Genomic DNA, 72,089 nt, shown 5'->3' on the forward strand with positions numbered 1-72,089 from the left:
TACAGGCATATAGTCAGGAATTATTGCCTTATAGTCCTTGCTGCTGCAACCAGTCCCCCCCAAGAAAAACAAACAAAAAAAAGTCTATTCTATTTCCTACCATGGTTGCCCCCACCTTCTTTTTCAGCAGTTCCTGCACCTCCTCCTCTTCAACCTCCATCTCCGAAACGTCAAAATATGTCAGAAGCTGTAAGCACTGCAGCACTTCCTCGGCCAAGTGGCAACAGGCTCTGCTGAAGCTAATCTTCTTAGGTGACAAACCGCACACCGCCGCAGAATTGTTGAAAGGTCTAAAAGACAAGACTGATCTGTGGCTCTTGCCCTTGCCCCTACAGCGAGGCATGGTCGTGTGTGACAATGGTCGGAACTTGGTAGCGGCTCTGAAGCTTGGCAACCTTGCACACGTACCATGCATGACTCACATGCTCAACTTAGTGACTCATCGGTTTCTCAACACATACCCTGATCTGTCTGAGCTGCTTGTGAAAATACGCCGCGTGTGTGCCCATTTCTGCAACTAAGTTACAACTCGATCAAGATGACGAGCGGCGATGACGCCGTAATCAGCATAATCATCTCGCTTCTCTGACTACTGAAATGCTCACTGCTCACAATTAAAGAGAAGGCTTTAACTAAACTGAACTGCAACCGAAAAAAAAAATTATATTCTCTATTGATACCATTGTTAGCTGTATTTAGTATAGAGACAGGTGCTAGGTATCATCTGCTGCAAATGAGTGTTGATTCTGTTCACATACATCTCTTAGACTGTCTATAACTTGATTGCTTTTTTACAAAAACCCATTGCCAGATTCGTGTTTTTTACTGTGATCTGCACTCAGAAATTCATCACAGCAGGCAAGGTTGCTTGCATCCCTCTGCAGTTTGGTGCTGCCACATACCAAAAAAAACTTTTCAGGGCCAGTTAAAATCTATTTTATATTCTACAATATTACCTCTCTTATCTGCAATACGTAAATGGTGAGCTGTCGCACAAGGGATAGCATATTGCAGGCATCTAGTCAGGGATTATTGCCTTATAGTCCGTTGCGCTGCAACCAACAAAAAGTCTATTCTATTCCATATTAATACCGCTATTAGCTGCATTTAGTATAGGGATAGTTGCTAGGTGGTATCATCTGCGAGAAATGAGTGTTCATTCTGTTCACATACATCTCTTCCACAGTCCATAACTCGATTGATATTGTTCCATACACTCATTGACCGATTCATAATTTTTGCGGTGATCTCTACTCAGAAATTCATCAAAGTTGACAGAAATTCATCGACATTGACAGAAATTTTTCAAATTTGACAGAAATTTTTCAAATTTGACAGAAATGAATTAAAGTTGACAAATTCATCAAAGTTAACTGATTTAATGTGTCATTCGCAGTTTCTCTTCAGCATTGGTATGTAAGGAGTAGTGGTGGGAGACCTTACCCTACTGGAGCTGAAATTACCACTTCAGAACTCTCCAGTGCTTTGTTTCCTTCCATTTTTGGGTGCTTCTTGAAGTATGTTTGGGTCATTGTCCTGCTATAAGACCCATGACTTAGGATGCAAACCCAGCTTTCTTACGCTGGGCAATACATTGCGATGCAAAATCCTTTGGGAATCTTCACATTTCATTATGCCTAGCACACAGTCAAGGCACCCAGTGCCTTTATTTGTAGGCCTCATTTCATTTACAGTAAACAGTTGAATGATGTGCTTTAACAAAAAGCTCTATCTCGGTCTCATCTGTCCACAAGACGCCTGCTCGTCCTCTAAAAATAGTGGAGGCCGTCCAGCTGGCACTCTATAAATTGTGAGGGCTGCCTTCTGGACCTCCAAGTTTCAAACTTTACAGCATTAATATGAAGAAAAAAATTTGACCACCTCAGATGAATACTAGTGATGAGCGAGCACTAAAATGCTAGGGTACTCGTTGCTCAGGTCGATCAAATTGGAATACTCGGGTGCTCGACCCGAGCAACGAGCCCAATGTAAGTCTATGGGAAACTCGAGTATTTTTCAGGCGGCTCCCCCCGGCGGTCTGCAGAGGGCCTAAAATTGCCCAAATCGACGGGAACAGTGCTCAAATGACATGGGAACAGCATGGGGAAGACCGCTGAAAGCATTTCTGACTCCCAGGTCACTGCTGTCAACAACGTTGTCAGAGTATTACGCCACTTTTACGGACTCACAATAAAACATACAAAAACAAAACCAGAATGGATTTTCCTGGGAAATATGTTAAGGAACATCCTTTCCAGGGTAATGACTTGTATATAAGGCAAAATAAATAGCCAAAACCAAAAATACTCCTCCACAACTTGGGCTATGTTCACACGCAGCGTTTTTGATGCATTCTTGCACTTTTGCATTGCTTTCAACCAAGACAAATGCATTCACTGGGAAATGTCATTTTAACATTTTACAACCTTATCTAGCCATGTGGTGTGTGACACATCATCAGACACATGCATACAGTGCAGAAAAGACATGGGAACAACATGGGGAAGACCTCTGGAAGCATTTCTGACTCCCAGGTCACTGCATAAAAGTGTGCCCTTCATAAGTGATCCTTGGCGCATGTGTGGCACCCCAGGGGTCTGGTTCCCACAGTGGTAGAAATACCATGTCTGAGAGCGAGCATGGGTTTTCCTGGTCAGGAGCACTGTTGCATGCAACGCCTCCTGCCCCAGTCTAGGGAGGGGAGGAACCTGCCCTTTATAAACTGGATTTGGGGCGGGGTTAGCAGAGTAGAGTAGAGGAGAGTCGAGTTCTAGTCCAGAGGAAGGGACAGAGAAGCAGCAAGGAGCTCTGGAGGCAGCACAGGAGCAGAGAGCCAGGGATTGGAGCTGATAGAGCTCATCCTGGCAGAAGACGCAGAGAACTGGACACCGGAGTCCGAGGCTGTGAGGATATCCACATCCAGCAGCAGAAACCACCTGGCAGGGGATTTCAGGTCCTCTGGCCATAGAAAGCCCGGAGGCTCAGTCACACGCAAGGGACCGGCACGGCCATCGAGGAGCGGAAGGAACCAAAGGCCCCAAGTCACCAGCCATACGGGTGAGCACCACACGGTACACTCAGGGACGTGGGCTACTACACGATTACAACAAGGTAGCCAGGAAGAGTGCAGTCAAACGGGAAGGCCTACCCCTCCACCTGGCCAGGGGGACTCTTGTTTGCTCACAGACTGACCAGGCCTCTAATGTTAGCCAGTACTCCCGGCAGGGCCTTCTCCATTACCAACAGTAAAGACCCTGAACTGCACTGCACGGACTCTGAGTCATTTCTGCTGCGCCCATGCACCACAACCCTCACCATCTACACACGCTGCCCTGAGGCTATACTCCTCCCGTGGGGAGTTATACTACCCTCTGCTGCGCACCCAACATCAGCCTCAGCGGCCTGCCCCGCAGCGGCGGTTCTCAGTGACCGCAATCCAAGGGTGGCGTAGTCGGACATTTAAACATGAAAAACCAAATAAACAGATCCGCCACTGGTTTGACCACCCTGAGCCACGGGACCGGGTCGACGCCACGGAGACTACAAACCCCCAGCATTACACAGAGACCCGGCTCCAGGTATTCCCCCACACACGACCCAGGGGGCGCGTCACATGCGATGATGCCTCCCTCCATGCACCTGTCAATGCAGACTTGCACCAATCACCGTCCATGTCCTTGTCCCAGTGCAGCGTTCAGTTGTCCCTACCCCATTCCTTGGAATGCAAGCGCAATTATGCAGCCAGCCACCCACCCACAGGCTGCAATACTATACTGCCAAATTTTTGACAGCTGCTTTCACTTGAAATGTGGCCTTTTAGGCTCATGGAGGTGGAAGCTGTCCACAATCTTATGGCGGAGGCAACCGGGTATCCATACTCGGTCCCCAGCCGCCACTATTTTTCCCGGTATCGTCTCCGCCTTCCACAAGCACGGGTCCCACAACATTACCTGTGCCCTCCCCAGTGCACTTACTGGGAAGGACCGCCTAACCACAAACACGTGGACAGGTGAATGTGGCCAGGGACGGTACGGAGCCAGTCGACAGATTTTTTTGCTCAGTTCTATTTCACCACAGCCATATTCTTTAGCTTGGTGAAAGTACTTGGGAAACCATATCTACCCAGCTGTCATTTCTCCCAGGAAGTCCTCTAAAGCTGCTTTTACTTGAAATGTGGCCTTTTAGGCTTGTGGAGGCGGAAGCTTTTCATAACCTCATGCCGGCGGCGGCCGGGTGTCCATACTTGGTCCCCAGCCACCACTATTTCTCCCGGTATCGTCTCCGCCTTCCACAAGCACGGGTCCCACAGCATTACCCGTGCCCTCCCCAGTGCATTTACTGGGAAGGACCGCCTAAACACAAACACGTGGACAGGGAGGGTACGGAGCCAGTCCAGAGCTTTTTTTGTTGAGAGTTGTATTTAGATCGGTGAAAGGACTGGAATAGAGGGAAACCGTATCTACTCTGGGTGTCATTTCTCCCAGGAAGTCCCATAATGCTGCTTGGTGCAGAAGCAATGGCAACCCATCCAACATCAACTCGCACTTGTCGGTGGTGCTTTGACACACAAACATCTTTCTTTTAATTTCATGACTACAGAGTTGGGCAATGGCCTGATCTGCAATGCGGTTTGAGAAATAACATGCATAAGAACGTCCAATGCACATTAAAAAAGCAGCCATAGAGTGTCTGGGAACCTTCCCCCACACTTTTCTTAGCCAGGGCTGCTTCTCGGCAGGAATGGATGGAGCCGGCAGGAATGGACAGAGCCACCTGAAAACCAGAGACTCCTCCTGTGGGCCCTGGCTTCTCTTTCAGGAGAGTTCATAGTGCCGAGGTGAGGCTATGATGATGATAGAGACCACCATCTGCTTAGTTTTCTGTTACTTGGAATGCAAGCGCAAGTATGCAGCCAGCCACCCACCCACAGGCCGCAATACTAAACTGCCAGATTTCTGGGCAGCTGCTTGCACTTGAAATGTGTCCTTTTAGGCTCGTGGAGGCGGAAGCTTTTCACAACCTCATGCCTCATGCCTCGTGTCCATACTCGGTCCCCAGCCGTCACTATTTCTCCCGGTGTTGTCTCCGCCTTCTACAAGCGCGGGTCCCTGAACATTACTGCTGGTACTTTTCTGTGGGAATTGGCTTGCCTCCTACCAGCCTGGAATATTTCTAGTAAACTATAGTACGACGCCATGGTATTAGCACTGCCCCCAGTACCAGTAGCAAAGCAGTCCCCAATTTCCTTCTCAGGAATTTTATTTGGCAGACTGAGTGGCTGCCTAAATACATTTGTTTCTCACAAAAGAGCTGAAGATAGAGTGGCAGTAGGTGCAAGTTTCTCCAGCCTGTTAGATATTAGGTGGTGAACGGCAGCATATTGGATCAGTGCTTAGCATTGAAGCCTTACAGAGCTGGGATCCAAGGTTCAAATCCCAGCAAGGACAACATCTGAAAGGACTTTGTATGTTCTCCCCGTGTTTGCGTGTGTTTCCTCCTCAGTAGTGTTGAGCGAGCATGCTCGACACTGCTCGGTACTCTTCCGAACATTTCACTACTCAGGATGCTCGGCGAGCACCGATCATTTTCGGGTTACTCGGGCGGGAGCTCGCCTCTCTCCGCCCTGCATGTTTGGCGCTCTTTACAGAGCCAATGAACATGCAGGGATTGCCAGCCAGTCACTGTAATGCTGCAGCCATGTTGGTTGTGGGCATTACAGTGATTGGCTGGCCGCACAGCGTCACCTCGAGTATTTAAAACCGGGCGCCGCCATCTTGGACACAGTCGGTCCAGATCAGACAGTGTAGGGAGAGTGCTGCTGAGCTAGGGAGAGATTTATACTGCGAAATAGGTAGTGTAGGGACTCTAAAGCCTGCAAAATCAAACAAACAGTCCTTCTGAGGACTAATATCCATCCCAGATATCAGGCAGACAGGCTGTATAGGAGACGGAGTGGTTATACCAACAAACACTGTGTAATGCACACGCCCGGACTGACTGGCGTGTGCGTGCTTAGTGGCTCCACTCTGCCATGAACTGGAGAGTGCCTGGAGGGGCGTAACTAAGTATCTGCTCGATTCGTCCAAGGTCGCACGACGGCATACGACGCCAGTGCACCAGGGAGGAACCGAGCAGAGGGACCAGGGTCTACTCCAGGTCAGACTCCGGACACGGCTGTTGACCCACACCGGGGAATACAGGAACAGGCAGGCTAGAGTGCAGGCTGGGTAGGGTCCAGTACAGACTGGGAGACGCGTTCAGAGCCGCAGATGCGGTAATCAAACAGAGTAAAGCGAAACCACAGGTGCGGTAGACAAGGCTGAGCAGAGCAAAACCGCAGACGCGGTAGACAGGGCTGAGCAGAGCGAAACCGCTGATGCGGTGGACAAAGCTGAGCAGGTAGACAAGGCTGGGCGAAGCAAAACCGCAGACGCGGTGGACAAGGCTGAGCAAAGCAAAACCGCAGACGCGGTGGACAAGGCTCAGCAAAGCAAAACCGCAGACGCGGTGGACAAGGCTGAGCAAAGCAAAACCGCAGACGCGGTGTACAAGGCTGAGCAAAGCAAAACCGCAGACGCGGTGGACAAGGCTGAGCAAAGCGAAACCGCAGACGCGGTGGACAAGGCTGAGCAAAGCGAAACTGCAGACGTGGTGGACAGGGCTGAGCAGAGCGAAACCGCAGACGCGGTGGACAAGGCTGAGCAGAGCGAAACCGCAGACGCGGTAGACAAGTCTGAGCAGAGCGAAACCGCAGACGCGGTAGACAAGGCTGAGCAAGGCAAAACCGCAGACGCGGTGGACAAGGCTGAGCAAAGCAAAACCGCAGACATGGTGGACAGGGCTGAGCAGAGCGAAACCGCAGACGCGGTAGACAGGGCTGAGATAAATCGCCGAAGAGGTAAACAAAGACAAAGCAAAGGGGACAGGGCTCTGTTCACACGGAACAGAAAGAAAGGCAGAACCAGATACACATTAGATACTTGCAAAGAAGTAGCGAGAGGACTCCAACTCACAAACGGAAGTACAGCGACAACGAGAAGGAGTTAGGTGCAGGCACAGACACTACAGAAAAAGGGAGCAAACGGACATAAAGACAAAACAGGTAAGAAACTAGGAGACAGTTCAGACAAGAACAGTTACTGCAACAAAATGCAGGAACGAGCCTAGGTAAAGCCAACTGCTGGTTCAGACACTGCAGAAAAAGGGAGCAAACGGACATAAAGACAAAACAGGTAAGAAACTAGGAGACAGTTCAGACAAGAAGAGTTACTGCAACAAAATGCAGGAACGAGCCTAGGTAAAGCCAAGTGCTGGTTCAGACACTGCAGAAAAAGGGAGCAAATGGACATAAAGACAAAACAGGTAAGAAACTAGGAGACAGTTCAGACAGGAACTGTACTGCAACAAATACAGGAGCGAGTCTGGGTATGCAGCACCCAGAGGGCGAGACGAACAGGCTAGGAGCGTGTTCAGACAGGCCTGGAAATACAGCCTCCAGGAAGGCAGAGAGACAGCTGGCTAGAGTGCACAGACAGGACACAGTTCAGACACGGGAACTGATACCGTAAGGCAGCAAACATAGAAAGGACCTGGCATGTTAGCGACCAGAAGCCAACTGACAGAACAAGATACTCAGGCAAGGATTCCAAGGAGAAGCTGGGTTAAATACCAGGTGACAGACAGCAATAGGCTGAGGACGCATCAGGGGAGTGTCAGCAGCAGCTTCAAGAAACAGGAAGTTCAGCGGGCGTCGCCCTAAACAGCAAGAGCAATGCAAAGCAGACAACATGGAAAGAAGCCAGAGTGGCAGTCTGGACTGGAGATCAAGTGCGCGCTCTGTCACAGTGGGAGATGGACCACTATGCAATGCAAGGACGCCGCCAGGTATGTTACAGTACCCCACCTCCTTACGCCCCCTCTTCTTCAGGCCTGCCAGAATCTTCCGCACGGAATTTGAGGGCCAATCCTTCTCCTCAAGGAGATTACTTCTACTGTCCACAGGAAAAAACAAAACTGGTCTCATCTGGGTAGCTAGGATGCTTCCTCCTATCCAGCCATCCTCAGCACTAGACGAAACGGGTGGAGTACCAGGAACAGCACACAAGGAAGTCTCTCTCCACCCATTATCAGGTAGACCCCCAGAGGGTTCAGGAGACAACTGGAAGTCCTCCGCCGGGTTGGAGGGGTGCAGAGACTCTGAGGTTACCTCTGCTTCGGGGTACATCTTGTCAAGCTCACAGGATGAAATGGGCGAGGTATCAGGTACAAGGCGTAGAAAAGTCACTGTCCCTTTGTTATCTGGTGGGACCCCGGAGGATTCAGGAAACAACTGGAGGTCCTCCGCCGGGTCGGAGGAATGCAGAGACTCAGGGATAACCTCTGCTTCGGAGTACACAAGGTCGGACACACTGGACGAAGCGGGCGAGGCATCAGGTACAGAGTATAGGAAAGTCTCTGTCCATTCGCTACCAGGTAGCACCCCGAAGGGTTCAGGAGACAACTGGAGGTCCTCCGCCTGGTCGGAGGGGTGTAGAGACTCGGGGGTAACCTCTGCTTTGGAGTACACTAGGTCAGACTCACTGGACGAAGCGGGCAAGGTATCAGGTACCGGGTGTAGGGAAGTCTCTCTCCATTTGTCATCAAGTGGTATCCCGGAGGATTCAGGAGGCAACAGGGGGTCATCTGCCAGGTTGTAGAGGTGCACGGACTCGGAGGTAATCACTGCTTCGGAGTACCCTTGGACAGGCTCACCGGTTAAAGTGGGTGAAGTATCAGATACGGGGTGCAGGAAGTCCTCCTGTGTGGATTCTGGGTGGGCAGCAGCCTCTTTGGGCAGGAGAACTGGTGCGCTACCCACGCACATTACCTGTCGGGGCTGCTCCGGGATACTGGGAAGTGAAGCTTCAGCAGGGACTTCAAGGTTGGGGTCAGGAGGTCTTTGGGAGGACAGACCCTGGCGTGACGGCTTGCCTCTACGCCTAGCACGTCTGGACTGCCTCTTGAGGTTAGGAGAAGTATTTCGGAGAGCGTAGACATCCTGTGTGGATTCTGGGTGGGCAGTAGTCTCATCGGGCAGGAGGACTAGTGCGCTACCCACACACATTACCCATCGGGGCTGCTCCGGGATATTGGGAAGTGAAGCTTCAGCAGGAGCCTCCGGGTTAGGGTCATCGAAGACCATTAGAAAGGCCACCAGGAAGGCCATTATGTCCAGGACGATAGGATCCTGTGCATCCCATAGGGGGGTGATCCACTTCAAGGCATCACCCGCTAGGTAAGACATCATGAATCCCACCTTAACCCGATCGGTGGGAAAACAAAGAGGGTAGAACTTGAAGTGTAGCATGCATTGCTCCACAAATGCACGACTCAGTCTTGGATCCCCATAGTACCGTGGCGGATCCGTAGGAACGAGTGCAGAAAGCTCCATCTGGACGGTTGTGTAATTCGCCTGGAACTCAGCTTGTAGCAAAAAAATAAATACATTTCTTCCAGATGCAAGTATTCGCTGAAAAAGGTCTCAGAGGGCGAAGGCCGTGGGGCTCAACAGGAACCATGGCCTGAGCATGCTGTAATGCACACGCCCGGACTGACTGGCGTGTGCGTGTTTAGTGGTTCCACAGTGCCATGAACCGGAGAGTGCCTGGAGGGGCGTAACTAAGTATCTGCTCGATCCGAACAAGGTCGCACGACGGCATACGACGCCAGTGCACCAGGGAGTAACCGAGCAGAGGGACCAGGGTCTACTTCAAGTCAGACTCCGGACACGGCTGTTGACCCACACCGGGGAATACAGGAACAGGCAGGCTAGAGCGCAGGCTGGGTAGGGTCCAGTACAGACTGGGAGACGCGTTCAGAGCCGCAGATGCGGTAATCAAACAGAGTAAAGCGAAACCGCAGGTGCGGTAGACAAGGCTGAGCAGAGCAAAACCGCAGGTGCGGTAGACAAGGCTGAGCAGAGCGAAACCGCAGACGCAGTAGACAGAGCTCGGCAGAGCGAAACCGCAGATGCGGTGGACAAAGCTGAGCAGAGTAGAACAGCAGACGCGGTAGACAAGGCTGAGCAGAGCGAAACCGCAGACACGGTAGACAAGGCTGAGCAGAGCGAAACCGTGGACGTGGTAGACAAGGCTGAGCAGAGCGAAACCGCAGACGCGGTAGACAAGGCTGAGCAGAGCGAAACCGCAGACGCGGTAGACAAAGCTGAGCAGAGCGAAACAGCAGATGTGGTAGACAAAGCTGAGCAGAGCGAAACCGCAGACGCGGTAGACAAGGCTGAGCAGAGCGGAACCGCAGACGCAGTAGACAAGGCTGAGCAAAGCGAAACCGCAGACACGGTGGACAGGGCTGAGCAAAGCGAAACCGCAGACGCGGTGGACAGGGCTGAGCAGAGCGAAACCGCAGACGTGGTGGACAAGGCTGAGCAGAGCGAAACCGCAGACGCGGTAGACAGGGCTGAGATAAATCACCAAAGAGGTAAACAAAGACAAAGCAAAGGGGACAGGGCTCTGTTTACACAGAACAGAAAGAAAGGCAGAACCAGATACACACTAGATACTTGCAAAGAAGTAGCGAGAGGACTCCAACTCATAAACGGACGTACAGCGACAACGAGAATTAGTTAGGTGCAGGCACAGAAAAAGGGAGCAAACGGACATGAAGACAAAACAGGTAAGAAGCTAATAGACAGTTCAGACAAGAACAGTTACTGCAACAAAATGCAGGAACGAGCCTAGGTAAAGCCAAGTGCTGGTTCAGACACTGCAGAAAAAGGGAGCAAATGGACATAAAGACAAAACAGGTAGGAAACTAGGAGACAGTTCAGACAAGAAGAGTTACTGCAACAAAATGCAGGAACGAGCCTAGGTAAAGCCAACTGCTGGTTCAGACACTGCAGAAAAAGGGAGCAAACGGACATAAAGACAAAACAGGTAAGAAACTAGGAGACAGTTCAGACAGGAACTGTACTGCAACAAATACAGGAGCGAGTCTGGGTATGCGGCACCCAGAGGGCGAGACGAACAGGCTAGGAGCGTGTTCAGACAGGCCTGGAAATACAGCCTCCAGGAAGGCAGAGAGACAGCTGGCTAGAGTGCACAGACAGGACACAGTTCAGACACGGGAACTGATACCGTAAGGCAGCAAACATAGAAAGGACCTGGCATGTCAGCGACCAGAAGCCAACTGACAGAACAAGATGCTCAGGCAAGGATTCCAAGGAGGAGCTGGGTTAAATACCAGGTGACAGACAGCAATAGGCTGAAGACGCATCAGGGGAGTGTCAGCAGCAGCTTCAAGAAACAGGAAGTTCAGCGGGCGTCACCCTAAACAGCAAGAGCAAAGCAAAGCAGACAACATGGAAAGAAGCCAGAGTGGCAGTCTGGACTGGAGATCAAGTGCGCGCTCTTGCACAGTGGGAGATGGACCACTATGCAAGGACGCCGCCAGGTATGTTACACACTGCATTACAGTCCTGTGTGCTGCTGCTGCTCAAATTGCTATGCTTAGCCCCAGGTCTCAGGGGCCAGGAAAAATCCTTTTTTTTTTTTTCCTCAGTCAGACTGTACAAATACCCATCTTATTAACCTTTTGGTATTCCCTCCCCAACCAAAAAAAAATTGAGTGTGTCTGTGAGTGTTCAGACACAAATATAGCTGTTTAAAAGAGTCTGGTTTCGGCCAGATAACTAGAACTGTGGTTTTGCAGTTCCACGGTTCAAATCTCTGTATTATCCACTTTTTTGCCTTTTTTCCATAAAAAAAATTGTTTGAGTGTCTTGCTGACTGTTCAGACACAAATATATCTATTTAAAAAAGTCTGTTATACACCAGGAAATTAGAACTGTGGTTTTCCTCTTCCACTGTTCAAATCTGGGTGTAATCCACCTTTTTGCCTTTTTTCCATAAAAAAAAACAGTTTGAGTGTCTCGCTGACTGTTCAGACACAAATATATCTGTTTAAAAGATTCTGGTGTAGGCCAGAGAAATAGAACTGTGGTTTTCCTCTTCCACGGTTCAAATCTGGGTGTAATCCACCTTTTTGCCTTTTTTACATAAAAAAAAACAGTTTGAGTGTCTATCTGACTGTTCAGACACAAATATATCTGTTTAAAAGATTCTGGTGTAGGCCAGAGAACTAGAACTGTGGTTTTCCTCTTCCACGGTTCAAATCTGGGTGTAATCCACCTTTTTGCCTTTTTTACATAAAAAAAAACAGTTTGAGTGTCTCGCTGACTGTTCAGACACAAATATATCTGTTTAAAAGATTCTGGTGTAGGCCAGAGAACTAGAACTGTGGTTTTCCTCTTCCACGGTTCTAATATCCTTTTTATTACCATTTTGCCATTGACAGTGCGAGTGTAAGCTATTTTACTTCATTTACAATGGGCAAGGAGTGTGGCAAGGGACGTGGAACTGGACGTTCTGGTGATAGTGCGTGCAGATGACAAGGCCGTGGCCAAGGTGAAAATGTGCCACAACCAACAACCACATCTTCTCGCTCTTAGTTCGTGACCGAATTACTAGGGAAGCACACAACAACAAGACCACTATTGCGAACTGATCAGTGTGAACAGGTTATTAATTGGATAGCATATAATACTTCCAGTCACCTGGGCACCACCACCTCTGGTCTGTCTTCCACACGGTCATGTATTAGTAGCCGTGAGTCTCAATCGCATACTCCTCCTCACCCTGATGCTCCTTCCTCCCACCATGCCGAGTGCCATCAGACAGCAACTGATCCCACAGTTGGACACTCCGAAGAACTGTTCCTGGTCCATTTCGATATTTGGGCCCCTCGCCTGCTCAGCTTGAAGTGGTGGAAGAGGAGATCCAATGTAGCGATGGCCAAATATTTGAACAGCCACGGCCACAGAAAGGCGACGCTGGCAATTTGTCACAAGAGGTGGACGATGACGAGACACAATTGCCACGAAGTGAGGAGGAGGACCGTGGTGCGGAAGTGGAAGAGGAGGAGGTGGTGGAGGATCTAGTAACTGACCCAACGTGGAAGGAGGACACGCAGAGCGAGGCCAGCAGCACACAGGGGGAGGGAGGCAGAGTATCCCAACAGGCAGGAAGAAGCAGTGTGGTGGTCGCAGACAGAAGGCGGGCAACTGTTCCCCGTAACACCAACACGAGGGATGTTGCCAGTACAACCGGTAGGTCTTCCAGAGTCTGGAAATTTTTTAAAGACTCTGCTGATAACCCCAAAAAGGCCATTTGTACCACCTGCCAGGCCAGCATCAGCAGGGGTGACAAAACTACCAGCCTGACCACCACCAGCATGCACAAGTCAGCAAAGCACCTGACTTCGTGGGGCGAACCCCAGGGTCCACGACCAGTGTCAGCGGGTGTCACCACTGCTTCTTCCGCTGTTGTGCATGTAAGAGAACCCCCAGTTGTGCGTGCAAGGCAATCCCCTGTCCATACTGCATGCAAAGATGACCCCTCCTCTCAGTCTTCACTTGTTATGGCAGTTTCTCAAGAAACAGCATCAACGTCCACGTCCACGTCCCACCGCAGCGTTCAATTGTCCATATCCCAGACCTTTGAACGAAAGCGCAAATTCGCAGCCAACGCCCCACAGGTCACAGTCCTAAATGTGCTCATTTCAGGACTGTTTGCGTTGGAAATGCTGCCTTTTAGGCTGGTGGAGACGGAATCCTTCCGCAAGCTTATGGCGGTGGCCGTCCCTCGGTACTCGGTCCCCAGTTGACACTATTTTGCTCGGTGTGCCATCCCCACACTACACAAACACGTATCCCAAAACATCTGCCATGCCCTCAACAACGCAGTTACTGGGAGAGTCCACCTGACAACGGACACGTGGACAAGTGCTTGTGGCCAGGGACAGTACATTTCCCTGACGGCACACTGGGTAAACATAGTGGAAGCTGGGACCCAGTCGGATCTTGGGACGGAACACATGCTCCCCACACCAAGGATTGCGGGCCCTATGTCAGTCAGAGTTGCCCCCACAGTGTACAGCTCCTGCGCATCATCCTCCTCCTCCTCCTCATGTTCAGCCTCCATCTCAGATATCACCACATTAGTTACAAGCTGGAAGCACTGCAGTACTGCCTCAGCCAAGCGGCAACAGGCTGTGCTGAAACTCATAAGCTTAGGTGATACACCTCACACTGCTTGTGAGTTGTGGACAGCTGTGAAAGAGCAGGCAGATCTGTGGCTGAGACCGCTGAACCTACATCCAGGCATGGCCGTTTGTGACAATGGCCGTAACCTGGTGGCGGCTCTGAGGAGAGGCGAGATCACACACGTACCATGCCTGGCTCATGTGCTTAACCTCGTGGTTCAGCGGTTTCTTAAATCGTACCCCGAGTTGCCATATCTGCTTATCAAAGTACGCCGCCTGTCAACTCATTTTCGGAAGTTGGCTACAGCTTCCGCCGCCCTTGCTGTGTTGCAGCAGCGTTTGCAGCTTCCGGCACACCCACTCGTGTGTGATGTCCCCACACGTTGGAACTCTACCCTCCACATGTTGCAAAGGATTTGTGAGCAGAAGAGAGCAGTTGTGGAGTACCAGCTGCAACAAGACCGTTGATATTCAGGTCAGACTCCACACATAAGACCTCAGGAGTGGACCTGGATGTCTGACATATGTACCATCCTGACAAACTTTGAGGAGTCCACCAAGATGGTGAGTGGCGATGACGCCATCATTAGCATCAGCATCCCACTTGTCTGTCTTTTGCAACGCTCTCTGCAGAGAATTAAAGAGGAGGCATTGCAGCCAGAGTATGATGAGATGGATCAAGAAGCCGTAGCGGGCGATTACACACAGCCCAGCCTCATCTCATCCCAATGTACATTGGGGGACAATGAGGGAGAGGAGGAGGAGGAGTAAGAACAGGAGCTGGTATCATGCGCTGTAGATGGTGGTACCTGTACAACTGTCTTACCGTCAGTTCAGCGTGGGTGGCCTGAGAACAAGGGGGAGGAGGAGAAGGAGGAGGAGAAGAGCATGGTCAGTCATCATCTTGGTGAGGACACAGAAGTCTTGCCCGTTACCAGTCTGGCACGCATGGCTGACTTTATGTTACGCTGCCTTAACCGTGACCCTCGCGTTGTCAAAATGTTGGGTGACAGTCATTACTGGTTGGTGACACTTTTAGACCCCCACTACAAGGAGAACTTTCACTCTCTTATTCCTGAGGTGGAGAGGTCTACAAAAATGGGGAAGTACCAGAAGGCCCTTGCTGCAGAACTGTTAAAAAAATTCCCATCTGAACACGCTAGCGGTAGAGGTCACAGTTTGTTGCCCAACCAAGACGTACAGGCGAGAGAGATGCAACTCCAATCCAGCAAAGGCAGGGGAACACTGTCAACGTTCTGGGACAGTTTTCTGAGACCCGCCCAGCTTACAGGCCCTGAGGCGTGGGGTACTCTCACAAGGAGTTGAACTTTTCAAAAGATTGTGAGGGAGTACCTTGCCGACCGCACCAGTGTCCTCCGTGATTCCTCTGTGCCTTTTAATTATTGGGTATCCAAGCTAGACACTTGGAATGAACTCGCTCTATTCGCCTTGGAGGTCCTGGCCTGCCCTGCCGCTAGCGTTTTATCGGAGCATGTCTTTAGTGCCGCTGGGGGAATTATAATTGATAAGCGCACTTGCCTGTCAACTGACAATGCTGACAAGCTGACCTTTATCAAAATGAACAAGGGCTGGATTGGGCCAGACTTCTCATCACCACCAAATGACAGCAGAGTAACATAAAGTCAAATCCACACATGGGAATACGCTTCCTCATTTCGGCTGTTTTTTGCTCTTCTCCTTATCCTCAGCCTCCACCACCACTATACCACCAGGGTGGCCGTGGTCTGTGTTGCCAGCATTGCAAGTTCCTCTGTCCTAATTTTTGGCAGCTTTTGCTTGGAAAGCATAGGCAAAGACTATGGGAGACCCACTCCCCAATAATGGGAAAAAAGTTTTTAATATGCTGTACTGCATGGCTCTTGTAAGGGGCATTGCAAGTTCCTCCGTCCTAATTTTTGGCAGCTTTTGCTTGGAAGGCATAGGCAAAAACTATGGGAGACCCACTCCCCAATAATGGGAATAATGTTTTTAATATGCTGTACTTTATGGCTCTTGTAAGGGGCATTGCAAGTTCCTCCATCCTGGTTTTGGCAGCTTTTGCTTGGAAGGCATAGGCAAAGACTATGGGAGACCCACTCCCCAATAATGGGAATAATGTTTTTAATATGCTGTACTGCATGGCTCTTGTAAGGGGCATTCAAAACATCTTGTTAAGCTACTGTGACTTCCACGTCTCTTACAAGGGTCATTGATATTGTCTTTTTATTCCACTGTAACCTCCACGTCTCTTCCAAGGGGCATTAAAACCGTCTTGTTAAGCTACTGTGACCTCCACGTCTCTTCAAAGGGGCATTAAAACCGTCTTGTTAAACCACTCTGAACTCTACAGCTCTTCCAAGGGGCATTGAAATGTTGTTTTTAATTACCTCTAACCTCCACGACTCTTCCAACGGGCATTGCATTTCCTCCTAATTTTAGTCAGCTTTTGCTTTTCAATGCATAGGCGAACACTAAGGGAGACCAACTCCCCAATAATGGGTGGAAGGTTTTTTGTACGCTGTAATCCACGTCTGTTTCAAGGGGCATTGCTGTTCCTCATAATTTTTGGAAAGCCTTCCATTCACTGCTAAGGCCAACAGTGTACAGGAGACCCAGTTGCTATAAATGGAAAAAACGGCTTAGTTTAGGCCCTCTGACCTTCATGTCACTTCCAAGGGGCATTGGAGTGCCTCTAAATTTTTGGTAGGCATTGCACTCACTGTATGCCCTATAACTGTGTAGCCGAACCGCTCCTTTTGGTACAGAAACATATCCTACAAGACATGTGTGGTTGACTTGCCTGATATTGATGTGAATGGTCCCTGTTCCTCCTGCTCTTTCTCCTTTGCCACCACCTCATCCATCATTCATCACCTGAAGCTTTGTTTTAACGAGAGTCATAGAACTGGGATAGTAGCAGGAAAATATCCAGCAATCCTCGGAGGAGGTAGGATATGCGCCAAAGCGCTGACCACCTCAGGCCTAGCTGCTACTACATACATGCACTTGCATTCCAAGGAACAGAAAGCTAAGGAGATAGATGGCCTCATGATCATGAATAATTTACTCGTTGTGTAGGAGGCCGACCACTGCTGCTGTCTACCTTCTGAACTTTGCGTTGAAGCCTGATTGACCCAGGACCCGCAATCCTCTATGTCTGGAGGACGTGTTGCATCCCAGTGTCCAACTGTGTCCCGGCTTCCACAATATTAACCCAGTGTGAAGGCGTCAGTGAGATGGACCATCCCTGGCCACATTCACTTGTCCACGTGTTTGTAGTTAGGCTGTCCTTCCCACTAAATGCACTGGTGATGGGAACAGGTAATGATTTGGTATGTGCTCTTGTGTATAAGGCGCAACGGGACAAATAGGGGCAGCTGGGGACCGTTTATGAACACCCGGCCGCCCCCTGGCGGCTGGGGACCAAGAGTGGACACCCGGCCGCCAGGCGGCTAGGGACTGAGTATGGATACCAGGCCACCGACGCAGCCATGACATGGTGGCCAGATTCAGCCTCCACATGCCTAAAAGGCACAATTTCAAGTGCAAGCAAGCAAGAAGTATGGTATTGCAGCCTGGGGATGGGTGGGTGGCAGACTGCATACTTGCGCTTGCATTGCAAGGAATGGGGGAGGTACAATTGAACACTGCCCTGGGACAAGGACTTGAACCGGGATAGTTGCAGGTCTGCAACGACAGGTGCAGGGCGGGAGGCATCTTCGCATGTGTCATGAACAGGGGGTTGGCGTGCACACACTACAGCGGAATAGGCTGTCCTTACCACTAAATGCACTGGGGAGGGCACAGGTAATGTTTTGGTATGCGCGCTTGTGTATAACGGGCACCGGGACAAATAGGGGTGGCTGGGGACCGAGTATGGACACCCGGCCACCCCCTGGCGGCTGGGGATCGAGTGTGGACAGGCTGGGGACCGAGTGTGGACACACGGACGCCGGGCAGCTGGGGACTGAGTATGGATACCAGGCCGCTGACGCAGCCATGACATGGTGGCCGGTGTCTGCCTCCACAAGCCTAAAAGGCCTCATTTCAAGTGCAAGCAAGCTAGCAGTATGGTATTGCAGCCTGGGGGTGGGTGGGTGGCAGGCTGCACACTTACGCTTGCATTCCAAGAAAACAAAGCAGATGCTAACTTCTATCATCATCATCATGCTCCTCACCTTGGCACTCTCAACTCCCATGATGGAGAAGCCAGGGCCCACCGGAGGAGTCTCTGGTTGTCTGGTGGGCTCGTCCAATGCTGCCCTAAAGCAGGCCAGGCTAAGAAAAGTGTGGGGAATGTTCCCAGGACAAATAGTGGCTGCTGGGTACTGAGTATGGAGACATCGCCGCCAACGCAGCCATGAGGTAATGGCCAGCTTCGGCCTCCTCCAAACTAAAAGGCCCCATTTCAAGTGCAAGCTAGCAGTATGGTATTGAAGCTTGGGGGTGGGTGGGTGGTTGGCTGCATATTTGCGCTTGTATTGCAAGGAATGGGGGAGGTACAATTGAACACTGCCCTGGGACAAGGACTTGCATGGAGATAGTTGCAAGTCTGCATCTTCTGATGCGCAAGGATCACTTCTGATGGGCACACTTTTAGGCAGTGACCTGGATGTCAGAGATGCTTCCAGGGGTCTTCCCCTTGCTGTTCCCATGTCTTTTCAGCACTGTATGCATGTGTCACACAGCACATGGCCAGATAAAGTTGTAAAATGTTAAAATGACATTTCCCAGTGAATGCAATTGTCATGGTTGAAAGCAATACAAAAGTGCAAAAATGCATAAAAAATGCTACATGTGAACATAGCCCAAGGTGTGGAGGAGTATTTTTGTTTTTGGTTATTTTACCTTATACACAAGTCTTTACCCTGGAAAGGATGTTCCTTAACATATTTCACAGGAAAGCAGTTTCTGTTTCGTTTTTGAATGTTTTATCGTGAGCCCATAAAAGTGGCTTAATACGTCTGACCACGTTATTGACAGCAGTGACCTGGGGGTCAGAAATGCTTCTTGGGGCGATCCCCATGCTGTCCCCATGTCATTTGAGCACTGTCACTATCGTTTTGGGCACTTTTTAGGCTTTCTACAGACTGCCGGGGGTGCCGCCGCAAAAATGCTCGGGTCTCCCATAGACTAACCTTGGGCTCGTTGGTCAGGTCGAGCACCCGAGTATCACGGTGAGCTCGGCCCGAGCTTCAAGCACCCGAGCATTTTAGTGCTCGCTCAACACTACTCCTCAGTAAAACAGAAGCCATAGAGTGTTCGGGAACCTTCCCACACACTTTTCTTAGCCAGGACTGCTTCTCGGCAGGGTTGGACGGTCCCACGAGAGAATCTTCTGGTGTACCCTGGCTTCTACCTCAGGAGAGTTCATGATAGCGCTAACTTTGCAGCTGCTATGGGGCACTTCAGCAGGGGAGAAAGGTGAGCCCTCAGAATCAAATCATCTGGTGGGCGCAATGTTTTTCAATCTGAAACAGCTTCTCAGTGGTAGTTGTATTTCACCACAGCCATATTCTTTAGCTCGGTGAAAGAACTGGCATAGAGGGAAACCGTATCTACTCCGGCTGTCATTTCTCCGTCACCAGGTTCCGCCCATTATCACACACGACCATGCTTGGCTGTATGTTCAGCGGTGAGAGCCACAGATCAGGCTGCTGTGTTACAGCTTTCAACAACTCCCCAGCGCTGGGCGGTTTGTCACCTAAGCATTAAGCATGTTATCTTCAGCACAGCCTGTAGTCGCTTGGCCAAGGCAATGCTGCAGTGCTGTTGTAGCACCCTGAGGATTCGGCTGCTACAGGGGTATTGCACCTCAACACAGAGGTGTGATATTCCACTCCCGGGTAAGGATGGAGTGTGGATCTGAGCTCGGTAGGCTGCATGCACTACACACATCCCATTTCCGGGGAACAGACCAACGGTACTCCCACTTAGAAATGTGCAGGTACGACCGAGTCTGTTCCTGGCTGGAGTGGGAGGGGGGTGGTACATCCCAAGTAGTGTAGGGGCAGATAGGGGGAGCAGCCTGGGTAAAGTTAGGAGCTCATTGGGTGCTGGTCACCTGAGCTCACACATAGAGGGAGTATTTAAGGTGGGCACCATCAAAGATCAGGGTCAGTCTGTCAGAGTGGAGTCAGTCAGTCAGCCTTTGCAGAGGAGTGAAAGAGAGCAGAGGAGCAGAGCGGCCTGAGCCAGAGTGAGAGAGGAGAAGAAAGAGAGACCCAGAGGGGGTAAAAAGAAAGGACTCTGAGAACCCAAATTCAATCCCCGGGTGAAGAGTCGGCAATAGGGTACCGGATCCCAAACTGGTGGGGGCAAAAGCACACCCTAGCCAGAGACCGGAGGCCGTGGGCAGCGTCTGCCACGGCCACCCACCACATCCACCCCGAAGGCAGACCACGTGGAGGGTCAGGGAACCCAAGGCCAAGGGTCTCCCAACAGAAGGCCCGAGGGAGCTGGACCTAGGTGGATCCCTAGTGGGGACGGCCAGAGGAAAGGACAGAAGGAGAGCTCAGGGCCACGCTCCGGACTTGTTTGGGGGTTTGCTGAATCCAGGACCTGGTGGACGCAGCACGGCTCGGGTGGTCACTTGAAGCTGGAGTGACCGGAACATCAGCAGTGAGTAAATACCCTAAACTGCACAACCCGACTCTGTCTTAATTACCATCTATGCTGCACCACCACAACCCCCATCCTCTGCACCTGACCCCCTGAGGCTATACCCCACCCGTTGGGGGTTATACTACCACAAGCTGCACCAACACCATCAGCCTCAGCGGACCCTGCTGCAGCGGCGGCCATAGTGACCGCAATACAACGGGTGGCGTAGTCGACATTAAGAACTTAATAACATCTGTAGGACTGCCACATACAACTGAGCTTGACACCCTGGGCACGGACCGGGTCACAGCCACTCGGAAGACTACAACTCCCATCTGATCCGGCTCCGGGTATTCCCCTAAAGAATATGGCCCAGGGGGCGCGTCAACTTTGGCGTAGTCGGCAGGATTACGTGCCCACAACCACCGGGTACTGCGTGCCTGAAGAAAAGTGCAAGTTTACCTCAAAAGGAAGTCTCCTGCCGGTTCCGGAGGGTCCCCGCCATCGGACCCCATCACAGGTCGATTCCCGCCGGTTGTCCGCCATTAACAGCTTTTTCCCGCCATCTGCAGAGTTTCCCGCCACTGGGAGACGATTCCCACCATTTCCAAAGGTTTTCCGCCTTGGAAGAGCGGACGCCATTATGGGCGTGCCAGAGGGTGGTGAGAGGCCGCCTCCCATCGTGGGCCAGGACCGAAAATGGCGCCAAAAGTGGAAACCGCCCCCACCAACAGAGACTGTGATGCTAGAGGTGTCTGTCAGCGTGAAAGAACCGCCTCTGGAGCTGACAGTCACCAAGTGGCCCCGGGACCGCCCTCGAAGGGGGAGGAGACGAAAGGAGAGAGCAAAGATGGGTGTCGCTTGGAGCAGTCTGGAGAGAGCGCACCCGGAGGCAAGAAGCCTGGAGAAGAGGATCGGAGGAGCTTACCCGGAGATGGCGAGAAAGCAGAGCAGCACCGGCCCGTTGGCCAGGAGCCTGCTAGAAACGGAGGAGGAAGAGCAGAGCAGCACCGGCCCGTTGGCCAGGAGCCTGCTGGAGACAACGGAAGGAGAGCAGAGCAGCACCGACCCGTTGGTCAGGAGCCTGCTGGAAACAACGACCCCACTAGGCCTAGTGGAGGTCCTAGCACAGCTCCCCCGAGACCGGGAGTGTGCACAGACCGCTCTGGAGGGCCTCGCAAGGAGGATGGCCCGGGTGCAGCGAGAGACGTTGGCGGAGTGGAGCCGTGAGATGGCCCAGCAGACCGAGACCTGTCAGCGGAGCACGCCACCCAAGACGAGGAGACAGACCGCCTCTGAGGATGGCGCGGGAGGATTGAAGGCCGGAGACGGCGCCGAGAAGGGAGCCGAACGAGTGGAGGCAGGTAAAGGGGACGTCTATACCCCAAACCGGGAAACCGCGTACCTGCCCCAGCTCCCCGTCGCAGAGCCCGAAGTCTATCCTGCCGTGCCCGTCGCTGCAACGTCACCGCCGCAGACTAGGCCTCAAACGGGAGCCGCGACCCCTGTGACGTCACACGCCTCGACCCCGAGCGTGACCAAGCAGGAAGTACCACCAGCCTGGTCGCAAGGCCTAGTACCCCCGGGCGCCGCAATACCAACAGCGCCCCCTACCTCCGCGGAGCCCCCGGCCTGGTCGCAGGGCCAAGTAGCCCAGGGCGCCGCCGTCCTTACGGTGCCCTTCACCTTCCAGATACCCCAGGCCTGGCCGCAAGGCCCGGGCAACCCGGGCGCTAACACCACCGCGCCCATAAGACCAAGAGTGCCGCATCTGGGAGAGGACCTGTTCACCCAACACACGTGCCCGGATGGGCAGCCTTTCATCTGGCCCCAGAAATATCATGAACTGGAACGACAGAGGAAGGCTGGGGCCATGTGTGCACCCCTGATCCCGGCTCCAAAGCCCGTGAAGAGGATCTCGCCCCCGCTAGAAGAGGCCCAATTTGAGTGGGACCCCACCGGAGAAGATCTCATGGGGTTCACTCAGGAGACTCGGGCAGCTCCAGCGGAGCGTGCTGAGTGCTGCCGCCAACAGCTCGAGGTCTTCGAGAGGGAGCGGAGAGAGAGGCGGGTCCGGGAACAGCAAGCTCAAATAAGGAGCGCGGAGCAGAAGAGCCGGGCCAGGAGAGACCCCCGTGCAGCGCATAGTCCCCGCACCACCGGGACTGTGATTAAGTTTAACATGCAGCATGGGTGGGGCTTCATCCGGGACCACCGCACCCCAGGTGACGTCTTCGTGACCAGGAGAGACGTAGAGTCCCACCTACCGGAGGGACACAGAGGTCGTGACCTTTACATCAGGGACGAGGTCACCTTCACCCGGCACAAGTGTGCCAAAGGACCCTACGCCCTCCATGTGCATCGCCTGACGGAGGAAGAGCTGCGGTGTGAGGAGGAAGAACAAGAGGACCCGGACGGGTCTGAAACTAGAGTTAAAGGAAACCATAAAGAAAGAGCAGGAGGATGTCGTCATTAAGTACAGCGGAGCAGAAGCTGTATATAGTTGCCCGTCGGGGCACAGTGAACTGTTACTGTTGCTAATGTAGTCCCCGTTGGGACCAGAGAATTGAACTGTTTACCCGTTTAACCCTTAAATCCCACTGACCGAGGACTGAGAGCGGTCATTCCTCCCTAATACCTGGCCGAGGACTGAGAGCGGCCACCTTCCCTTTTGTATATAGTTGCGCGTCCTAAAGCGCCCCCTACCGGTTTTATAGGAAAGCCACGAGTTCTAGAGACTGTCGCACTTTACCCGGTCACACGTTGCACAGTGACCGGAGGAGGAGCAAGAAGCGAAGAAAAGTCTATATGAAAAAGTTTTATTGATATATATATATATGCAATGTTTTATATGATGTTTTATTATGATGTTTATGCAAAAATTGTATGTTTTGGTGTTGTTTTATCTCTTACAGCCCGAGGACGTGCTGTGGTTTACCAGGGGGGAATGTAGCACCCTGAGGATTCGGCTGCTACAGGGGTATTGCACCTCAACCCAGAGGTGTGATATTCCACTCCCGGGTAAGGATGGAGTGTGGATCTGAGCTCGGTAGGCTGCATGCACTACACACATCCCATTTCCGGGGAACAGACCAACGGTACTCCCACTTAGAAATGTGCAGGTACGACCGAGTCTGTTCCTGGCTGGAGTGGGAGGGGGGTGGTACATCCCAAGTAGTGTAGGGGCAGATAGGAGGAGCAGCCTGGGTAAAGTTAGGAGCTCATTGGGTGCTGGTCACCTGAGCTCACACATAGAGGGAGTATTTAAGGTGGGCACCATCAAAGATCAGGGTCAGTCTGTCAGAGTGGAGTCAGTCAGTCAGCCTTTGCAGAGGAGTGAAAGAGAGCAGAGGAGCAGAGCGGCCTGAGCCAGAGTGAGAGAGGAGAAGAAAGAGAGACCCAGAGGGGGTAAAAAGAAAGGACTCTGAGAACCCAAATTCAATCCCCGGGTGAAGAGTCGGCAATAGGGTACCGGATCCCAAACTGGTGGGGGCAAAAGCACACCCTAGCCAGAGACCGGAGGCCGTGGGCAGCGTCTGCCACGGCCACCCACCACATCCACCCCGAAGGCAGACCACGTGGAGGGTCAGGGAACCCAAGGCCAAGGGTCTCCCAACAGAAGGCCCGAGGGAGCTGGACCTAGGTGGATCCCTGGTGGGGACGGCCAGAGGAAAGGACAGAAGGAGAGCTCAGGGCCACGCTCCGGACTTGTTTGGGGGTTTGCTGAATCCAGGACCTGGTGGACGCAGCACGGCTCGGGTGGTCACTTGAAGCTGGAGTGACCGGAACATCAGCAGTGAGTAAATACCCTAAACTGCACAACCCGACTCTGTCTTCATTACCATCTATGCTGCACCACCACAACCCCCATCCTCTGCACCTGACCCCCTGAGGCTATACCCACCCGTTGGGGGTTATACTACCACAAGCTGCACCAACACCATCAGCCTCAGCGGACCCTGCTGCAGCGGCGGCCATAGTGACCGCAATACAACGGGTGGCGTAGTCGACATTAAGAACTTAATAACATCTGTAGGACTGCCACATACAACTGAGCTTGACACCCTGGGCACGGACCGGGTCACAGCCACTCGGAAGACTACAACTCCCATCTGATCCGGCTCCGGGTATTCCCCTAAAGAATATGGCCCAGGGGGCGCGTCACTGTCAGCTTGTGACAGATGTGGTCATTTCGGAGATGGAGGAGTAGGTGCAGGAGCTGAACAATGTGATTACACTGAGGTTAAATTGGCGACGCTGTTTTTAATACTAAAGAAAGATCCTATTGTTTTGAGTTTTTTACGTTATTTTTTTAAGACAAATGCATTCACCGGGAAATGTCATTTTAACATTTTACAACCTTATCTGGCAATGTGGTGTGTGACACATCATCAGACACATCCTGTTTCATTTATGATGGAGGGACTCTGAAAGTCATAAAGCCTATTTTTATAGGGCCATCAGAAGGCCCTTGCTATTCTTAAAAGGACAGCAGTCGGCCCTGCTTTGTTGTTCCCATTATTAACAAGTGGGACTCCTATACTGTTATTGCGTATGCAGTGGCTGCAAGGGCTGCCAAAAATTTGGACGCAACCCAATACCCCTTTGAAGAGACATAGAGGAGGGTCTCAGTAAAAAAAAAATGTTCCCATTATAAAGGAGCGGGTCTCCTATAGTGGTAATGCCCATGCTGTGACTGCAAGGGCTGCCAAAATTTGGGAAAATCCCCACTAAGAATTTAAAGACACATAAAGCAGGGCCACAGTAACGACAAATTTCCATTAGAAAGGAGAGAGTCTGCTATACAGTTATAGTATATGCAGTGAGTCCAACGGCTGACCAAATTTTGGAAAAACCCCACTAAGAATTTAAAGACACATAGAGCAGGGCCACAGTAACAAGTACGACATGTTCCCATTAGAAAGGAGAGGGTCTGCTATACAGTTATAGGGTATGCAGTGAGTCCAACGGCTGACCAAATTTAGGAAAAACCCCACTAAGAATTTAAAGACACATAGAGCAAGGCCACAGTAACTACAAATTCCCATTAGAAAGGAGAGGGTCTCCCATAGTGTTGGCCTATGCAGTGAATGCAAGCGCTGCCAAAAATTGGGAGGCATTCCAATGCCCATTGGAAGAGACTTAGAGGGCCTCTTAAAATAATGTTCCCATTAGAAAGGAGCGGGTCTCCTACACTTGCAATGCCCATGCAATAAGTGTATGGGCTAACAAACATTTACCCCTGGGGGGTATACATGAACATACTGTATAATTTTTTTTTTAACGGGCATCATAAACACCCTTTAAAAAAATTATGTGGGTGTTGCATCATGGACCACGGTCACCCTGGTGATATGGTGGTGGAGGATGAGGAGAAGGAGGAGGACAAGAGCAAATAGCTGAAATCAGGAAGCGTATACCCATGTGTGGGTGTGAAGAGGTGCATGGGAATACACCTCCCAAAAAAAGACACTGAATTTGAGTTTATGTTGCCCTGCTATCATTCGGTGGTGTTGAGAAGTCTGGCCCAATCCAACCCTTGTTCATTATTATAAGAGTCAGCCAGTCAGCATTTTCAGTTGACAGGCGGATGCGCTTATCAGTTATAATTCCACCAGCAGCACTTAAAACCCGCTCTGATAAAACGCTAGCGGCAGGGCAGCCCAGAACCTCTAAGGCATACAGAGCCAGTTCATTCCACGTACCCAGCTTGGATACCCAATAATTAAAAGGCACAGAGGAATCAAGGAGGACGTTGGTACGGTCGGCAAGGTACTCTCTCAGCATCTTCCCAAACTTTGCACTCCTTGTGAAAGTACCCCGCACCTCAGGGCCTGTGCGATGGGAGGGTCTGAGAAAACTGTCCCAGAACTTTGACAGTGTTCATCTGCCTCTGCTGGATTGCATTTGTGTCTCTCTCGCCTGTACTCCTTGGTTGTCCAACGAACTGTGACCTCTGCCGCCAGCGTTTTCAGATGGGAATTTTTTTAATAGTTCCACAACAAGGGCCTTCTGGTACTGCCCCATTTTTGTAGACCTGTCCGCCTCAGGAATAAGAGATATAAAGTTCTCCTTGTAGCGTCGGTATAGAAGTGTCACCAACCAATAATGACTGTCACCCAAAATTTTGAGAACGCGAGGGTCAGGGGAAAGGCAGCGTAACATAAACTCAGCCATGCGTGCCAGACTGCTAACAGGCAAGACTTCCGAGTCCTCACCAAGAGGATGACTGACCATGCTCCCTCCTCCTCCTCTCTGTCATCTGGTTATCCACGATGAACAGACGGTATGACAGTTGTGCAGGTAGTACTGTCTACATCGCATGAAACTAGCTCCTGTTCTTCCTCCTCCTCTTCCTCTTCCTCATTGTCACCCAATCCACATTGGGATGAGATGAGGCTGGGTTGTGTGTAATCACCCTGTATGGTTCCTTGCTCCATCTCATCGTGCTCTGCCTGCAATGCATCCTCTTTGATTGTGAGCAGAGAGCATTTCAGAAGACAAAGAAGCGGGATGGTGACGCTAACTATGGCATCATCGCCGTTCACCATCTTGGTGGAGTCCTCAAAGTTTAGGAGGATGGTACATATGTCTGACATCCATGTCCACTCCTGAGGTCTTATGAGTGGAGTCTGAACTGAATACCGATGGCCTTGTTGATGCTGGTACTCAACAACTGCCCTCTTCTGCTCACAAATTCTTCCCAACATCTGCAGTGTAGAGTTCCAACGCCTGGGTACATCACATACCAGTCTGTGAGCCGGAAGCAGCAAACGTTGCTGAAACACGGCAAGAGTGGCGGAAGGTGTAGGTGACTTTCTAAAATGGGCACACAGGTGGCGTACTTTAACAAGCAGATCCGGCAGCTCCGGGTAGGATTTGAGAATCTGCTGAACCACGAGGTTAAGCACTTGGGCCAGGCATGGTACGTGTGTGAGCTCACCTCGCCTCAGAGCCGCCACCAGGTTTCGGCCATTGTCACACACGACCATGCCTGGCTGTAGGTTCAGCAGTGTGAGCCACAGATCTACCTGCTCTTTCACAGCTGTCCACAACTCTTCAGCATTGTGCGGTTTTTCACCTAAGCATATTAGCTTCAGCACAGCCTGTTGCCGCTTGGCTGAGGCAGTGCTGCAGTTCTTCCAGCTTGTGACTGATGTGGTAATTTCAGAGATGGAGGCTGAAGAGGAGGAGGAGGCTGAAGAGGATGAGGTGCAGGAGCTGTAGACTGTGGGGGCAACCCTGATTGACCTAGGGCCCGCAATCCTTGGCGTCGGGAGGACATGTTCTGTCCCAAGGTCCGACTAGGTCCCGCCTTCCACTATGTTAACCCGGTGTGCCATCAGCAAGATGTACCATCCCTGCCCACAAACACTTGTCCACGTGTCCGTGGTTAGGTGGACTTTCCCGGTAACTGTGTTGTTGAGGGCACGACTAATGTTTTGGGACACGTGCTTGTGTAATGCGGGGACGGCACACCAGGAGAAATAGTGGCGGCTGGGAACCGAGTACCAAGAGATGGCCGCCGCCATCAGGTTGTGGAATACTTCCGTGTCCACAAGCCTAAAAAGCAAAATTTAGAGCGCAAGCAGTCGTGAAATGTGCGAATTTAGTGGTGTGGCCTGTGTGGCGTTGGCTGCATATTTGCGCTTTTCGTTCCAAGGACTGGGGTATGGACAACTGAACGCTGTGCTGGGACAAGGACGTGGACGTGCTTCCAGATGCTGCTACTTGAGAGTCTGCAACAACAGGTGCAGGGCAGGAGGCATCTTCGCATGCACCATGGACAGGGGATTGGCTTGCATGCACAACAGCGGAAGAAGCAATGGTACCACCCGCAGACACTGTTCCTGGACCCAGGGCATCAGCCCACAAAATCGGGTGCTTTGCTGCCATGTGCCTGATCATGCTGGTGGTGGTCAGGCTGGTCGTTTTGCAACCCCTGCTGATGCTAGCCTGGCAGATGGTGCAAATGGCCTTTTTGGGGTTATTGGCAGAGTCTTTAAAAAACAACCAGACTCGGGAAGACCTAACAGTTGTACTGGCAACTTTCTTCGTGTTGGTGTTATGGGGAACGGTTGCCTGCCTTCTTTCTGCGGCCACCACACTGCTTTTTCCTGCCTGTTGGGGTGCTCTGCCTCCCTCCCCCTGTGTGCTGCTCTCCTCGCTCTGCATCTCCTCCTGCCAGGTTGGGTCAGTTACTATATCATCCACCACCTCGTCTTCCAGTTCCGCACTCTGGTCCTCCTCCTGACTTTCTGGCAATTATGTCTCATCATCGTCCACCTCTTGTGACACTTTCCCACCGTCGCCTTCATGTGACCGTGGCTGCTCAAATATTTGGGCATCGCTACATGCGATCTGATCTCCTCTAGCCCCGCTTCAAGTGGACCAGGCGAGAGGCCCGAATCTATAAATGGAAAAGTGAACAGCTATTTGGAGTGTCCAAGTGTGGGATCAGTTGTCTCTGGGCACTCGGCATGGTGGGAGGAAGGAGGTTCAGGGTGATGAATATGCGGTCCAGACTCACAGCTACTGAGACTTGACCGTGTGGAAGACAAGGAGGTGGTGGTGGCTAAGTGACTGGAAGCATTATCTGCAATCCAACCAATAACCTTTTCACACTGCTCTGTGTTCAATAGTGGTGTTCTGCGGTCCCCTATTAATTGGGACAGGAAGGTCAAGCGAGAAGATAGGGGTGTTTGTTGTGGCACAATTTCAGCTTGCTCACGGCCTCGGCCTCTGCATGCACCATCATCACCATCACGTCCAGTTCCCCGTCACTTGCCACGTGCCTTGCCCATTTTAAGTGGAGGACAATATCTTCCACGCTCACAACAAATGACTGAATTCGGAGTGAACTTATATGTGATCCGTGTGATGGACAAACCACAGTTTTAAATACCTGGCCTGTAGGTAACTATTTTGAACAGCAATCAGGTGTCAATTGCTTCACTGACACACTGCAACAAATTTTTAATGGAGGTCAGAAATGGCAGTATTTTCTGAAAGAAGACCGGCCTACCTAAAAGAAAAGTTCAGAAGGTAGGCTCCGGTTCACTAGGGGGGTGCAGCGATGTCCGAAGCCCAGCAGAGCGCCGGAATACTGGTTAACGGCCCCGATGTCCCACTTGCGCTCGGCGCTGAGCAGGCTGAAGCGGCCACTCCACCCGCAGGGCCTGTAACCCCTGTCATACCTATGGCCCTGCCGTGTATCCCGGGAGGCCCTGCGGACCCTGAAACAGGTTAGTCCAGCCAGCATCCATGATGAAAATAAAATGCTGACAGAACAGTTCATCCGGGGGTTAAAATCCCAGGAGGAGAGCAGAACAGTACGATGGTGGGCTTTAGATCATCCAAATGCCACCTTTGACACCCTTAAGGACATGGCTATAAAGGGCCTGCAGCCCCTGGAAACCACAGACACTGCTATCCAGTGTTACCAGGGTGGGGCCACCTCAGTGCCTGCAGCACTCACCGCTCCTTCACTAATGGCCGAAACAAGGATGCAAACAGTGCCCCCTAGCGAGCTGGACAGCCTACGCTCTGAGGTGCACCAGCTAAGTAAAACCCTGGCCACTGTCATAAGCACCCTGCAGCTACAGACGGAGCCTGAGCCGGAAGGAAGGATCTTGCTAGCCGACAGCCCTGAGGATGTCCCCTGGATGAGAGGAAGAAAGAGGACAACACCACCCCAGAGGGGGACAACGCCGCCCCATGGAAGGAGCAACGACCAATGGCGCCCTCCAGAAGACTTCATCTGCTACCGCTGCCATAAAGCAGGCCACACCACGCGGAGGTGTCCTTTAAATGAGAAAACCCTGGGGCCGAGAGCCGACACCCAGGAGTAGACCAACCAGGCCCAACAAACTGGTACCGCCGGTTCGTGGGAGGAAGACCTTTCCTGTCCATTGTGCTGGATGGCTTCGCGACCCCTGCCCTGCTGGACACAGGATCTCAGGTAACCATTATGCCTCATGTCCTCTACAAAAGGTTCTGGTCCATAGATGAACTGAGCCCGCCAGCTCCAAACCTTTCCGTGAATGCCTCCAATGGCCTTCCCCTTAACCTAGTCGGGGTTAAGGATGTGGCAGTAAAGGTGGGAAGAGTGGAACTGAAGGACCAGGGACTAATTGTAGTAGAGACTAATCCTGATGATACAGACTTGTATATGGTACTTGGCACAAAAATTGTTAGTAACTGTTTGGGAGAAATGTTGTTCTTGTTCCAACAGATGGCTGACACCGCCAGACCAGGGCAGAGGAGGGTGCTCCAGAAAGAGATCCGAGCCCTTATGTACCAAGAACAGGTGATATGGACACTTTTCTATTGCATTTAGTTACCCGTAAGGGTATATATAAAAAGACTCTGTGGCTGAGGACTGTGAGCAACCCAAAAACTATTCATGTACATAATTGCACTCCCTGGAGTGCCTTGTTACTGGCCACTGAACAAAAACCCGTTTGGCGTGGCGGAAGACGTGGTCCATCACCTGGATCACCTATGCCCTGCAGCCACGCCCAGGGCCTACGTGGAGGGTTTGCGGACGGGTCCCTCATACTGCCATGTACTTTTGGTGAAAAGGACACCAGGTTACGGGACTTGCTGTAACCTTATTGTTGTTGTTATTATTGTTATTGTTATTATTATTGTTGTAACCTTTGTTTTACAAAAATGCTTCAGTCCAGGAGTACTGAGTTTTACTAGGGGGGAATGTGGCGCCCTGCTGTGCATGGTGCCACAGAACCCAGAAGGGTGCACGGACGGATTTCTCCACAAGAGGCCCTCATTACATACAAACACCTCCACCTTCCACCTCATACCAGCAGAGGGAGCCCGGTTAGGGATATATAAAAGGGAAGGTGGAGCCAGGCAGCTCAGTTAGTTTCTAGTTAGTGTTACAGTGTGCTCAGAGAGAGAGCAGCACGTAGGCTGCTGTGTGAGGCAAGCTAGGCCTCCAGCAGCACTGAAGCCTAGTGAGGGCCCCGAGCGTGGCTGAAGGTGAGAGGAAGGAAGGAGTGATAAAGGTGGCAGAGGAGCATAACAAGCTCACCCCGATATATATACCGGACACCGGGTCAGAGCCTACAGGGACCCTTTACACCTAGTAGGGTTAACCAGAATCCCGGGAGGACTACAAGTCCCTGGCAAACCTGAAGCTAGACACATACAGGACCAGGAACCACGAAGGTCCCGGCGTCCAGGGAAAGTTTTTACCAACCGGAGGTCCTACTTCAGAGCAACAGGTGGAGTAGAAAAAGCAAGACACATAAGCTAGGCACAGTTGCAGGCTGGCCAGGAGCTTACACAGAGGCAGACACAGATCAGGAGGCCTTATACCCACTCCCTGGGGAGAAGACCAAAAGTGCGCCCTTCACCTAGAGTACCCTGGACCGTATCTACCAGCTGTACCAGTAAAGGTAATGAAGCAAAAACCCCTGTCTCTGTCCGTTACTCCTGCTGTGTTCTCTACCTGCATAACAACGCCCAGCGCACCCGCCATCTATCTATCTACACTGCCCTGAGGCACACTCCACCTGTGGGGAGCTGTACCATCTTTAGCTGCCTTGTCACCCGCCTCAGAGGACTGCTGCAGCGCTGGTGACCTTCACCAGCCTCCACAGGTGGCGTCACGAATTTTTCTGAACTTTGTTAGTAATCGCTACCCCTTTTGTGCACTGTCCGCCCTGGGCCAGCCACCGTGATATATATATACTGTCCCCAAACAGTAAGGCCCCCGGGGGCGCGACACCTACACTGTCTGATTCCGAAGTGACTGTGATGAGCATGTCAGCGCCAGGCCTGATATAGACCTGATGACGCTGTGCTGCCAGCCAATCACTGTAATGCCACAACCAACATGGCTACAGCATTACAGTGAGTAGCAGGCAATTCCTGTATGTTCATTGGCACTCTAAAGAGCGCCAAACATGCAGGGAGGAGACCAGAGCTCCCGCCGAGCAACCCTGGAAATACTCGGCGAGCGCCGAGCATTTCAAGTAGTGAAATGCTTGGGCGAGCACCGAGCAGTAGCGAACATGCTCGCTCATCACTAATGGATACATTGTATTGCAGTAGGAATATGCGGCTATGCAAAGCATAGCCAGCTGCTAGCCCTCCAAAAATGCTTAGTGAGGGCCACCTCCTGCCCTCTACAATAGTAAGGGCCATCAGATATCTCTCTACAAATAGTGAGGGCCGCCTGATGTCTCTCTAACAATAGTAAGGGCCGTCTGATGGCTCTCTATAAATAGTGAAGGCCGCCTGATGGCTCTGAAAAAAAATGGGACTTTCAGAGTCCATCCTTCTTAAATTAATCAGGATGTGTCTGATCATGTCTCACATACCACATGGCCAGATAAGGTATTAAAATTTTTAAATTACATTTACTGTTGAATGTTTTTTTTCACCGTTGAAGCAATGTGAACGTGCAAAAACACTACTTGTGAACATAGCCTAAGGTGTGAAGGAGCATTTTGTTTCTCTTATTTATTTTGCCTTATATACATGTCATTATCCTGGAAAGAATGTTTAGCATAGTTTTTGTATGTTTTATTGTCAGTCCGTAAAAGTGGCATAATACTCTGACAACATTGTTCACAGCAGCAACCTGGGATTCAGAGATGCTTCCAGGGGTCTTTCCCATGCTGTTCACATGCCATTTCAGCACTGTTTCCATCAGTTTGACCTGTTTTTAGACCCCCTGCAGACCTCTGGGTGGGGACACCAGAAAAATGCTTGAGTTTCCCATTGACTTCCATTATTATAATTACTCAGTTATGATTTGCTCAACCCGAGTAACAAGTACCCGAGCATTTTAGTGCTCACCCATCACTAGTCAGGACCTGAACGGACCGCTATGAAAGAATATGTAAAATTTTACGGAAGGGTCATATCTGTCCTTCCTCCTCCCCTGTAGCTGCTGGTTTCTTCTTTGTGAAAAAAGAAAGATGGGGGGGCTCTGCCATTGTCTCGATTTCCGTGAACTAAACAAAATTATGGTTAAAAAATACTTACCTACTTCCACTCATCCTCTCACATGTAAGGTGTGGATCTTAAGGTTTGGTCGTTGGATGCCATTGGGACCTTTAATAAACTAAAAGAGTGCTCCATGTCTGCTTCAGTTTTGATTCAACCCAATCTTCAGAAACTGTTTATTGTAGAGGTGAATGCCTCAGAGGTTGGGGTGGGGGCTGTTTTATCTCAAGGTCCCAAAACTCTGACTAACTTACAGTCATGTGCATTTTTTTCTAGGAAATTTTCTTCTGCTGAGAGAAATTATGATGTTGGAAATCGCGAGCTGCTCGTTGTTAAGTTAGCTTTTGAAGAATGGAGGCATCATAGAAAATAGTTTTTTCTAGATTAAATTTTTCCATCACGTTCAGTCCGTAATTCCCTCCAGTACCTCATTTATTGGAGAGGTTACGGACCAGAGGAGAGATCCTGGGTCCCTGCTCGAACTGTAAACGTGATTGTCTGTTCAGGGCCTTCCATCCCAGGTTTCCTATTGTTTAATTGCTCCACCACTTCTGCAAGTGTCCGCCATACCGGAAGCAATAAATAGATTATTGTATGTTCCCACCTCGTGCTCATCTGTGCGTTGCATCCGGTCACCTGCTTACACACCACTGAATCATCATCATCCTCCTCCATGATTCTGCTGACCCCTGTCGCCACACACACCTGATACCCACTTTGTGATTTGCCCTGGCTCAAAGGGGTACTATCACTGCCAGTGCCCGTACCACCACGTCTGGCTGAGCTAGCAACACAGAACCAGCCTTAAAATCTTGTCCTCTATATCCTCTGGCTCGGTTTCATCTCCATACAGTAAATCTCTTCCCATAAATCAACTGGAAATAGTTTTTCTGGTGCAGTGTGTTCCTTATTCCCCAGTGTGTGATGTGTTAGGAGACTATGGGGCAGAACAGAAACAGGTGTCATTGACAGATTGAAATTTCCACTCTGTATAACATTAAATGTAATGGCGCCTGAGGAGATGGACTAAGGATTACACTGACACAAGCTTATGGTGTCACTGTCAGAGCAGAGAAAATATATATTGTTGTACCGTGATAGACAGTAGATAGAAAAATATTTAGATTTGAGAGCCCTCAGTGATTGATACCTTTTAATGGATAATTGAAAAGATGGTAACAAATTGCAAGCTTTCGAGACTACTCAGGTCTCTTCATCAGGCATAGTATACCACAAAATCTGAAGAGTCACATATTTATACACAATAAGACACAAAAATAATGCAATAAATAAGACAGGTGATGGAAAGCAGAGTTATTATGGAAGAGATAAACAGTTCTGGCTATAAATATTTTAGCAGTTAATAGATAAGGAGTGTGAAGGTTTTATTGTCCTGTGACTAGTTCCAGTGTTATGATGGCCTCACAAGTCTGAGGGGCACATTCCTTAGTTGATGTAGAATGACATAAATCCATGCAACACATTCATTCCTGCTCTGAAAGTGTTAAAGGTCACCATCAGTTTATATTCTGAGATTCTTCTTTCTCTTTGAGATTTGAAGTTACCTTTTAATACCAGTAATTTCTTAAACCACTGGTAAAGAGTACACCCAGCTACATTCAGGACACGACAGACCTACTGAATAAACTAGCAGCAATAGGTCCTCTACCAGAAGGAACCATCCTGGCCACCATGGATGTGGAATCTTTGTACTCTAATATCCCACGCCAGGATGGATTAAATGCCTGCAAAATCTTCATGGAAAATACAGGAATTGTTGCTGATTCTGTGGTCAAACTTACAGAATTCATCCTCACCCACAATTACTTTGAATTTGATAACAACATATATCTACAGGAAACTGGTACAGCGATGGGAAGTAAAATGGCTCCACAGTACGCAAATCTTTTCATGGCCAAGCTTGAAAGTGACTTTTTGTCCTCATGTCCCATCAGGCCTCTGGCCTACTATCATTTCATTGACGATATTTTAATCATCTGGACGGGGTCTGAGCAACAGCTGAAGACGTTCCATGAACACTTTAATCGATTTCATCCCATCATCAACCTAACACTCGACTATTCCCGTACTGAGATTAACTTTTTGGACACCATCATCAAGCTACAGAACAATGAAATAGAGACATCCTTGTACCGGAAACCAATCGACCGTCCTACATACCTTAAATGGGACAGTTTCCATCCAAAACACATAAAAAACTCTATTGTTTATAGCCAAGCCATCAGATACAATCGGATATGTACCAACCCTATGGATAGAGACAAACACCTTGATGGCCTCAGAAAGACCTTTTTGAATCAGGGCTACCATCCATGAACAATTGAGAACCAGATTACAAGAGCCACCAGGATATCAAGGAATCAACTCCTACATTACAAAACCAAACAAGAAAACAACCGGGTGCTTCTAGTAGTCACCTACAATCCAAATCTGGAGGTGCTTAGGAGAGCTGCACGGAAACTACAACCCTTACTACAAAAAGATGCCCGATTACAATCCATATTTCCAGACCACCCACTTCTGTGTTTCAGGCAGCCCCCAAATCTAAGAAGCATCATTGTCAGAAGCTCCCTGTCATCTCCACCAGCTACAGGTACCTTTCCTTGCAACCAGAAAAAATTTAAAACCTGTCCGTTTATAACGACACAGATAGGATAAAGATCCCCAACTCACATCAGGACTACAAGATCCCAGGTACTTTCAGCTGCATCACATCTAACGTAGTGTACTTAATTATATGTACCAAATGTCCAGCTGGGGGTCTTTATGTAGGGGAGACAGGGCAAAAACTTAGGATGAATCATCATTGCCACACAATAAAAGAAAAAAGAATAGATCTACCTGTAGCCAAACATTTTTGTTCCCCTGATCACAGCATAAAAGACATGAAATTACTGGTATTAAAAGGTAACTTCAAATCTCAAAGAGAAAGAAGAATCTCAGAATATAAACTGATGATGACCTTTAACACTCTCAGAGCAGGAATGAAAGTGTCGCATGGATTTATGTCATTCTACATCAACTAAGGAATGTGCTCCTCAGACTTGTGAGGCCATCATAACACTGGACCTAGTCACAGGACAATAAAACCTTCACACTCCTTATCTATTAACTGCTAAAATATTTATAGCCAGAACTGCTTATCTCTTCCATAATAACTCTGCTTTCCATCACCTGTCTTATTTATTGCATTATTTTTGTGTCTTATTGTGTATAAATATGCGACTCTTCAGATTTTGTGGTATACTATGCCTGATGAAGAGACCTGAGTAGTCTCAAACACTTGCAATTTGTTACCATCTTTTCAGTTAGCCATTAAAAGGTATCAACCACTGAGGACTCTCAAATCTAAATATTTTACTGTCAGAGCACACACCCGTATTTTGGGCCTTCTGACTTGGTAGTGGAATTTTTATAATACCATCCAGATTAATGTGTATTAGTATTTTTGTGTGTTCACTTTGAATGTATATTCATCACAGTGATCATTCTGGAAAAACGCTACAAGTTTCAAGTTACAAGGAAAAAAAAAACCTTTTTAGGGGCACGGTCATATAAAAGCGCAGAAGGCTGGGGCGCACACACGCAGACCTGACCTGCTGTGACGACCAAGGCCAGTGTCACTACCTGCAGCACCCAGGCAAGTGCTGGGGCTTGGGAGGAGGAGTGGGGGACACCGGCACACTATGGGGCCCGTGCTGGCACTGGGATCCCCCTCAAATACTTACCTCTCCTCGTTCCCCGCAGCTCCATCTTCTGACTATGAAGTCTCAGGGCAGAAGGCGCGATGACGTCATTACAGCGTCCTCTGTGCTGAGCACTGCAGAGTCAGGAGATGCACTGAGTATACCAGACCTGCGAGGAATGGGAGAGGTAAGTATTAGATTTTTTTATATATATGCAGCATTATATCAGGCCATTATACTGAATGGAGCAATATATGATATATGGGACCGATTATATACTGCATGGAGCAATATATGGTGCCCATTATATACTGTATGGAGCAATATATGGGGCCCATTATATACTGTATGGAGCAATAAATGTGGGCCATTATATACTATATGGAGCAATATATGGGGCCCATTATATACTGTATGGAGCAATATATGAGGGCCATTATATACTGTATGGAGCAATATATGGGGCCATTATACTGTATGGAGTATTATATGGTGCCCATTATATACTGTATGTAGCAATATATGGGCCCATTATACTGTATGGAGCATTATATGGGGCCCATTATATACTGTATGGAGAAATATATGGACTCCTTATACTGTATGGTGCAATATATGGGGCCCATTATACTGTATGACGCATTTTATGGAGCCCATTATACTGCATGGAGCATTCCATTCTAAGGGGCCCATTATACTGTATGGAGCATTATAAGGGGCCCATTATAATGTATGGAGCATTATAAGGGGCCCATTATACTGTATGAAGCATTATAAGGGGCCCATTATACTGTATGGAGCATTAAAAGGGGCCCATTATACTGTATGGAGTAATATATGGGGCCCATTATACTGTATGGAGTAATATATGCGGCCCATTATACTGTATGGAGCACTATATAGGGTCATTATTCTGTATGGAGCAATATATGGGGCCCCTATACTGTATGGAACACTATGTGGGGCCCATTATACTGTATGGAGTATAAGGGACCCATTGTACTGTATGGAGTAATATAAGGGGTCCATAATACTGTATAGAGCAATATATGGGGCCCATTATACTGTATGGAGCAATATATGGGGCATATAATACTGTATGGAGCAATATATGGGGGTCATAATTCTGCATGGAGGACTATGTGGTGCTTATAAAACTGCATGGAAGACTATGTGGTGCCCATAATTGTGTATGGAGGACTATGTGGTGTCCATAATACTGTATATGGACACAACACCTGGCTATACTGTCTGGTTTAAAATGATAAATCTGCAGTCACTTTGTGTGCTGTGTGCTGCGAGGATTTGCCGGTTTCTGAGCTATTGTAGAATTTACAATAGATATCACTCATGTAATGTAAGAAGTGAAATCTTTGGCATTGTACTATAGCTATATTTCTCCGCCGTATCTGTGCATCATCAATCGTGGTATGTGTAAAATGGGCCACTGAGACTCTTTCGCCCGGGGCCCACGAAAAGCTGGAGATGAACGCCGGCTGCAGCTGGGACAGGGCGATCTGATCTGACAGGCCGCACACTGACATCACATAGTAGTTACGTTAAATGGCCGCTGGCCTATCAGAGGTCAAACGATGATGCCTGCAGCCTTTGATAGGCCAGCGGCCTTTAATAGGCTGGCAGCCTTTCAATGTTACTGCTATGTGACGTCAACTCGCGGCCTGTCAGAGCAGAGCGCCCTGTCTCAGCTGCAGTTGGCGGGCAATTTTAATGACCACGCCGAATATGAATACACGAGAGGATGACTGGGGAGCGCAGGAAGGTGAGAAGAATCTTTTTTTTCCCCCTCAGTGATTGGACAGGGTAGTGAACATACGGGCTGACATAGGGGCCCAGGATGTTAAAGTGGGCATAGATGGGGCAACATAGAGTTCTAGGATGAGGACGCTAAATAAAGGGGCCCAGGATCGGGGGACCTTATTAAATGAAAGGGTGACATAATTACTGTATGGGGTCAGGATGAGGAACATACACTATTGGTTTATGGTGGCAAGTGGGGACATAATTATTGTAGGTGCCAATCAGGGCACATTGTTACTGCTGTAATTTAATTTATTTTGGAAGATACTGTCCTCCATAGGGGGAACAAAATGGGGTCCTATTACTGTGCAGGGCGACACTATGTTGCTTTTTTCTTCATCTGACATAGTGTAGAAGTCGGGGAAAAAGGGGGGAATGTGCTATACAAGCGATCAGCTATAGATAACTGTGTTATATTTTCTGCAGAGACGAGTCCTGGCTGGAAGAAAAGATGGCGGTCTGGACTGGATGAAGAAGAAAAGCGAAGATGAAGGACTTCACCTTCAGAAGTCACTGATGAATCAGTGTGTTACTGTGGCGCCCCTGCGGGTCCAGTCGCCACAGAGGTACTGCATCTCAGCCAGAGGTGTGGTACCCCACTCTCATGTAAGAAGGGAGCACTACCCGGGACCAAACACTCACATCCAACACTACACCACTTCATAAGGGAAGGTCCAGATAGCTCCAAAGGGAGACCACAGGCCTGGTTCCTGTAAGGAGGGTGGAACTAAGTAGAGGAGGTGGGTGGAGGAAGTAGTTTAGCGGAGCACAGACAGAACAGTATAAAAGGAAGGGTGGAAACATCTAGAAGAGTCTAGTCTCCTGTTCCAATGCTTGGAGCAGGAGTTCTGTCAGGTTCAACGGCGAAGGGGCCCAGACAAAGGGGCCCAGGAGGAGAGTGAGGAGAGAAGACTGGAGCAGGGAGGAGGGCTCCAGAGACATAAGGGATCCTAGGGGCACGGCAAGTGCGGGAAGCCACCCGTGCGCCCGAATTTACGCTGATCGTGGAGGGATCAAGGCCGCAGGAGGGGACTGGCCCGAGACTAGGGAGTACTTTAAGGCTCAGCTAGCAAACAGGAGATATCTTTATGCGCTGTAGCCAAAATCCACACATAATCGCTGAAAAGGTGGCCATATAGGACCAAGGGGACAGACCAGACGTCGCCCGACAAGGCCCGTGGCCACTGGCTCGGGACACTGTGTGTGTGTGGCGCAGGGCAGGAGGGCGAGAGCCAATGTGACAGAACTCCTCGGAGTTGCACAGATGGGATTCTCCCCAGTGGCCTCAATACATGCAGACACCTCCACCCAAGTCCACTAGATGGAGCCCTGTCAGGTATATAGATACTGGGGGGTGGAGTTCAGGAAGTCAGTCAGTGGGAAGCAGTGTAACATGATGCTGCAGCACGAGACAAGCTGAAGTCTGTGTGGCTGAAAGCCAGGCTAGGCCCAAGCTGTGAGCTAGTCTGTCCAGTGAGGGCCTAGAGTGGGCTAGAAGGCAAGAAGGAAGAGAAGAGCCATGAGGGACAGAGGAACCACAGAGAGTTCGTCCCCTGATGCAAGCCGGGCACCGGGCCCGAGCCTATTAGGATCTCTATGCCCAGTAGGGAATCCGGAATACTGAGGAGGATTTCATATCCCTCAGTCCACCCGTGGATATTGCATATTTAGAGGACTAGGTACCATGAAGGCCCCAGCGTCCAGGGATCATGGTAACCAATGGGAAAGCCCTCGTAGCCAAGCAAGACGGGTGAGAGAAACATCAAGGGAGCTAGACCCTGTTCCAGGCAGGTTAGAAGCTCCAGGTAGAGAGACAGGAAGATACAGGAAGGAGGCCTTACACCCGCTCACTGGGGAGCAAGACCAGAAGTGCACACCACCTACAAGTGCCCCGGACCGTACCTGACTACCATCTGCAGTAAAGGTACTGAAACTAGCCACGGTGTGTGTGTCTGTTCTTCCTCTGACCCGGCTGAGTCCCATCTTCCCTGCACCCCCCTCGCTGCCCTGAGGCCTGCTCCACCTGTGGGGAGCTGTTCCATCTCAAGCTGCCCTAACAGCTGCCTCAGAGGACTGTCGCAGCGCTGGTGATCCTCACCAGACACCACAGATGGCGTCACGACAAATCCCCTATAAATATCCCCTTTTTGCACTGACCGCCCTGGGTCTCGGACCGGGCCAGCCACCGTGATATTCCCCACCAACCGGCATCCAGGGGCCCGGCTGCCAAGTACCCCACGGCCCTGGGGGTCACCAGCACAGAGAGAGAGACGACCTGGAGAGGTACACAGAAAGGGGTTTCGTGCAAGTGCTTCTAAGCTACCTGAGAGTTGGCTGGATCACTTCCCAGGAGGACACAGGACGACGTGGGCGATTATAATCTGGCCATTGTAACCTGGAGCAGCTTGACAACTGTGAGTAAATACTTGAAGACTGCACCCCACTGTGTCCTTGAATAATTGCTGCACCATCACCTGCCTTGCAATACTCCAGCAACATCTACCTCTAAAATCCACCATATACTGCCCTGGAGCTTAGCTCTGCCCGTGGAGAGCTGAACCATCTTTGCTGCGTCACCATCAGCCCCAGTGGATCTGCACCGCAGCGGCAGCCCCATATAGCCGCATATCACGGGTGGCATCACGAACATTATCCCCAAATCTTTATTTCCCCAATTGACTGTTCTTTATTTGACTGCCCTGGGCCATGGACCGGGTCACTGCCACCGTGACTACCCCAATACAGGACCGGCCCGGCTACCGAGTACCCCATGGCCCCAGGGGGCGCGTCATTACCTGTACAATGTGTCTCGCAAGGTGAGGGAAAGACTAAGTGCATAACACCGGGAAGAGGAGGAGGAAGCCCAAACACTAGGGACAGGGGGAGTGGAGACCTCTAGGCAGATCTGACAACACCCGGGCTCCCCTAACGTCCGTAAATAGGTTCTGCACCTATCGCCGAGCAGGAAATTTAATCCCTGACTGCCCCTAGCGATAGGCCCTAGATAGGGAGGGGACAGGGTGAGCACTTGTCAGCCCCCACTGTCTTGAGGAGACACCAGAGAGATCACACCAACAATCCTCCAAGAGAACTCCAAGAAGACACTGGCCAACTACTAGTACTTCAAGCCTGAACAGAGGTAAATAGTGCTATCACTGGCGACTCTCTGAAGAGACTGAAGGTATTTAAACAGTTCATCAACTTTACCCGAACATCAAAAAAAAGGTTAGTGTTCGGGCACCCAATCCCGAACACGAATCTAGAATGGGGCCCTGAACAACCCTGGTTTCCCATGCTGTCATCTACATAACAGCATGGGAAACAGGGACTCTGGTTGGCGGTAACATCATTATCACGGATCAATGCGCTGAAGGATCGCTCTGTCAGATGTCAGCGTGATCCTGCAGCTGTGACAGTGATCCGCGGTAAAAAGCTTACCGCGGGTCAGAGGTGATGAGATTACTACCCCCATCAGCCAGCGCCTGCTGTCACTGTAAACAGCGAGCGCAGATGCTGCTGATGGGAGGAGTACTCTCTCATCAGCCGGCTCTTGTGCTCCAAGTAAAAAAATAAGTTAAAATTAATAAATATTCAAATAAAAAGAAACACATTATACTCACCTACATGTAATTCCCAATGCCCTTGTCCCCTGTAAAAAATAAAAAAACACCATATGCTCACCTTGAGGCCACGGTCCCACTATCAGTATTTGGTCAATATTCGGTCAGTATTTTTTCTCAGGAGTGCGAGCCAAAACCGGGAGTGGTTGATAAATGCAAAATTGGTCCACTTTGTTTATATTATACCTTTTCTCTGATTGTTCCTCACCAGGTTTTGGCTCCGACTCCTGAGAAAAAATACTGACCAAATACTGATAGTCGGGCCATGGCCTTATGCCTAATCCTCAATGCCCATGTCACCTGTAATAAAGAAAAAATAATAAACCACCATAATCCTCACCTATCTGCCGTAATCCTGAGTGTCCTATGCATATCTTATTAATAGAACAGTCACATTGTTAGATGTGACAGCTCTATTCAGCAGCCGGCGATACACTGACAGGAGCATAATAACTCCTGCAGTGTATAGCGCTGAGCTGCCGTGAGTGAGGTCACTGGAGTTCATCAGCAGATGAATCTCCAGAGACCTCACTTATGGCACCACCGCTGAGTGAGAAAATTCTCACGCAGTGGTGGTGCCGTAAGTGAGGTCACCGGGGCTCATCAGCTGAATGTTAGTTTGACGTGAATGTTAGTTTGTTACACACTGACTGTACGTTCCAGAGGGCAGAATGAAAAGCGATAGAAGAAGGCATGCACTGAATGTTAATAAGATTGCAGGGTTTCTATATGCAGCTGGAAGAGTGTTATGTATACTAGTGGAGGGAGGCCCAGGGTTGGGGGAGATGTAGCCAGCAACTAGGAGAAGGAGAAAAAAGAGAAAGAGCAGGTGATACAATGATTTGTGTGCTGTATGGAGGTAGTGAATGGTTTGGCCGGGGCCCTGAGGAGGCGGGGGCACACTCGTGGGCGCCCTTCTCCCCCGCTTGCTCAGGGCCCCGGCAGCCGGATACTTACCTCTCCCTGTGCCTCCGTAGATCCGCTGTCTTCCTGCTCTGCGCTCCCTGTGACGTCTCAGGTCAGAGGGTGCGGTGACGTCTTTCCACCGCGCTCTCCCCTGAGCCATCACAGGCAGCGCAGAGCGGGACAACGTTGGCGATGCTGGAGTCCGGACCTGAGCGGCGCCAGCAGGTGAGAAGTGAGGTGAGCATTTGATTATTTTTTTTTTATGTATGGAGGCATGGGGCATTATATGTGGGGGTGACATCCTGCATGGGGCATTATATGGGGGGGGAGGGACATCCTGCATGGGGCATTATATGGGGGGTGACATCCTGCATGGGGCGTTATAAGGGGGGGAACAGCCTGCATGGGGCATTATAAGGGGGGAACAGCCTGCATAGGGCATTATGTGGGGGGAACAGCCTGCGTGGAGCATTATATTCGGGCCAGTATCCTGTATGGAGCGTTATAATGGGACCAGTATCCTGTATGGAGCGTTATATGGGAACCAGTATCCTGTATGAAGCGTTTCATGGGGGTCAGTATTCTGTTTGGAGCATTATATGGGGCCCATAATATTGTATGGAGGACTATACTGTCCAGTCTGCACTGTGCGCTGCGAGGATTCGCCGGTTTCTGAGCTATTGTCGAATTTACAATAGATATCACTCATGCAATGTAAGAAGTGAAATCTTTGGCCTTGAACTACATCTTTATATTTCTCTGCGGTTTCTGTGCATCATGAATCGTGGTATGTGTTAAAGAGGCCCACTGAGACTCTATCGCCCTGGGGGTCCCAGAAATACCTGGAGACAACCCTGCCTAAGGCTATGTTCACACACGTTGGGTTTTTCAGCATATTTTGCTGCAGATTTTTATGCAAATTTTCAGCTGGGTTTTGTAGTACCAGCAAAGTCTATGAGAAACCAGAATTCTCTGTTCACACATCTTGTTTTGTTTTTTTTTGCTGCATATTTTGTGCCTTATTTGAGTTTTTGGAAAATAGAGGATGTCATTTCTTTCAGCGTTTTTCAGCGTTTTTCACCTATAGGAAGTAAAGGGTAGTGAAAAAAAAAAGCTGAAAAAACGCACCAAAAATGCAGGTAAATTTTTCAGCGTTTTTTCAGCATTTGTGATGGTAAAATAGAATGGGGTTCTTTTTTTTCACAGAACTTTATTTACGCATGTACATAGAGACAGAAGGACAGTGAAAAAAATGCTGAAAACACATAGCAAAACCTGCATTTTTGACGCAGCTGATTTCCTGCCAGAGATCAGTTTCACAGCAGATTTCTAACGTAAAGAAAACACAACATGTGGGAGCATAGCCTAAGGCCACGGCCCCACTATCGGTATTTGGTCAGTACTTTTTCTCAGGAGTGGGAGCCAAAACCAGGAGTGGGTGATAAATGCAGAATTGGTGTTTCTATTCTACTTTTCCTCTGATTGTTCCACTCCTGGTTTTGACTTACAAATACTGATGGAAAATACTGACTGAATACTGAACGTGAGACTGTGGCCTTAAGCTGAGTAATGCTAGTTTCAATTTAACCCTGCTGTGCCTGTGTCTCCCACTAAGCCACTCTTGATTGGGCGATCCATTTTAGGGGACAAAACACTGGTACATAAAAATGATCTACTTATAGAGTCTCCCTATGTGACATTGAGGTATATACACTGTGTGCAGAATTAGTAGGCAAATGCGTATTTTGATCCATGATACTTTTTATACATATCCTACTACAAGCTGCATAGGCTTGAGAGCCAACTACCAATTAAGTAAATCTGGTGATGTGCATCTCTGTAATGAGGAGAGATGTTGACTAATGACATCAACACCCTATATAAGGTGTGCTTAAATATTAGGCAACTTCCTTTCCTTTGGCAAAATGGGTCAGAAGAGAGATTTGACGGGCTCTGAAAAGTCCAAAATTGTGAGATGTCTTGCAGAGGGATGCAGCAGTCTTGAAATTTACAAACTTTTGAAGCGTGATCACCGAATAATCAAGCGTTTTTTGGCAAATAGCCAACAGGGTCGCAAGAAGCGTGTTGGCCAAAAAAGGTGCAAAATAACTGCCTATGAATTGAGGAAAACCAAGCGTGAAGCTGCCAAGATGCGATTTGCCACCAGTTTTGCCATATTTCAGAGCTGCAATGTTACTGGAGTATCAAAAAGCACAAGGTGTGCGATACTCAGGGACATGGGCAAGGTAAGGAAAGCTGAAAAACGACCACCTTTGAACAAGAAACATAAGATAAAAAGTCAAGAATGGGCCAAGAAATATCTTAAGACTGATTTTTCAAAGGTTTTATGGACTGATGAAATGAGAGTGACTCTTGATGGGCCAGATGGATGGGCCAGAGGCTGGATCAGTAAAGGGCAGAGAGCTCCACTCCGACTCAGATGCCAACAAGGTGGAAGTGGGGTACTGGTATGGGCTGGTATCATCAAAGATGAACTTGTGGGACTTTTTCGGGTTGAGGATGGAGTGAAGCTCAACTCCCAGACCTACTGCCAGTTTCTGGAAGACAACTTCTTCAAGCAGTGGTACAGGAAGAAGTCGGTATCGTTCAAGAAAAACATGATTTTCATGCAGGACAATGCTCCATCACATGCATCCAACTACTCCACAGCGTGGCTGGCCAGTAAAGGTCTAAAAGAAGAAAAAATAATGACATGGCCCCCTTGTTCACCTGATCTGAACCCCATAGAGAACCTGTGGTCCATCATAAAATGTGAGATCTACAGGGAGGGAAAACAGTACACCTCTCGGAACAGTGTCTGGGAGGCTGTGGTGGCTGCTGCACGCAATGTTGATCGAAAACAGATCAAGCAACTGACAGAATCTATGGATGGAAGGCTGTTGAGTGTCATCATAAAGAAAGGTGGCTATACTGATCACTAATTTTTTGGGTTTTTGTTTTTGCATGTCAGAAATGTTTATTTCTACATTTTATGCACTGATATTGGTTTACCTGGTGAAAATAAACAAGTGAGATGGGATTATATTTGGTTTTTATTTAGTTGCCTAATAATTCTGCACAGTAATAGTTACCTGCACAAACAGATATCCTCCTAAGATAGCCAAATCTAAAAAAAAAAAACACTCCAGCTTCCAGAAATATTAAGCTTGGATATTTATGAGTCTTTTGGGTTGATTGGGAACATAGTTGTTGATCAATAATAAAAATAATCCTCTAAAATACAACTTGCCTAATAATTCTTCACACAGTGTATAATTCTATACCCTTTACGTTACCATGGGCCCTGCCTGCCCAACTTGGAGACTGAGTAGAGATGTGAAGGGCTAACAAAGTGGAGCGATAGAAACATCTGAGACCTGGAAGGTTGGAGAAGGAGAGAAGCATCACAGAATAGTTTCTGGGTGAGCTGGAGAAAAAACACTAGGAACGGAGATGTGCCATCATTTGCCTTAAACTGAGTGGTAAACAATTTGCGTATGTGCCCTGTTATAGACTGTTACTATGAACTATATATGATGATGCAAATTCATGTAAAAACGACATTAAATCACACCATTGTGCCATACCTCTCATTTAATTGCACTATGGTTACTACTGGACCCTCAGTGTAACCATAAGGACTGCCTCTTTACAAGTGTGTATAAATATGTCATTTTCCGCCTGCTTTCCTTTTTTGGTCTTATCATTGCTTTCTATAAAAGCAGTTAACATACATAGATATACTGTGATAAGTCTAAAATGCTGTTCTGCAATAACACCTTTCTGTGAAACCAATAAATAAACGAGGGTCTTTTCCACTTGCCGGTGTCTCCCTTCCCTGAATGTATTAATTATTTAGTATACTTTATTGTTGAATTGCCGTTCTAATAACATCTGCTAATGCATTGGGGGAGGGAAGTGCAATACCTATGAGCATCATTACCTTACTGCCTACTGAAGAACCTAGAGAAGATGAATTCATCCATTCAGATTCAACAGCTAGAAAATATTGGGACTCATTTACAAAAATTGTTGCAGCCAATGGTTTGGAGTAAAGGTGTTAAAAAAAAATTATAAAGTGGTTGGATAGATGTCAAAATAACAGTTATACTCATGTTAAATGCATTTCTAGCTTCCAACCACTGTAAGCCAGGTGACAACAGGTCAAATTGGTGTAAATAGTAGAAAAAAGTTGTTGGAAAGATAAAATCAGGGTAGTGGGGAGAAAACTGCACTGCCAGCGATGTCATGATGGAACAGATGTTGAAGCTACCCGATTTATTATTAAAACAAGCCATTTTGAAGTTGGATCAACATCTTCATGTATAATACAATGTTTATACCTGAAGGAGTTGATTAAACTCCGAAACACTTTTTTTTTTTTATATAATAAATCAGTTTTCTTCAACATCCGTTCTATTGTAACATCGTTGGCAGAGCCCGGACCCCACCGCCCTTTTCTCTCCACCCGCTGGGTGCAGATGCAGCAGTCAGAGGAGCAGCCTTCCATTGCTTGTTCTCAATGTATACCGGAGTTGTGCACAACTCACTCAGGTGATCGGTTCACGTGCCATCACCTCCCCAATCAACTTACGGTTTTACACATGGAACACTCTTTATCCTTTCCCAAGAAAAAAAGAGAAAATATGTCACACATTAGTATTGTAGGAAGAACATTTCAAGCATCTGACAACATCAAAGTGCCAAGAAGATGCAAAGAATAGTTGAAATAGGCAACTGCCTCTGCCAACTTAGGCTATGTGCCCATGTAGCAGATTTGATGTAGAGCGTTTTTGCCTCTCTCTGGCAGAAAAAAATGCATGCAGATTTACATGTTTTTTTTCTGCCAGAGAGTAGCGTTTTTTCAGCGTTTTTACATGCGTTTTCTCAAGCAGTTTTCCAAGTGATTTTGAGCATGACTTGGAAAAGTGCTTGACAAGTTGGTCACACAATATAAATCCAAGCAACCGGCATGGATTTATATTGTGTGACCAACTTATGCTGCTTTAAATGCAGCATCAATAGTAAAAAAAAGAATTAAAACGTTAAAAATAAAAAAAACCTGTATACTCACCTCTCCAGTCTCCTCCCGGCGGCGATCCTCTGTCCTCGGAGTCCCGCGGTGTACTTGCAGGACTTGCAGTGACGTCATTTAGTCAGCTGATGGTCACGCGACCATCACCTGACCGTGACCATCAGCTGACTAAATGACATCACCGCAGGTCCTGCTAGTACACCGCGGGATGCCAAGGAGAGAGGACGCGGCTGGGAGGAGACCGGAAAGGTGAGTATACAGGTTTATTTTATTTTTAACTTTTTTATGTCTTTTTTTCACCGCGTGGTAGCCAGGATGAAGAGGAGTTGTAGTCTCCTCTTCATTCTGGGTACTACACGCACTGCGATTACGCTGCAAATTCGCGGCCATTGAATTTAATTGAAATGCAGCAAATCCACATATACCTGCGGGTTTGCTGCATTTCAATGTTCCTCGATGGCTGCGAATTTGCGGCGTAATCGCGGTAGAAATGGTTGATGCTGAATTTTGCAAAACAATGCGAATTCGGCGCGCTAATTAGCGCATCATGTGCACAGCACATCCGAATTCACATGGCTTTGCATGGCAGAAGGTTTTACATGCATTTTCGCGGCCGTAAAAACACCGCAAAAACGCTACAAAAACGCTACGTGGGCACATAGCCTTATCCCTATTTATACCACCAGAGTTCTTAAAAGGGATTTTCCACTACATTGATTACTTATCATTAGGAAAAGTCTCAATATCAGATTGAGGAGGACTTCAACACCTGGCTACGTTCCTACAAAGAGTTTTTGATGTTGCAGATTTTCTGCACCATTTCTGCACCTATTAAGTAATTTGGGTTACGTGTGTTTTTTATTTACATGTGACGCGCCCCCTGGGCCGTGTGTGCACGTGTGTGGGTTACCCGGAGCCGGGTCTCTGGGGTTTGTAGTCTCCGTGGCGGCGACCCGGTCCCGTGGCTCAGGGTGGTCAAACCAGTGGCAGTCTTTATAGGGTTTTTGTGGTTTAATGTCCGACTACGCCACCCGTGGATTGCGGTCAGGGTGTAACGCCGCTGTGAGGCAGTCCGCTGAGGCTGGTGTAGGTGTGCGCAGCTAAAGATGGGATAACTCCCCACAGGAAGAGTATGGCCTCAGGGCAGGGAATGTGGATGATGGGAGTGATGGTGCATGGGCGTCCCAGTACTAGTAGTGCTGTATGCGGTGAGAAAGCAGGAACGACTCAGAGTCTTTGCAGTGCAGTCAGGGTCTTTACTGATGATATTAAGGCAGACCCTCCCGGGAGTACTGGCTAGCATAAGGGGCCTGGTCAGTCTGTGAGCAAGCAGGAGTTCCCCTGGCCAGGTGGAGTTGTAGGCCTCCCCGTCTATCTGCACTCTTCCTGGCTACCTTGCTGTAAGCGAGTGGAAGTAGCCCACGTCCCTGAGTGGTGCTCACCCGTATGGCTGGTGACTTGGGGCCTTCTGATAGCCTCCGCTCCTCGATGGCAGTGCTGGTCCCTTCCTTGTGACTGAGCCTCCGGGCTTCTATGGCCAGAGGACCTGGAATCCCCTGCCGGCTGGTTTCTGCTGCTGACCTTAGAGGTTCCCACAGCCTCGAACTCTGATGTCCGGTACTTAGATTCTTCTGCCAGGGCGAACTCTGCTTAGCTCCAGCCCCTGGCACTCAGCTCCTGCTCCTACAGAGCTCCTGCTGTTTCTTGCCCTGTGTCTGGAACTTCACTCCAGGCTCTGTCTAACTAACCCCGCCCCAGATCCAGTTTATATAGGGCAGGTTCCTCCCCTATCTGGCCTGGGACAGGAAGTGTTGCATGTTTAAGGGCTCCTGACCAGGAAACCTCCCACCTGCTCTCAGACGTAATATTTCTATTACTGTGGTAACCAGACCCCTGGGGTGCCACATTCCCCCCTAGTAAATTTTAGTACTCCGAGACTAAACACATTTTTAAGAAAACACAAATACAGGGTATAAACAATAATACAACAACATATGTACAAGAAGCTTTAGTCTTTAGAGGTCACGGCGTGTCCGTAACCGGGTGTCCATGTCACCCAACAAGGTGAAGTCTTGGAACAGAGTAGGGGACCTGTCCAAAGCAAACCCCAAACGTTGGCCCTGGGCGTGGCTGGAAGGCTGAGGCTAGATACTTTGGGCCACAAGGAGGCCACGCCAGACAGGTTTTTCTCTTCCGCGGCCATCTTCGCAAGAGGCACCAAGGTGCAACTATCTACAATGTAGTTCCGGTTACTCAGCATCCATAACCTGTCAGTCCAAATAAACCTGCAGGATAATTGGCATTAGACTCTCCAGCGAGCGGGCATCTGTCCTCTAGTGCTCCTGGTGGACCTACGTAACCCACTATCTGGTCCTGCACTACAGGGTGTAGAAGGTGTTGCGGGTAGGCCTGGCAGCTTTCTGTGTACTCTTTGGCTTACTAGGGGCACGGCAGGCTCACTACTAGCAGAGGGTTGATTCTCCTGGGCTGCTGGTATGGATTCTTCTGCCTCTTGGGCCGGCTGCTCTTCTGACACTACCTGTTCTTCTGTAGGCCCTTGAGGGGCTGGCTGGAGAAAGGTGAGGACGGGTACCACGACTGCGTTGTTGATTTGAGTCCAGGACCGGGGAAAGTCTCCGAGTATGGTACTGATCATTTCTTCCCTTTCCTCTGTGGGTTGAGGGTTCTCTTGATCTTCGTCAGGGCTTTGCAGCTGCTCGGGACACTTTTTCAGGTGGTCTCTGGAAACAATGGCTGTGGTCTCTCCTCCATCCTTACTGATTATGCAGACTTTTGGATTGTCATGGCTTGAGGGCAGTACGGTGTACGGGTCCGTCTCCCACTGGTCGTCCAACTTGTGGAGCCGCCTTTTTCTCTTCAAGACCTGCTCTCCAGGTACCAGGGGAACAGCAGGAGCAGGCTGGTTATAAGTCTTCTCTTGCCTTTCTCTTGCTTGAGACAGACTTCGCTCGACGCTCTCCTGTACTTTCCGATACTGCTGCTGCCGTTCTGTATCCCAGTCGGCCTCTGGCGAGGTGTCCTCAGGTGTCAGGACTCCCATATCCAGGTCAATAGGCAGCTTACCAGGTCTTGCTCTCATTATGTAAGCCGGGGTACAGTTGGTGGAACCTACGGGGATGTGATTATACAAGTTCACCAGATCAGGCAGTTTTTCAGGCCAGAGACTGCGTTCTTCCAGGGGCAACATTTTTAGCAAGTCTATCACCACCTGGTTCATTTTCTCACATAGTCCGTTGGTCTGAGGGTGATAGGGCGTTGTTCTTATCTTCCTGCAGCCATACAGATTGCAGAACTCTTGGAAGACCTCCGCTTCGAAGGCTGGCCCTTGGTCAGTCAACACTTGCTCCGGATACCCGTGTGGACGGCAGAAGTGCTGCTGGAAGGTTCTAGCTGCTGTTTGAGCCGTTAAGTCCTTGACTGGGACCACCACCAGGAACCGGGAGTAGTGATCTACGATGGTGAGGGCGTAGACGTACCCAGATTTGCTTGGAGCCAGTTTCACATGGTCCAGGGCTACCAGTTCCAGTGGCTGTCTGGTGATGATGGGCTGCAGGGGAATCTTCTGGATGGCGCGGTCCTTCCTTCTTAGGTTGCACGGGCCACAGTCTCTACACCACCTCTCGATGGCTCCTCTCATGCCTACCCAGTAGAACCGTCCATGCAACAGGAACTCCAGCTTCTTCCATCCGAAGTGTCCTGCTCTGTCATGGTATGCCTCCAGAACCATAGCCGCGTCTCGTCTTGGGACCACTACCTGCCAGGTCAGCTCATGTGTTCTAGAGTTGACTATTCTCCGGCACAGCTTCTCCTTGTAAAGAAACAGTCTAGTTTTCTCCTTCCAAAGTTGCTTGGTCTCCTCCGGAGCGTCTGGGTCAAGACGGGCATCAGCCTGTGTCAGCATTTCCTTCACCAGACAGACTGCGGGATCACTGTCTTGTGTCTCCGCCCAGCTGTAGTGGGGTAAGGGATTGAACGTGGCAGAGCGCCTGTCCCTTACGCGGTGGGAATACAGGGTAATCCCATGACGGTGGAACGCAGGGAGTTCGACTTCTTCCAGTTCTTCTGGATCTTCCCCTACGTCCGGTAAGTTTGGCATTCTGGACAGGGCATCCGCGTTGGCATTTGAGCGTCCCGCCCGCTATTTGATGGTGAATTCATAGTTGGACAGGCGGGCCATCCATCTCTGCTCCAGGGCACCAAGTCTTGCAGTGTCCAGGTGTGTCAACAGGTTGTTATCCGTGTACACAGTGAACTTGGAAGAGGCAAGGTAATGCTTGAAACGTTCGGTCACTGCCCACACTACTGCCAGGAACTCTAGCTTGAATGAGCTATAATTCTCAGGGTTTCTCTCTGTGGGCCTTAGTTTTCGGCTGGCATAAGCGATTACCTGTTCTTTCCCCTGCTGGATCTGGGACAGTACGGCTCCTAGCCCGATGTTGCTCGCGTCCGTGTGGAGGATAAAGGGCTGGCTGTAGTCAGGGTACGCCAGGATTTCATCCCCCGTGAGGGCCATCTTCAGCTGGCGGAAGGACTCTTCTTCCAGCTTTTCCCACCTGAAGGGCGGCTTCTGGTTTTTGGCCTTCCTGGATTGACCTATCAGGAGGTCCTGCATAGGAGCTGCCATTTTGGTGAAACCGGGAATGAATCTTCGGTAGTAGCCTACCAACCCGAGAAACTGCCGCACTTCCTTTATGCTGGAGGGTCTTGGCCAGTCTTTAATCACGGTGATCTTATCGGGGTCGGGAGCCACTCCATCAGCACTCACCACATGCAGGGCCGGCGTCAGCACCCGGCGTACCCGGGCAAGTGCCGGGGCCCTGGAAAATCAGAGGGGCCCAGCCGCCCACTCACTGTTGGGCCTGGGCCCACACACCCACCCGCCCACACACTGTCGGGGCCGGGCCCACACACCCACCCGCCCACTCACTGTCGGGGCCGGGCCCACACATCCACCCGCCCACTCACTGTCGGGGCCGGGCCCACACACCCACCCGCCCACTCACTGTCGGGGCCAGGCCCACACACCCACCCGCCCACTCACTGTCGGGGCCGGACCCACACACCCACCCGCCCACTCACTGTCGGGGCCGGGCCCACACACCCACCCGCCCACTCACTGTCGGGGCCCTGGCCGCTTCCTCGGCACCTGTTCAGGGACGCAGGCGCTGCTTGATTGCCGGCACTTCCCCCAGACATGGCCGCGCGCTGTCCGGCTGTGTCTGCTAGTAATGACACGGCAGGGTCGACGGCACTGCACCTTTAATTGTGCTTGTGTGTCGCTCCTGCCGCGTCATTACTAGCAGACACAGCCGCACAGCGCGCGGCCATGTCTGGGGGAGTGCCGGCAATCAAACACCGTCGGAGCGGAGGTCCTGCACAGATGGGCGGGAGGGGCCCGGACCCGACCGCAAGTGGGCCCCTCTGATGTTCCAGGGCCATGAAGTCTGTGACACGCCGGGGGCCCTGCACTGCCCCATACCCGAGGAGCTGCTGGACAGGACACTGGACCGGGGACAGGTGAGTGAGGCTTCCCCAATCCCCATATTAAAAATATTAGTAATGGGTCTGTGTGAGTGCATGTATGTGAATGTCAGTGTATATGACTGTGTATATATATCTGTCTGTTTTATCTATGTGTATGTCTGTATGTGTACATATGTCTGCGTACCGTGTGTGCGCGCGCATATGTCTGCGTACCGTGTGTGCGCACGCATATGTCTGCGTACCGTGTGTGCGCACGCATATGTCTGCGTACTGTGTGTGCGCACGCATATGTCTGCGTACCGTGTGTGCGTGCATATGTCTGCGTACCGTGTGTGCGTGCATATGTCTGCGTACCGTGTGTGCGCACGCATATGTCTGCGTACCGTGTGTGCGTGCATATGTCTGCGTACCGTGTGTGCGCGCGCATATGTCTGCGTATGTGAAGGATGAGGGGGCAGGCTGGGCCATGTGTAATAAATAAATAAATAAATATATATATATATATATATATATTTATATATTTATTTCTCCGCCGTATCTGTGCATCATGAATCGTGTATGTGTTAAAAGGGCCCACTGAGACTCTTTCGCCCGGGGCCCAGAAAAACCTGGAGCCGGCCCTGACCACATGTCCCAGGTACTGCACCTTTGGTTTCAGCAGGTGACACTTGGATGGTTTCACCTTTAAGCCGTAGCTTGTCAGGGCGTCAAACACTTCTGCCAGGTGTTTCAAATGGTCCTCGTAGGTTTTGGAATAAACGATGACATCGTCCAGGTACAACAGGACCGTCTCGAAATTCCGGTGTCCCAGACAGCATTCCATCAACCGCTGGAAGGTTCCTGGTGCATTGCAGAGCCCGAACGGCATACAGTTGAATTCGCTGAGACCCATCGGGGTGGTGAATGCAGTCTTCTCCTTGTCTGCCTCTGCTACAGGAACCTGCCAGTACCCGCTAGTAAGATCCAAAGTGGAGAAGAAGTTAGCAGATTTTAATGCAGCTAAAGATTCTTCTATTCTAGGTAACGGGTACGCATCTTTGTGTGTGATACGGTTGACCTTTCTGTAGTCTACACACATTCTCATTGTGTTGTTCTTCTTTTTCACTAGAACTAGTGGAGCTGCCCAGGGGCTACAGCTGTCCCTGATTACCCCAGCCTACTTCATGTCCCGCAACATCCCCTTTGCATGCTGATAGTGTGCAGGGGGTACAGGTCGGTATCTTTCCTTTATGGGTGGATGGTCTCCTGTGGGGATGTGATGCTCTACCCCCTTTACTCGCCCCTTTACTCTAGCGGGTGTTTACTAAAGACTCTTTCATACTCCTGAACCACCCGGTAGACTTCCTGTTTTTGGTGTGAGGGAGTGGAGTCAGTACCCAAATGCAGTTGCTGACACCAGTCCTCCATTTGTTTCTTAGAGCCGGTACCTTCCTCTGGTTGAGATGGAGGCAAGGGTTCTACGGCCTCTACAGAATTTTGGTTTATGGTGAACAATTTGGCTAGCGTGGCATACCGGGGCAGGTGTACTTCTCTCTCCCCGATATTTACGATGCGGACAGGTACCCTCCCATGGCGTACATCGACCACTCCCCGTGCTGTCAAAATGGTGGGCCTACTGTCTGAGTAGACGGGCTCTACCATTGCTTGGTAGTCTCTACCTCTTAGACCAATAGCTGCCCAGCACCATATCATCATCTCACTTTTCGGGGGCATGGCAATAGGGAACGGGTCACACATTCTCACGCTACCAATCTCACCACCTGTTGCCGTTTCATCAGTGCCCGAATTTCTTTTTGGAGGACACGCTGCTGGCTGGAACTGGCATTCTTGGCAACCTGCTGTAAAATGAGAATCACCTCTGCAAGACAATTTTCAATCACGTTAGTTCCCAAGGTTATTCTAGGGTGACTCTCATGACGGTCAATGTCCACAATAATCAGTCCTTGTGCCTCCAGTTCGACCTTACCGACCTTAATGGTCACCTCTTTGAACCCCACCTGCGGCACGGGCTGACCATTGCTGGCGATGATACTCAGGTCGTCATCTGGGTTGCGGGTTATGTCCGAGTCATTCCAGTACCGCTTAAAGAGCACGTACGGAATGGTAGTCACCTGTGACCCAGTGTCTAGTAGGGCACTCATAGGAATGCCATCCAGTACCACAGGCAAGACCGGACGTCCCCCTACGTATTTATCACGCCAGTTCGATGGGCCTGATGATCTTATGCCTGGGGGTTGGCCCTCTGCACCAGGTTGTGCCCGTTTAAATGACAGTACCTTGCCATATGTCCGGGTTGATTGCAGCGGTGGCAGATGGGTTGTCCGTCCTCGTTGTATCTGTCGCTGGGTCTTCCTCTGGACGATGGGATCCTCCTCTGTCGGTGCCACGGGACGTCCTCCGGACTGGTGGCCAGCTTGATCCTTCCTGGAGGAGAGACCTGTAAAGACTGTACAGTTCGGGTTAGCGCGGCTACGCTTTTAGTTAGCTCTTGGACCTGATGGTGCAGGTCTGTAGCCGGGTTATTGTCCAAAGCCTGCGCACCAGCTCCTACAGGCTGTGCAGACAAGGGCGCCGCCTCTTGATGATAGGTAATAGCAGGGCACCGGTGGGTTACAGCGCTACCCGGTGCCGGTTCTCGGAGCACCCGGATGGCCCTGTCCTTGAACTTTGCAAAGTCTAAACCAGGGTTCTGCAAGGCCATTGCACGCAACTGGGTTCGGTGGGCGTTGGACAGCAGACCCTCAATGAATTGCTCAGTTAACAGTTCATCTGCATTCCGCACACTGTCAGGGTCTGCCTGTTTAATGGCTCCCAGGGCCTCTTGTAAACTCAAAGCATAGTCTCTTATACTGTCTTGGGCCTGCTGCTTGCACCCATAAAATCTCATTTTGATCTCGGCTGAGGTGCGGGTATCAAAAGTGTCCTTCAGACGGGCCAAGATCTCCTTTACGGTCTCCTTGTCCCAGACTGACCAGGACTTTACTTCACGCTGGGCTGCGCCGGTTAGCTGGCCTATCAATATGCTTACTTTCTGGCCCTCCGTCAGGGGGTATACCTTAAATAGGCTGTACAGTCTCTCTTTAAAGTCGCTTAGGGTATGCGACTCCCCTGAGTATTGGGGCAGCCAGGCCGCTCCGGGGATGTAAGGCATTGTAAATGGCATTACTGCGGCAGTGGCGCGCTGGTGGTAGAGGGTCCCTCCGTGTCCGTCATCTTCCTCCCCCCTAGTTAAGTGTGGCCTACCTTCCGACGATCCTCTTCTGTAGGCCGCGTCTCCGCTGGTGCTGCGCCGGCCGAGGACCTTGCGTCGCGTCCTGGTGACGTCAGCGTCGCTCTCTCTCCCTTCCAGGACCTTGCGCAGCGTCGATGCGTGGGGCGGAGCTTCGGGTCTCGCGCGCTTTCGGCGTCCACGCCCCTCTTCTTCCCGCGCGGCGTCCCGAAGATGGCGTCCGATGGCGGGAAAACGCCTGCGAATGGCGGGAAAACAGCTGCGGATGGCGGGAAACTTCTGAAGATGGCGGGAAACGGTCCCGGATGGTGGGAACCTCCACCACGGCAGGTATGACAGTCTTTTGAAGGCAAGCGGTACCCGGTGGTTGCGGGCATGAAATCCTGCCGACTACGCCAAAGTTGACGCGCCCCCGGGGCCGTGTGTGCACGTGTGTGGGTTACCCGGAGCCGGGTCTCTGGGGTTTGTAGTCTCCGTGGCGGCGACCCGGTCCCGTGGCTCAGGGTGGTCAAACCAGTGGCAGTCTTTATAGGGTTTTTGTGGTTTAATGTCAGACTACGCCACCCGTGGATTGCGGTCAGGGTGTACCACCGCTGCGAGGCAGTCCGCTGAGGCTGGTGTGGTGTGCGCAGCTAAAGATGGGATAACTCCCCACGGGAAGAGTATGGCCTCAGTGCAGGGAATGTGGATGATGGGAGTGATGGTGCGCGGGCGTCCCAGTACTAGTAGTGCTGTATGCGGTGAGAAAGCAGGAACGACTCAGAGTCTTTGCAGTGCAGTCAGGGTCTTTACTGATGATATTAAGGCAGACCCTCCCGGGAGTACTGGCTAGCATAAGGGGCCTGGTCAGTCTGTGAGCAAGCAGGAGTTCCCCTGGCTAGGTGGAGTTGTAGGCCTCCCCATCTATCTGCACTCTTCCTGCCTACCTTGCTGTAAGCGAGTGGAAGTAGCCCACGTCCCTGAGTATACCGTGTGGTGCTCACCCGTATGGCTGGTGACTTGGGGCCTTCTGATAGCCTCCGCTCCTCGATGGCGGTGCTGGTCCCTTCCTTGTGACTGAGCCTCCGGGCTTCTATGGCCAGAGGACCTGGAATCCCCTGCCGGCTGGTTTCTGCTGCTGACCTTAGAGGTTCCCAGAGCCTCGGACTCCGATGTCCGGTACTTAGATTCTTCTGCGAGAGCGAACTCTGCTTAGCTCCAGCCCCTGGCACTCAGCTCCTGCTCCTACAGAGCTCCTGCTGTTTCTTGCCCTGTGTCTGGAACTTCACTCCAGGCTCTGTCTAACTAACCCCGCCCCAGATCCAGTTTATATAGGGCAGGTTCCTCCCCTATCTGGCCTGGGACAGGAGGTGGTGCATGTTTAAGGGCTCCTGACCAGGAAACCTCCCACCTGCTCTCAGACGTAATATTTCTATTACTGTGGTAACCAGACCCCTGGGGTGCCACACATGCATTTTTATTGCATTTTGGACCTGGCATTTTTTTGTCTATGTTTCATGTTTTGATCAAAGCTGCTCTGTTTTTGACACTTCCTGGTGTTTGGTTTTGACAAAACTTTGAGGATTTATTGTGCAGATTACATGCGTTTTTAAATGTGTTTTAACATCAAACGCATCAAAAACGCATGTGAGTTTTTTTATCTGTGGATTTTTCCCATCTAACGCAAGTCTATGGGAAAAATCTGCATATAAAACTCAGTGTACCCACAAGACAAATTGACATGTTGCGAATTTGAAACACGCACGGCAACTAAGTCTGCGCTGAGTAAAAAAAGAAGCACAGTGGATATGACATTTCTTTAAATCCCATCCATTTTGCTGGGACTATGAGATGCTGCGTTTTTGTCTCAGCAAAATTACCCATTATCAAAAACTCACCAAAAACTCATTTTAGGCACACAGTGTGAAGGGACACAAAAATATGATTCTACAACCATATCACTGTGATGCCTTGCTGTAATAAAGACTAGAGGGGTCTAGCTACTATACATTATGCAGCCACATCCAGGAGTAGGGCCAGTGTGATGTTCCCTCATGAAAACATCTTCATAGTGTTTCTCATGTGGTCACCAGACCATTCTCCCGCTATCATTGCATCCAAGACAAAAGTGTGACTCGTTTCTGAAGAGGACAGACCTCCATTCCAGCCTCTATTGCCTTATTGCCTTCTTCTTCTGCACCATGATGGCCTCTGAGACCAGGGTCATGTGGTCAATGGAGCACTGTAGCTGGATGTCTGACTTGTAACCCAATGTCATGAAGTACCTTCTCATTATGTTGGCTGGCATAATTTATGGTAGTCGGACTCCAATATTCTTCATTCCAGGCACACCAACAGCTCAGCATGATAAATTGCTCATGGAACCAGTGGTGCAGTTGTAAGGTGCCGCAGCGAGGTAGTCGTGGGTGAGTTGTAGCCCCTGCTCGCTTTGACACCCTACAGACAATTTGTGTCCTCCCTCTGATGTGTGGCTGGGTATGCGACATTCTTCCCTTACTTCAAACCATCCGATCACAGCTGTCTCCAGGCATTTCTCTTCTGGGACCAGGGCAGCAATAAATTCAGAGGACGCAAAGTGTAGCGTCGGCGTCCCTGCCTCCTGCTAGGCAGGGACGCTGTTCCCCTCACCTCTCCGCTCCGTGCCCGGCGTCTTCCTCCCGCTCTGCTGGCAGCGCGCTGCTTCCCGGCCACGGTGCTTAGGGCGCGGGCGCGCGCGCTCCCCCTCTCTTAAAGGGGCCGCGCGCGCCGTCCTAAGGAGTCCCCGGCCAATAGCCGGAGGACTTCACCATATATAAGGCACCTCCTCCAAAATGGAGGTGCCCGAGCAATGTTGTTGCAAAGCCTTCACTCTGCTTCAGCCCTCAGGTCCCGTTACCAGTTACCTGCCAGTCACCTGTCAGATTCCTGCTTGATTCCTGCCTGATATCCATTTACATGCTTGCAAGCCTGCGGTCCGACGGTCTGCCTTCCGACACCTGTCAGTCTGTCTATGGACCAGCCTGCCCGCTCACCTGGGAGCGCTCATCTGCTACCTGCCTGCTAGCCTGCCTGGAGGCTCCGCCGTCACTTGCCGTGACCACCTGCCTGTCCAGAGACTCTTGTCTGCTCACCTGGGAGTGCTCATCTGCTACCTGCCTGCTAGCCTGCCTGGAGGCTCCGCCGTCACTTGCCGTGACCACCTGCCTGTCCAGAGACTCTTGTCTGCTCACCTGGGAGCGCTCATCTGCTACCTACCTGCTAGCCTACCTGGAGGCTCCGCCGTCACTTGCCATGACCACCTGCCTGTCCAGAGACTCTTGCCTGCTCACCTGGGAGCGCTCACCTGCTACCTGCCTGCTAGCCTACCTGGAGGCTCTGCCGTCACTTGCCGTGACCACCTGCCTGTCCAGAGACTCTCGCCCGCTCACCTGGGAGCGCTCACCAGTCACCTGCCTGCTGTCCTTCTACCCAGAGACTGTCCCTGTCACTTGCCGTGAGTACCCGTACTTCTACCCAGAGACTGTCCCTGTCACTTGCCGTGACTACCTGCCCTTCTACCCAGAGACTGTCCCTGTCACTTGCCGTGACTACCTGCCCTTTTACCCAGAGACTGTCCCTGTCACTTGCCGTGACTACCTGCCCGTCTTCCCTGGGAGCCACCCGCTTCCTTACAAGGACCGCCCCCTTGTATAGTTGCTCAGAGGTTCCGCCTCCCAGACCCGTTACACAAAGTTCTTAACCATAACTGGGATTTTACTTGGGGGAGAGGAGTATATACAGTATTTACAGTCAGGTACATTGGATAAGGCCCAACAGGTTTTCATCTCCCATACAGGTGCTAGAAACATCTTCAGCCCTGGTGCCCTCTTTAGGTGAAGCATCTCTCTAACTCTATTCTCTAGCTGTAGAAAAGTTTCCTCACCAGCAACAGTGTATCCAGATCCTATATCTCCTTCATGGCTTAGCCTGGAGTCCTATCTTCCTTTGCTACCTGCAGACTAGAAGTTCCCTGGGTTCCTCAATACCTCCGTTGAGTTTCTCCAGACGGCTAATGGGACTCCTGCGTGAGGAGATATTTACACTGTTGATCCACTCTGTGAGAGTAGGGAGCTCAGGTTTATCCTAGCAGTCAATATCTCTGACTGTTCGTAAGGCTTCCTGTCACAACTCTGATAGGACTCCAACTGACTGAAAATAATGGTTGCAGCTATTTTTAGCACACCCAGAGTCTCCACCCACTAAGCCATCTACCTAGCAACTGTCTTGCATGTCTGTAATCCTGTTAACAGACTCTCACTAACAACTGTGCCTAACAGAGGCATCTTGTGGCCGATTAAAAGTACTATAGCCCCACAATGAAATATATTAACACACTCCATGCCTGACCATGACACTACGTTCCCCCCACTAATCTACTGACTGGACCACTGAAGCTAACCCCTTAACCACTTCGCGCCAGAGCCTGTTTTTGCCTTCGTGACCAGGCCCATTTTTTCAATTCTGACCGCTGTCAATTTATGAAGCAATTACTCTGGAACGCTTCAACGGATTCCCCTGATTCTGAGATAGTTTTTTCGTGACATATTGTACTTCACGATAGTGGTAAAATTTCTTCGATATCACTTGTTTATTTGTGAAAAAATCGGAAATTTGGCAAAAATTTTGAAATTTTTGCAATTTTCAAACTTTGAATTTTCATGCCCTTAAATCAGAGAGATATGTCACACAAAATAGTTAATAAATAACATTTCCCATATGTCTACTTTACATCAGCACAATTTTGGAACCAAAATTTTTTTTTGTTAGGAAGCTATAAGGGTTAAAAGTTGACCAGCGATTTCTCATTTTTCCAACAAAATTTACAAAAACATTTTTTTAGGGACCACATCTTATTTGAAGTGACTTTGAGGGGCCTTTATGACAGAAAATACCCAAAAGTGACACCATTCTAAAAACTGCACCCTCAAGGTGCTCAAAACCACATTCAAGAAGTTTATTAACCCTTCAGGTGTTTCACAGGAATTTTTGGAATGTGGAAGAAAACAATGAACATTTAACTTTTTTTCACAAAAATGTTACTTTAGACCCAATTTTTTTATTTTCACAAGGGTAACAGGAAAAAATGGACTACAAAATTTGTAGTTCAATTTCTCATGAGTGCGCTGATACCCCATATGTGGGGGGAAAACCTCTGTTTGGGCGCACTGCAAGGTTCGGAAGGGAAGGAGCGCCATTAGACTTTTTGAATGTAAAACTTGTTTGAATAATTAACAGACGCCATGTTGCGTTTGGAGAGCTCCTGATGTGCCTAAACACTGGAAACCCCCCACAAGTGACACCATTTTGGAAACTAGACCCCTTAGGGAACTTATCTAGATGTGTGGTGAGCACATTGAACCCCAAGGTGCTTCACAGAAGTTTATAACATTGAGCTGTAAAAATAAAATTTTCACATTTTTCCACAAAAACGTTTTTCATCCCTTAATTTTGCATTATCATAAGGGTAACAGGAGAAATTGCACCATGAAATTTGTTGTGCAATTTCTCCTGAACACGCCGATACCCCATATGTGGAGGCAAACCACTGTTTAGGAGCGCACGGCAGGGTTTGGAAGGGAAGGAGCGCCATTTGACTTTTTGAATGTAAAATTTGCTTGAATAATTAGCGGACGCCATGTCGCATTTGGAGAGCCCCTAATGTGCCTAAACAGTGGAAACCCCCCACAAGTGACACCATTTTGGAAACTAGACCCCTTAGGGAACTTATCTAGATGTGTGGTGAGCAACTTACATCCCTAGGTGCTTCCAAAAAGCATATAATATTGAGCCGTAAAAATAAAATTTTCACATTTTTCCCACAAAAAATGTTTTTCATCCCCTAATTTTGCATTATCATAAGGATAACCGGAGAAATTGCACCATGAAATTTGTTGTGCAATTTCTCCTGAGTATGCCGATGCCTCATATGTGGGGGAAAACCACTGCTTTGGTGTACGGCAGGGTTCGGAAGAGAAAGGAGCGCTATGTTGGCTGGGATAGGTTGCAGACACCATGTCACATTTGAAGAGTCGCTGACATGCCAAAACAGCAGAAACCCCACAAGTGACCCCATTTTGTAAACTACATCTCTCAATGAATTCATCTAGGGAAGTAGTGAGTATTTTTTCATTTTTAAATTTATACCATTGGGCAGTGAAGAAAACATAATTATATTTTTATCACAAAAAAATGTTTTACCCTCAGATTTTACATTTTCACACAGGGCAATGGGTAAAAATGGTGCCGAAATGTGACACACAATTTCTTCTAAAAGTGGCAATACCCCATATGTGGCTGTATCGTACCGCTTAGCAATACGGCGAGATCTGGGAGGGACGGAGCGCTATTTGACTCTTGGAGAACAAATTATTGTAGACTAGGCATTTGGATTTGGGAGCACAAAATTTTCTGAATTTCTTTTGGGGGGCAAGGGCAAGGGCCATTTCGCTTTTCCAGTGCTTTTCTGCTACCAGTAACTTGGAAGTACCTTATATTTTTAACAGATGATGGACCTGAGTGGGGACTAGCTTTTTTTTTGAAGACTGAGTTGAAGCTTTTATTGGGAACATTTTACGTAGCATTTATCCGGCGCTCTAGGCTGAGCACTTACATCGGGGTTTCCATCTAAATTTCCAAGTGATGTAATTCAGATGAAACCCCTGCGGGATCCATTCACTGTAATGAGGTAGCAGAGTTACTCTGGACTCTGTCTGGTCTCTGTTTAGCAGTGTCCTTTTTTTCAAAAGTGCAGAAAACTGTGGCCAACCGCACTTTTATGCACGCCTAAAAAAACTGACGCCGTGGGATCACAGGCCAGACGGCATCCACAGTGGCCTATATCTGCCTCATTACAGGGAATCTTCCGTCATGGGTTCGGTCTGAATCACGTATTTCAGAGATTTACATGGAAACTCTGGTGTAAGTGCTCAGCGCAGAGCGCAGGATAAATGTGAGCAGAGCCTTACTGCGATCTTTGGGAGACATAATAAACAAATCAGTAGCAGGTGAAGAATTGGTTTTATTTATTTTTTACGCCGTTCCTCGTGCGGTATAAGTGATGAGATTACTTTATTCTTCGGGTCGGTGCGATTACAGAGATACCAAATTTATATCAGGTTTTTATGATTTACAGCTGTCACACACTATAAGACGCTTTTTTTGCAAAATCTAGTTTTTGCATCGCCATATTTTGAGAGCTATAATTTTTCCATATTTCGACCGACAGTCATGCGAGGGCTTGTTTTTTGCGGGACGAGTTGACGTTTTTATTGGTACCATTTTTGGGTACATGACATTTTTTGTTCGCTTTCTATTCCATTTTTTGGGAGGTAAAATTAACAAAAACCAACAATTCAGGAATTGTTTTTTGAGGGTTTTTTTATGCTGTTCTGAGTATGGTAAAAGTGATAAGGCAGCGTTATTCTTCGGGTCAGTACGTTTACAGCGATACTACACTTACTGTATTTTTTTTTATGTTTTGGCGCTTTTACACAATAAAACAATTTTATAGAAAAAATATGGTTTTTTGCATCGCTTTATTCTGAGAGCTATAACTTTTTTATTTTTCGGCTGATGGAGCTGTATGGCGGCTTTTTTTTTGCGGAACAAGATGAAGTTTTCAGCGGTACTATTTTTATTTCCATTTTGCTTTTTGATCGCATTTTTTTCCACTTTTTGGTTGGCGATATGATGAAAAAGTTTTTTAGTTTTTTGCTCCGTTTTCTATTTATTTTTATTGCGGTGTGCACAGAAGGAGTTAATTAGTGTGACAGTTTTATAGGTCAGGTTGTTTCTGATGCGGCGATACGAAATATGTGTACTTTTTTTGTTTTTGCATAAATATACGGATTTGTTGGTTTAATATTTTATTTATTTTTATTTATTTTGTGATTTTTTTAACAGTTTGAAAACATTTTTTTAGACTTTTTTTTTACATTTTTACTTAGTCCCTGTATGGCTATGTGCCCACGATGCAGAAATGCTCAGGATTTTTTCCTGAGCGTTTCTGAATCTCCCTAGCAGAAAAAAACGCATGCGGATTGTACATGCGTTTTCCTGCCAGGGACATGCGGAAATGGAGCGGTTACCCACTGACATTTCCGCATGTGGATTGACAAGCGCTTTCCAAGCGATTAGCATCACTTGGAAAGTGCTTGTGACAACTAGGTCACACTATATAAATCCATGCAAACAGCATGGATTTATATAGTGTGACCTGAGAGAGTGGTAAAAATATATATATATATATATATATATATATATATATATATATATATATATATATATATACTTACCCTCCAATGGCCCCCAGTGTCCCGCTCACTCCGTTCTCCCTTGCCGACAACAGTGAATTGAAAGACCTGCCGACGTCAGCGTCGCGTGACCCATCACCTGACTCTGACGTCAGCGCAGGTCCTTCAATTCACTGCAAAGTGCCGGGAAGCAAGTAGGAGCGCAGCGCGGGCCGACAGAAGGTAAGTATACATTTATTTATTTTTTATTTTATTCCTTTTTTACAGATTTTTTAATGGTACCTAGGTGTGGAGGAGACTCTCCTCTCATCTACACCTGGGTACCATCCGCACATTAGAACGCTTGGATTACGCATCTACATATACAGTGATGCGTAATCCATGCAGTCTAATGCAAGTCAATGGCGGCGAAGACGCAGCACTTCCGCAAAATAATTGGTAGTGCTGCGTTTTTTTCTGCAATGATAATCCGCAGCGGAAATTTCCGCAGCATGTGCACAGCACATGCAGATTATCACTGGGGAACATTGCTGCCCTTCTACCATGCGTTTTTGCAGCATTTTTGCAGCTCAGGAAACGCATTAAAAACGCATCGTGGGCACACAGCCTATGGGACATTAATTTTTATTTTTCTAATCACTGTTCTCATGCAATGCAATAGACATGTATTGCATTGCATGAGAGCTTTGCTGACAGTTTCACACTGTCTGTCTTCTGCTAGACTTCAGCTGCAGGCTGAGTCTAGCAGGACACCATATATGGCAGATCCGTAGGTGGTCATGTGACCTCCAGCTGCCATGACAATGGCAGGTCCTGTAAGACATCAGGGGGCCGTCGGAGAGGTAAGTGGACGACCCCCTCTCCTCTCACTATTTTCTAAATGCTGCGATCACTATAAATCGCGGCATATAGAAGATAGCAAAGGGTTAACATCTTTGGGACCTGATCCAATCAGGTCCCGATGATGTCGCCTGTCAGAGTTGTCGCTCTGCACCGCACCCGCAGCGCTTGCGGGTCCCTAGGGGACCTGAGGGCTGCGGGACCACCGACCGTTCAGAAACGTCGGCGCTGCACAGAGCCCAGGCAACGCCAACGTTTATGTACAGTGGGCGGTCTGGAAGCAGTTAACTTGGCCTGACAGCAGTTCAGAGAGATCTAACTATGGGTACATGTTATTATAACTACTTCAGTGCCAGGGGAAGGTTACACCCTTCCTCACTATTACACAGTCATTTCTCTAAAGTGTCCCAGCAACCATTTTTCACAATAAAAACTCTAGTCTGCATGTTCCTCGTGTTACTGTGAGCAGCCTGTGTGGCTTAAACATTCTATCATGGCCTGTATCATCTCCAAACTTATCTCCCATCGAGCACATCTGGGACATCATTGGTCGACAATTGAAATGGAAGCTGCCAGCAGCGGGTCTAGATGATTTGAGTTCCCAAGTGGTAGCACATTGCTCAGACAATCATTACTAACTTCATTGAACATGATAAGGTGTGTAAGTATCTGCATTTCTGCATTCATACTCAAAATCAAATATGAAAGGTTTTGAAAATTTTGTTTCCATTATTAATATGTCTGAAGTTTCTCTGTCCGCAATTTGTCCTTCTTTGTGATGCAGTTTGAATGTTGAAGGGTGTGTTTTATAGAGCAGGATCAGAAAAGCATTGTGTCAGGGGAAAAAACGAAAGGAGCGACATCAGTTTACCTAGTGCTGTGGCTCTTTGCTATATTAAATGGGTTTCATTTTATGGGTAAATCTCATTAACAGTCTGAAGTTAATTACATGAGAATGTCGAAAATTTTACCATTGCCCTAAGGAGCTGCAGTGGTTGAGTTAATAATCAGACGTTCTATTCGCCTTCCTGCAGAAATCAGAATGGATAATTATTTGTATTAATTGCTTTAACATACTCAAACTTGATATTTTTGAAGGAATAAGATGAGCAAACTGCAGCACTTTACTTGAAAGCAGAAACTTCAAAACTGCAAGCAAAATCAGCAAAAGGCAATTACTATAGAAAAAGTCATGCAAGGCAGCATATATCTTTTAGGGAGGCTGCAAATTGAATACAAATATTAAAACACAAGCCATGTAGAGAATGTGGAGTTGGAAGACTTATAGCAAAATGATTAATGCTTTTGAGAATCTCCAGATATAGGAATCCAATTAAAGGGGTTTTACAGTCGTAAATTAGCTTTAAACAGTAAGTTATACAACTTAATTATATGGTTCAATTAGGCCAGCTGTCTCAATCCTCTCATAGCGGCTTCATCCCCGTGCCCTGGTTGCTTGTTTTGTGCTTGACACAGGACAGCTTGACTGGAAAACTGTGTAAAGGAGGCCCGGTGACTCTTCTCTCTGTTTCTGGATCAACAGTGACAGAGAAAAGGGTTGGCTTAGCTGTTAAAATAAGTAGTCAGCAGGCTCCTTAACTCCCCTCTCCCCAGTGACATGCCCACACAGGAAAAGCTGTCCTATGCCGAGGACAGAAGCTGCTGGGACTCAGGATGGTGGCACTTGGCCCAATCTAGCTATATTAGAAACTTATATCATTTCCCATTTGAAGCTAGTACATGTATATATTTTTTGGCCTGCAGAACTCCTTTGAGCGCTCATGCGTGTGACTTGTAGCCTACTACGAGTCCATATAGTTGGGTGAGTATAACATTAGATCTAAAACAAATTCCAACAAAAGGTCTGTGAACGATTTTTGTCTCTACCAGGTGTACAGATCAACATAAAAAAGGTCTACCAAAATCTTCCAACCAAAAGTGGGTTACTTTCAAGATGGCCGTCGAAAACCTTCAAAATTGGACAAAGTCTTATAACTTTCTTATTTCTAAGCATACAATTATTTATTCATCAAACGTATGGTTTGATGAATAAATGTCTCAATTTCACATACGTCTTAATTTACACAGATCCAACATTCAAAAGGGGTTCCTCCAACATGGATTATCAAGACACTATACTACTAAACATAATAAAGACTTCAAACAATTACATATTTTCCCCATTCAACATATTCCCCATGACACACCAAATTGTATAGCCCAGCTTACCAGAAAATAAATATATTGGATTTATAAATTAAATTCACTTGCTCCTAATGGATTAAATTACAGATGTTTTTCTTTGAACCATTACTGTTATCCCGGTAATCCCCTTAATAAATTATTGTCTTTTGAAATCACCACTTTAACATCTAATAACTACTAATTTTGGTGCCCAAGTATTAGCAATATTATATATATATATATATATATATATATATATATATATATATATATATATATATATATATACACACATGCAAACTATTGAAAAAAAGGGGAGAAAGGGGAAAAGAGAAAAAAAAAAAGAACATTATCATTATTTATATATTCTTTCCCTTCGTTCATCCACCTCATAGCGATACCTCTGTCGTTCCTTTCACTAAACATGGTGGCTCTCTGGTTAAAAACACTAAAAAGGGAGTCTCTTGTAGACATTTAGCAGCAGATTTTATGCGGGATCACAGTGTGTTCAATCCCACATGACACACATTTTTTTAGCATTATCTCTGCAATTCACTCAATTCATTTTTTTAAACTTTTAACATACTAATTAAAATCAAATAAATGAACACATACACATTTTTAATTTTTTTTATTCAGCTTGTATTAAAAATTTTATGGAATTTAATGAATGTTTATTTTTGAACTTTGCAAATTGTTTCTTCAGAGAGGAAGAGGACTAGAACTCTAGTGCCACCTATAGGAAGTAACAATCCTAAAAGTCAATATCGACTCTCTAACGAGCCTTGTCACATGACTTAGGATAAAAGTCAAACCAGAATCTCAATTTGCAGACACTGTGTTTTGGGGTACTGCCCCTCATCAGTGTAAAGTGTGAGATCTGCTTTGGTTATATCCTGAGGACAAGGTTGGAGTACCTAGAAACGCGTAGATCCACACCACAGAATAAAGAAATGTTTTAATCTTATTGATTCTCCGTTTTTGGGGGATATTGACAGCAGCGCAGGAAAGCCATCCATCTCCTTCTACTATCCTGATTGTCTATCACCCACTGTCTGCAGCTGCTGTTCAAGCGTATTCATCATTGCAATCGCAACAAAACAAGGTGAGCTTAGACCCCCTGTTTATTCACCCTTTGTATCACTGGTATCATCCTATTTGTGCTATTGTGCCCTAGTTTCTTTACTAATTATTTATTCATCAAACTTATGGTTTTTATGGTCAATGAAAATTGCCTCGTCAGAGAGGAAGAGGACTAGAGCTCTAGTGCCACCTATAGGAAGTAACAATCCTAAAAGTCAATAGCGACCCTTTAACGAGCCTTATCACATGACTTAGGATAAAAGCCAAATCAGGAATCTGGTTTGCCAATGGGACCAAAATGGTGACTAACAGTCAATAATATAGGTACAATACCTGTTATTAGGTCTAAACATGTGTGCAGCATTTCATGGTATTTTTTATTATCACAACAGATTTTAACTATATTATAAACAGGTCTATTTTTAATACAATATACACATTTTAACAAAGTATACTTTAAATTAAGTTATGAAATTGTGCAGCAATGTGAGGGTATAAAAGTCAAAACTTCACTGTCTATTAGTCCTCATCACTGTCTTCTACTGTATCTGATTTCTGGTTGTCACAATGTGTAACTTGGCCTGATCCACATACAGAATTGCATGGAAGTCCATTTGTTCTGCAGCTACCACGGTTATTAGGGATGATCGTGCATGCTCGTTGCTCAAGATTTACGAGCATGCTCGGGCGAGCACCTATTATCTTCAGCTTGCTTGGGGGTTAAGTTTTCGTCTCCGTGAACATGATTTGTGACTGTTTGACAGCTTTAATACATGTGAGGAATGCTGGAAAAACAGGCATTCCTCACATGTATTAAAGCTGTCAAACAGTCACAAATCATGTTCACGGAGCGACGAAAACTTAACGCCCGAGCCAGTTGAAGATAATAGGTGCTCGCCGGAGCATACTCGTAAATCTCCAGCAACGAGCATGCACGATCATCACTAACGGTTATCACTGCAACCAGTTTTACAAGTACAAGGACTGGTACAAGGTCATCACCATTGAGTTTCCAACCCCAATCCACAGGATCCATCTCACTAGCCATATTCATCCATGTCATGGTCTTGTAGAACACTCTTAGACAACGAAATTTGTTGGAAGACTTAGTTGGAGGAAGACATTCTGGATGAACAAATGATTTGGCAGTGACCACTTTCTTTGTAAATGTCTGGTAATGCAAGGCTGCCAAGAACCGTTGCAACTAAAAATAACAAGTATTGCTTGATTGCTAAGACTTACTATGTCAGCAGGGTTCTTACCCGGTGAAGTGAATGCATTCACAGAGGAATAAAGGACGATTACCTTTTAAAGTTTTTCGAATACTGATTTTTTTCCAACACCATAAATACGAGAGGTGGAATCACATCCTATGAATGCATGAATAAATAACTGTGTGCATAACTCACTTTCGAGAACAGACTTATTGATGCGATACCCTTTTGGGGTGTCTCTTGGCTGATTATCCGATCAAAAATACAGTGGTTTGCCATTAGCTACAACGTAATATAGGAGAATTAACAGGTTAGTATAATTTCTAGTGTTGAGCGAGCACTAAAATGCTCGGGTGCTCGAAGCTCGGGCCGAGCTCACTGTGATACTCGGGTGCTCGACCCGAGCAACGAGCCCAATGTTAGTCTATGGGAGACCCGAACATTTTTGCGGCGGCTCCCCCGGCAGTCTGTAGAAAGCCTAAAAAGTACCCAAAACGATAGTGACAGTGCTCAAATGACATGGGGACAGCATGGGGATCGCCCCTGGAAGCATTTCTGACCCCCAGGTCACTGCTGTCAACAACGTGGTCAGAGGTATTAAGCCACTTTTACAGGCTCACAATAAAACGTTCAAAAACAAAAGTGAAAGTGCTTTCCTGTGAAATATGTTAACCCCTTAACGACCATGGGTCTTTCTGTTTTTGTGTTTTCCTTTTTTGCTCCCCTTCTTCCCAGAGCCAGAACTTTTTTAGTTTTCGTTTAATATGGCCATGTGAGGGCTTATTTTTTGCGGGACGAGTTGTACTTTTAAACACCATCACTGGTTTTACCATATCGTGTGCTGGAAAATGGGAAAAAAATTCCAAGTGCAGTGAAACTGCAAAAAAAATGCAATTCCACAGTTGTTTTGTGGGTCCTTTTTTTACCACGTTCACAGATTGCTAAAACTGACCTGCCATCATTATTTTCCAGGTCGTTATGAGTTCATAGACACCAAACA

The sequence above is a fragment of the Phyllobates terribilis genome, unplaced genomic scaffold, assembly GCF_046119375.1.
Source record: "Phyllobates terribilis strain yellow unplaced genomic scaffold, ASM4611937v1 Scaffold_13__5_contigs__length_258822181, whole genome shotgun sequence".
NCBI lineage: Eukaryota > Metazoa > Chordata > Amphibia > Anura > Dendrobatidae > Phyllobates > Phyllobates terribilis.